Raw genomic sequence first — 62,703 nt, forward strand, 5'->3', positions numbered from 1 at the left:
GAGTTAAATTCACGAGAATGCTTCACCCTAAATTTATATGAGAAATGTTAACGAGTGTTCGTGACACTTTTTAAAGGTTTTAAATGATAAATTTTTATGAAAATTTATGTATGTAATATATTGAAAATTAAAATATTTTACTTTATTAAAGACTAATTTCTTAGCGTGAAATTCTTAATTAATTATTATCACATAAGTACTTTTTAACGAGACTCAATTTTTTCTCTAATAAAATAGTAAAAAGTTACATGTTTTTTTTTTTTGTCAGGAACTCACATTTTTAATGTGAAGAAGTTGGGTGTCCGGGATTCAAACCCCGACCCCTACATATAATATGCATTTGTCCTTGTCAATCGAGGTAAACTCACGGGGACCAAAAGTTACATGTTATATTTATATGGTTTGGAGTGTGATAGTTTATAGATTAAATTGATAGTTAATTCTATTTTAATTTTTATAAAATTGACTTTAAGATCTGACAATAGTTAAGACCTAAGACATGAAGTGAATGGTGTGCTACAGACAGTAAAGTACAATAGACTTAGTCTGAGATGTTTTCTTCTGGTTGGTTGAATATTCAAACCACATACACACTCATTTAAAAATAAAAATATTAAATAAATAAAAAAAATGACGCACGCAACGTAGTAACACACATCTACACCTACCTAAGCTAAGAATCAATTGAATTGAATTATTTGAATCACTATTCTTTCCGTATTCTTGTTTTGAAGGACTTGTTTTTGGACTTTGAATAGTCCAAATCCAAATTCTCTCTAATGGCAGCATCATCAGAATCCATACTCGATCACATCCCTCTCTTTGCCAAAGAACTTCTAGCCGGTGGTCTTGCTGGTGGCTTTGCTAAAACTGTTGTTGCTCCTCTTGAACGTCTCAAAATTCTTTTTCAGGTACTTTCTTTAATTCTCCTTTTTATGTCAAGTACAAGTACTCACTCACACATAATGAGAAAATCACACAATTCTTTAATCACAAATGTCCGTGCTACATACCTTACTTCTTTGCTTTTTTGTTTTCGAAATGCTTTTGTGTGATTTCATTTAATGTTTGATTAATCTTGAATCCTAGACACTTAATGAAATAATTTAGAGAATCACAAAATCCGAGTTTTGCATTCCCTAAGTCCTAACCATTACTTTTACATAAAAGGGGAACTTAACTTTAACTGCTTAAACTAACTCACCTGAATCAGTAAGTTAGTTACAGTTACAGACATAAGGTGTGATCTTGGATACTATGAAGCACCACCCACACCAAACATGGGCACCAAAGTTGACACAAGTAATAGTTTGAAAAAATGAATTAATTGAAAACTATGAAGCATGGACACCAAACATGAAATTGATACCTCTGACACCGATAATAATTTGAGAAAATGAATTAATTGGATGTAATCACATATGTTATGTCGTGTCGTTGTCCAACATCAGGATATCAGACACGTCTTCCTCAAGAACTGTCGGTGCTACATGTAATGTAATACTTTTGATTATACATCTCAATTTTATTCTTTCCCTTATAATTATCATTCTCAACTTTTCACTTCTAGCAGTATGGATGTTTTCCCTCTTTTTTCTTATGCTTTTTCTGTTATGCATAGTTGCATACACTAGTAAAGTAAAGATATTGTGTAAGATTGCGCGAGTGTGGGGAGATAATGGTTGGAAACAGAGACATGGAATTTCACTGCGTGCAATTAGTGAATGGCTTTTCTTAAACTAAGCGACCAATTGACCATAGATTGATTAATCACAATCATATTTTGCAGACCCGAAGAACTGAGTTTCGTAGCGCAGGACTGTCTGGATCAGTTAGGAGAATTGCCAAAACCGAAGGCCTTTTGGGGTTCTACAGGTATATATAGAAATCATAGGTAGGTGATTTATCTTTAATCAATTAATCAGAATCACCAATGTGAAGTTATTTGCAGGGGAAATGGAGCAAGTGTGGCAAGGATTATTCCTTATGCAGGTCTTCATTTTATGTCCTATGAGGAATACCGAAGATTGATCATGCAAGCCTTTCCTAATGTTTGGAAAGGTCCTACCCTTGACCTAATGGCAGGGTCACTCTCTGGAGGGACGGCTGTGCTTTTTACTTATCCACTTGACTTAATTCGGACTAAGTTAGCTTATCAGGTAAATTATATTTCTGCTCAGAAATCAAATCAGTTTTCATCCATGACTTTGGTTGTATTTTGTGATCTGCAGATTGTTAGTCCAACCAAGTTGAATGTTTCCGGGATGGTAAATAATGAACAAGTTTATCGAGGGATCCGTGACTGTCTTTCAAAAACCTATAAAGAGGGTGGCATTAGAGGTCTCTATAGGGGAGTAGGTATGCATTTAAATCTGCTTGTGTTTGGAACTATTAATTCAGCAGCAGTATTGTATTTCACTGCTGTGTTGTTATTGTAGAACTCTTATGTTAATCATGGCCACAGCTCCGACACTCTTTGGAATATTCCCATACGCGGGTTTGAAATTCTACTTCTATGAGGAAATGAAGCGCCGCGTCCCTGAGGATTACAAGAAAAGCATCATGGCGAAACTGACATGTGGATCCGTGGCCGGTTTATTGGGTCAGACATTCACATATCCTCTTGAAGTTGTCAGGAGGCAAATGCAGGTAACGTGCTTTATTTGGTCGGCTGGAAATTATAGATGGATATTGAGTAACATGATACAAAGTTAACCTGTCTAGGTTCAAAACCTTGCGGCATCTGAAGAAGCCGAATTGAAAGGCACTATGAGATCCATGGTTTTGATTGCTCAAAAGCAAGGCTGGAAGACCCTGTTTTCAGGGCTGAGTATCAATTACATAAAGGTCGGAAAATCATAGAACATTAAAGTAATTAACACTCTAGAACCGTTCTGTATAACTAAGCATTTTTGTTTGTTTGTTGCAATTCAGGTTGTTCCATCTGCGGCCATTGGCTTCACAGTTTATGATACTATGAAATCATACTTGAGAGTACCATCAAGAGATGAAGTGGACTAACAAAAGAATCAGTCAACCATCCTCACATTAGGAATAAGCTCCTAACTCCTCCAGGCTTCAAAACTGGCTTCTTCTTCTCATTATATTCACATTGTTTTCACACATTACTTTAGCTGCACATTGCATTCTTTCGGATTGTAAATAGAGATTAGAGGTTGTTACACACTATACCAACAAACAATACCCTGATTCAGATCTCATTGAAGTAGGAAATAGTTTCTTTGTGGTTTAGACAGGACAAACTGTTTATGTACAATTAACAAATAAATTAATTGCACTTTTTGAATGTGCAAGTAGAGATAATGATATAGAAATGTTGACACAGTCACATCCTTTCACTGTATTCAGTTTATCTATGCAGCCACTGAAATTCTATTGCCTTCCAATTATCATTAGTTATTTTAGACAAGCAATGCTGAATAATATATATCCGAGACCGATTCAGCATTGCAACATGCTCATATTTGTGTGGAAAAGAGGAAAGGAAAATTATTTACCAACACTTCACCCACCCACACATCCGACCAAAACCAAGTATTCTCCCCATTACCAACACCACAATGAACATTATCCATAAACCACTCCTCCCTACTCAACACCTCTACATCACGCCACCACAAAGATGAGTTGCGCCCCCCACACCGCAACCGCCCCTCTGACAAGGCATACCGCGCTGACAGCACCCTAAACCACATACTCTCCCTCTCCACCAACATCCGCCAACACCACTTCCTTAACAACGCACTATTAAACTCCCTAATTCTCCTTACCCCCAAACCACTAACCTCCTTAACCAGACGACCGCTGAAGGATAAATGTTTGGAGTTCCAGCTAGATAGTCTAGATTTAATTCGATAAAGTAATGGTTCCCAAAAAGCCAACCGCCTCGCATTACCACCAATGGGAAGCCCCAGATACACAAAAGAGATGGAACCAACCTTACAATTCAACACCATAGCTGCTTCCGCTAACCAGGAGGCTGACACGTTAACCCCAACCAACTAGCTCTTAGAAAAATTCACCTTCAGCCCAGATAGAGCTTCAAAGAGAATGAGAACCGCCTGCATAGCTCGAATATTGCCCCAAGACTTCTCACCCAAAATAAGAGTATCGTCCGCGAATTGAAGATGAGACACAACAACAGGGGCGCTACTACCCACCTTATAACCAACAAATAAACTATTGTCTGACATAGAATTCATCAACACATTGAAACCTTCTGCAGCCAAAAGAAATAGGAAAGGAGAAAGAGGGTCACCTTGCCTCAATCCCCTCCACAAAGAGAATTCATCCGTTGGAGAGCCATTTACCAAAACATAAGCGGTAGCCGTCTCAATGCATTCTTTTATCCATTTGCTCCAAAGAGCCGGAAACCCCATTTTCAGCATCACATTTTGTAAAAAAACCCTAGTCAATAGAGTCATATGCCTTTTCGAAGTCCACCTTAAACAGTAAAAGATCCTTCTTGAGTCTATGAGCTTCATCAACTATCTCATTAGCCACCAGAATCCCATCAAGAAATAACTTAAGGAATCACTGACCGAAGTCTATTAGCTAACACCTTAGCCAAAATTTTATACAAGCTTCCCACCAAAGAAATGGGGCGGAAATCATTCAAACGTTGAGGACTGTCAACCTTCGGAATGAGAGCAATAAAGGTACTATTTATCTCCTTAGCCAATTTCTCATTCCTATGAAATTCTTGCAAAAAAACGCATCACATTGTCTTTCAGAAGGTCCCAATTTTTTTTAATGAAACTAAACGATATACCGCCAGGACCCGGACACATAAAATTGTCACAATCCTACACTACTGCCTTCACTTCATCAAATGAAAAAAGCTTAATCAAACCAGCCCCCTCTCCACAAGACAAAGTGCGAAAGTGCACGTTATCCATAGAGGGGTGAACAACACCACTAGGACGAAAATGGGTAGAGAAATGGGAAAACACTACACTCGAACATTATTGACACCTTCAACCAACACCCCATTCACCAAAAAGAAAGGAATAGTATTTCGACTGGACATAACGCAATGAAAAAACTTGGAATTTGCATCCCTTTCACGCAACCATTGCATCCTCGATTGTTGCCAACAAATACTAGAATTCAAGCGCGATAATGAAAACAACTCCTCAGAAAAACCATGAAGGTCCTCGACCTCCTCCTCCAGTAAATCAACTGATTCACCTTTTAAATCAATAGCTGAAATTTTATCTTTCAAAGACAAAATTTTTGCAGGTAAATTTTGTGATGAGTCTGACAAATATACATCAGGGCCGAACATTTTTCATGCATCTGTTAACAGCAGCAGTTCCCCTATTTGGTCTTCCATCATCCGTGCTAAAGAGATTCTAAAAAATGGCTATTCTTGGCGCGTAGGGTCTGGCTCTTCTTCTTTCTGGTTCAGCCTTTGGAGTGATTTTGGCATTCTTGGATCTCAAATCCCCATCATAGACATCCATGATCTTCATCTCATTGTTAAAGACGTTCTCACCTTAAGTGGTAATAGAGCTCAATTGATGTATACCACTCTCCCTCAAGCTGTGTCCGATTTCTTCAACAATGCCACAATTATGTTTAATGACGCAATAGAGGATGCTTTTGTTTGGCCTCTCAACAAGAATGGAGTCTATACCACCAAAAGTGGTTACAAATGGCTTCTCTCTCTTCCTGGTTCGAACAATAATACCAACTTGAATTCTTCTTGGTCCTGGATTTGGAGACTTAAAATTCCTGAAAAATTCAAGTTTTTCATCTGGCTTGCCTGTCACAACTCTATCCCCACCTTATCTTTGCTTAACCATTGTAATATTGCTCCTTTAGCAACCTGCTCTCGTTGTGGGCTGCATAATGAGACATTTTTTCATTGCGTTCGTGATTGCAAATTTTCTAGAAATATTTGGCAGCATATGGGTTTTATTGATCATGCTTTCTTTGACGAAGATTGTGTTGCTAATTGGCTTAGGGAGGGAACATCTCAGGTACTCACACCATTATTTTTTCAGCATGTTTGTGGTGGGTTTGGAGATGCCGCAATTCTATGTGTCTGAGCAATGAGCATATGTCGTTAACGCGGTTGTCAGCAAATATTATGAGCTTAGTTGAGGACATTAACCTCGCCTTTTCATCTCCAATTCTGGTCTAACTTAAAACATATTTAATAAAACATGTGTAACAATTATGAATAAATAGCGAAGCAAACAAAGCATTGAACATAATTATGATCGGATCTATGGCATGTTTGATTTATCAAGGATATTAACAATTAGATCCGCTATGTTTTTTTTTTTATTACACTAATGCTTATACTTTTTGTTTTAGTGTTGCATAATATAATATGTATAATTATTTTTATAAAATTTAGATTTTAATTAAAAATATAAGTATAGATGCCTAAAAAGTTATACTTATATATATTTTTCACCTTTATATTGTAACAAACTATGCATATCTTTTTCTTATTAAAAAAATCCAAACATATATTTTTCAATGACATCAACAATGTAACAAATATAATATTTAAATTAAATTTATTCTTATGTGTTATTTGTGAGGAAATTTTTAAAAAGAAAAAAGCGGAACGGTTGTTGGGTCGGTCGGTTTCTTGTTCTTTTTTTAATAACCCTTCTTATCTCGTATCTAGCGCTGAGTTTTTGTTTTACAACAACAACAGACGCATCGCATCGGATCGGATCTGAATCTCCATGGCAAACGAACATGAACATGGAATTCTGGGGTTTGTGGAGGAAGTAAAATCTGTGTTTCATGGTAAGAGGGAAGAGTATGAAGAGTTTATAAAAGACATAGATGCTTTTAAGACCCTGATGAATGATCATCGAATCACCAGACTTCCAGTTCAAAATTTCAAAGGAAGGATGAAAAAGTTACTTAAAGGGCATAATCGTTTAATTTTTGGATTCAACGCCTACATGAAGGATCGTCGTATCACACTTCCAATTCGACAACCAGTACGAGGAGGTCATAGTAATGGTTAGTACTTTTTTTTTATGATTATGTTGATTTTTTTTTTCTTTCTATATTATTATATACACTTTCCTGGGGGAAATTTTGACTCACTTCCAGTGTGTTATTTGCAAAATTGAATACAATTTCTCCAACAAATAACTGTCTGCTGTTTGTTTAAATATTATTATTCGTTTGTAGCTAGGTATGATAATAGATGAGTTTCCTACATGAGTGAGTTACTGTATATAACAACATTATCAACCCCCTCAATCTAACTTTTTTAGTGTACCAAAGCTTAAATCATGAACTATCTAATTCTTTTTCCTTTTCACCCAACCATTTAGTTTCTTATATGCACAAAAATAATCTTCCTTCTAGTCATATATATTGTCCACTATTTTCATAGGGAATTCCATGTCCAAAAATCAATCCTACTTTCACGAACCCATGTCTTTACCCACACCCATTCATGAAGATGTTCCCGTTCATTTGACATTGTACTTAAGCTATACAACACATTGTTTCCGGGATACGACCCAACATTCACACTATTAAGTAAAGTTTTACCGTTGTTGTTGTTGACGCCTAACACAACCCTATCATTCCATCTGGAAATGGGACCGGCTATTCATTGCAATGCTATAACTAGGTAGGATTGGAAATTAAACATCAAAAAATAAGGATAATACATAATTATATTGTATTATATTTATATGTTGGTCTCAATATTTGTTTAAAAAAATGGGAAAATAATATTTCTTTATCTCCTCATTTTCTATGATATTATGGGTCCATAATAATAATATAGAAAGAAAAAAAAACATGTTTGTAAATCACCTAACATCGTCGTTTGTTGTGATACAAAGGACAAAAAAAGAAGAAGGTAGAAGAGAACTGTCAACTTCCTTGGGATTTGCTTGACATCATTTTGAGGAATCTAGATTTTGATGACCTCTTTCAATTTGGTAGTGTATGCAAAAATTGGCGAGAATTTCATAAAATTTATTGGAGGAATTTCATGGCATCCGAAGAACCATTACTTATCCAATGGTGCGCTGTTAAGAGATCTCTCAACTTCTTCAGCTTACCTCACGATAAAGTTTATCACTCAAAGATGATCAATAACTACTTCCGATTTGTCTATCATGGGTCTTCTAGCGGATATTTCATCATGACACGAAAAGATAATTCATTTATACTTATTAATCCATTTACAAGAAGAAAGATGCTAATCAATAACTCAGTCTTCCAAGTTAATTTCAGTTATTTTTCCTGCAAAGTCTTGCTTGCTTTTTCCAAAGGCTCAAAGGAATTTGTCTTGGTGGTTTCATGTAAAAATTCTGATAATTTGCATGTCTATCAATCTCGAAATCTTTGTTGGACTGCTTATTCGACACCACAGAAGGTTGTTGACTTTGCTGTTTTAAATTCTATCATATATGTTGTCACTGACAAGGCCAGCATAGGGATACTCAGCTTGAAATATGCAAATATAAATTTTTTAGAACTGAAGAGTACTCCTGGTGTAACTTCTAGTCGTTATTGGTCACACGTAGGGTTGGTTAGTTGTGATGGATATCTTTTAGTGCTTAATTTTATGTCAAAGGTAACGTATAACGTGTACAAGATAGACTTCTCTACCATGGATTATGTCAAGTTGGAATCTTTGGGTGACATTGCAATATTTTGTGTTCCGCCGAAAAGGTATTATGCATTGAGCAACCCGCACATGTGGGGTTATGAGAACAATTCTATATATGCCATCGATGTTCCATGTGGCAAATACAGGGTGTATAAAGGAGATAACAAAAAAATGCCAGAATTCATTATTCCTGGTTTTAAACGTAGTGAACTTCCACATCCTATTTATTGCCGCTCAAAACAACGTTACATAGATTGGTGTTTTAGACATCTACAATATGAGGTAGATTATACTCTCGTTGAGTAGCATGCTTATTACCCTACACTTTGGGTTGGACCTTGTTCTATTTGTTTTTCTTTTGATTTGCAAATAAATGGACATGATTTAATGGTTTACGGTGTTATTATTGGACAAGTTTTGAGATAGTATAGAGGATTTAATGTACTTTTTCCTAACTTGTAGTTGTAGCATTTCTTGTCGTGGATTGTGGCACATTGAGGAGAAGCATATCATGCACCATGAAAGTTTTGAATATGTTTTGACTTGGAAGAGAACCGATTTTATAATAGAATTTTGATATGATTTTTTTTTTACCATTATATTTTTCTCGAAAATGAAATTAATAGTGATTCCTTTCCCTTTGCCTTACAATACAACAAGCATTTTACGAGAATCTGATATTAAATTTTGAGAACTAATGAGAATCTGATTAAATTTGGAAAACTAATGAGAATCTGATATTAAATTTTGAAAACTAATGATTTATTTAATTTTTTCTTAGAGAACTATTGATTTTTTATATGTAAATTAGTGATATTAAGAGATTCAAAGAGGTCCTTAAATAAAAAGAAGATGAAATGAGATTAGAATAAACTATTTTTCTAAATTCATGGCATAAAATAGTAGTATAAACTTTTTTCCTATATTATTTATGCCATAATACATTACTTTTTTCCATATATTTATAGAAATTGGATAACAAGGAGGACAAAGTGGAAACAAAACAAATTGGTTTTATATTATGCAAAATGATCATTACGCACATAAAATCAATATCATGAATTTTAAAAATGATTCCGTCAAGTTATCTTTATTAAAAGAAAAGAATTAATGTTGGCAACTCATTCCGAAGTTATCTTTCTCTTTTGTTCTCATCGATTGAATAAATCCTGTTTTTGTTTTATTGTTCTCCTATATCATGTATTTGTAGATATTTTAATTTCAAATTTTTGGGATATGGTGTTCACATGTGTGTATAAATTCGATTGGGTAAATTCAATACTCGCTCCGTTCCTTTTTAAGTGTTTCTTTTGAACAAATATTTTGTTCCAATTTAACTGTCACTTTTAAAGTTCAATGTAATATTAAATGGTGTTTTACCAATATTATCCTTACTTATTTATTGCAGAGAGAGACATATATGAAATTAGATATTAAACGAATAAGATTATTATAGTAAAAGTATACATTGTTGTATCAAAAGTAGTAACATTCATTGAATGTCTTGGTTTGTATAAAATGTCAAAAATTAACAATTAAAAAGGAACGGAGGTAGTAACATATGAAGTCATCATAAGTTAGCTTCAATCGGCACACAACCATCATCATCCATGGCCTATGATGATTTCTTCTCTCTTATGTTTTTGTAACATGGCCTCTAATGATTTTCTTTGATTCGTTGTGGGAGGAATTGCTATGTGAAATAAAAAAAATTACATTGTTCAGATAAATAGTTAACAATCTGTGGCTTTTCTAGGCATTATTCAATGAAAGCAGTGAACTATGATAATCGAGATATGAAATAAGGAAAGGAAAAACAAATATAAAAGAAAAACTTACAAACAAATGGCAGAAATATTTGTTTATTGGAAGAAGATTTTCTTCATCCATAGAAATAGAAAAGTAGTACACTTAGCAGAATAGTTAACAATGTTAAGTTGAAGACGGAGGTGTTTATCTATTAAAAAAACCTTAAGGGTTTCATATTTTGAAGAAAAATAAGCTCCCCAGAGCTCCTCCTTTCAATGTCTTCTATTTCTTACACTCACTCCTTTTTTTTTCCAAACCCTCTCCCTCCCTTTCCCCTCCAAACTCGCAAACGCCTAAAGCTCTGGCTTTGGATTTTTCTTTGAAGAGATCGCCTTCTTTCCCTTCCACCACTGTTGAATATGATTGGAAACTTTGGTTGCATGTTTCTTAAGCGCCGTGCTTGTGTCCACACTCCACAATTCCTTTTCTTATCTTCTGTTTCCAGTCACCTTTTTCATTTTCTTTTGATCTTAAAACTTTTCCCTACAAGTTGCAGTTTACTCCAAACATTAGTTATTCTAAAACGTTTTAAGTCGAGGTGATCTTAGAAAAACACATTTCAATCACAATGAAATAGATGATTGTACCAATTTTGAAGGAAAGTCTGCCTCATCTTCATCCTCATCCTCATCTTCATTGTCGTCTTCATTTTCAGCACCGAAATTCTTTTACATTAAATCATCACTTGAGTACATTTTCATATCGGGCACTCCTGGCATGCCCTGAAGCAAGAGTCAAGTGTGGTATGATCAGAATGTATTACTAGCAACAGAATGCGTCAAGCAAAGTCATGTAAAGATAAAGAAAGAAAGAAATAAAGCAAAATACCTCCATAGATTTTACAAGTTTTTCCATTTCAGCCTCATTAGAAGACTTTGCAACAAATGGTTCACCAGGAGTCCTAGTCCTGTAACACGCAAACAGAACTTCTGATGAAAACTTAAGCAAAAGGTTCATAGGGTGAAACTGAAATACCTAATTCAAACAGTAATACTAGATGCATGTGAAGTTAAATACTACCATAAAAGAAACGAAGTTCTAGTTTCCAAATTACAATATTACATAGTCCAAAGTAAGGATAGTCTAACTGATGTAGCAGAGACCTTACAATTTTGTCCAAATAAATCAGCCTTTTAGACTTTACAATTGTATGGGTCGGTCAATTTAGTCCCTGAACTTTGTAAACTAGCAATTTAGTCTCTTAAATTGAACAACACCAATCAATACAGTCCTTTTAACACCAATCAACACCAATCAAGATAGACTTCTCTACCATGAATTATATCAAATTGGAATCTTTGGGTGACATTGCAATATTTTGTGTTCCGCCGAAAAGGTATTATGCACTGAGAAACCCACGCATGTGGGGTTATGAGAACAATTCTATCTATGCCATCGATATTCCATGTGGCAAATACAGGATGTATAAAGGAGATAACAATAAAATGCCAGAATTCATTGTTCCTGGTTTTAAACGTAGTGAACTTCCACATCCTAGTTATTGCCGCTCAAAACAACGTTACATAGATTGGTGTTTTAGACATCTACAATATGAGGTTGATTATATTCTCGTTGAGTAGCATGCTTATTATTCTACACTTTGGGTTGTACCTTGTTTTATTTGTTTTTCCTTTGATTTGCAAATAAATGAATAGGATTGAAAAATGTTGCAATGGTTTACAGTTTTATTATTGGACAAGTTTTGAGATAGTATAGAGGATTCAATGTACCTTTTCCTAACCTGTAGTTGTAGCATTGCTTGTTGTGGATTGTGGCACATTGGGGAGAAGCGTATCATGCACCATGAAAGTTTTAAATATAATTTGACTTGGAAGAGAACCGATTTTATAATAGAATTTTGATATGATTTTTTTTTTTGGGACATTATATTTTTCTCGAAAATGAAATTAACAGTGATTCCTTTCCCCATGCCTTGCAATACAACAAGCATTTTACGAGGCATTTTGGGTATGGGTGGATTCCTTTGCTACAGCTTACTCTCAAAAGAGGATTTTTAATACACTGTTTCTATCAATTTTATATATACAACAATGAGAAGCTGAAATTAAATTTTGAAAACTAATGATTTATTTACTTTTTTATTGAAAACTATTGATTTTTTTTTTTATATGTAAGTTAGTGATATTAAGAGATTAAAAGATGTCCTACAAAAAAATAGATTAAATGAGATGAGAATAAACTATTTTTCTATAAATGGCATAAAATAGTACAGTAGTATAAACTTTTTTCCTATATTTATGCAATAATACATTACTTCTTTCCCTATGTTTATAGAAATTGGATAACAAGGAGAACAAAGTGGAAACAAATTTGTTTTATATTTTGCAAAATGATGATTATGATTGACTATAAAACTTATTTTGTCGATTATGGCAAGTTTTCTCTCAGAAACCGTTCAACCACAACAGAATAATGTTGAAACCACAACAAAAGGAGTTTCTTTTACAGGTGAAAAAGCTATGATTTCAACACCAAGAAAGAAGAAGGATCTCATCAAAGATAAGTTGGCTCACATCGAGTATGCAGATAATCATCCTTGCTTACCTATGGTTCACTTTGATGCATCAGTTTGGGAGGGATTAAGATGCGCTAGTGATCAAACTGTTGGGGAAATCAGTAGGTTACAACACCATGAGGGACAGACTTCACAAACTTTGGAAGCTCTCCGCCGGTTTTCAAATCATGGATAACGGGAATGGTTACTACATGGTTAAATTTGACCATGCAGCGGACAGAGAGAAGGTGACGGATGGAGGACATTGGATAATGTTTGATAACTATTTAACTGTCCAAGAGTGGTCAGAAGAATTTGCCTCTTCTACCGCCAAAGTAGAGAAGACAATGGTTTGGACCGGTCTCAATCTTTTTTATTATGAAGAAAGTGTGTTAATGGCTATGGCCTCTGCTGTGGGACGTCCCATTATGGTGGATACCAATACATACGGTATGCTCGTATTTGTGTTGAAGTGAATCTGAATAAGCCAGTTGTGGGTAAAGTATGGATGAGAAATCATTGGTACAAGGTTGAATATGAAGGTTTGCATAGGATATGTACTCTGTGGTTGTTACGGTCATTTGTCCAGGGAGTGCAACAACCATACGCAGAAGCAAGAAGCTGTTGCGCAAATGCAGCAGAGTGTCTCTAATCATACCATAAACAAAGACCAGCCACCAATTGACTTGTTATCGGTTCAGCACCGCTGCCAAAGGGTCACTCAGAACCCTTGCCACCAAAGATGATAACACAACTAACGCTATTGAACGACATTGAAGCTTTCCGTTTCGAGGATAAAGCTATTGAGGAATAAGAGAGATGTGCAGACTAATCAATTGAAGAGAGAATTGGCGAAATTGCTTGAGAATGGTCAAGATCAAACTGCTAGAATTCGGGTATTAACAATTTCAAACATCATATTTTCATTAATTTTGTGTTTCTGATTGTTAGGTTTGTATTGTGATGCGACCCTAACACTGAATGTTTTAAAAAAAAAACTATATAATTGAATGTAATGACATGTGTCGGTGTCAAACAGTGACATGTGTCAGTGTCAAACAGTGACACTTGTGTTGGACATCAGACACATTTTTTTATTGTTCAACAAGAACCTGACATGTCGACATTGATAATTGCTATAAAAACTGATATAATTGAATGTAATGACATGTGTTGATGTGGTGTCTGTGTCAGACAATGACACGTGTTGAACATCAGACACGTTTTTTTATTACAAGTGTTGGTGATATGTAGTTCTTATCTTAGATGCCACAATTGTAACATAATTTGTTGTTTTATTAACTGTGTTACTAATTTTTAGGTTTGTGTTGTTTTTATCCTATGATGAAGCACAAACACCGAAAACAACACTGACACACACTGAATAATGGAGATTTATAATTGTTTTGAAAAATGTTAGAATTGAATGTAATGACATATGTTTGTGTTAGATACTGACACTTGTTGGACACTTACATGCTTTAGATTAGAAGTGCCGGTGCTACAGTTCTAATCTGCTACATATGGGATTTTGATTTTTGTGTTAATGAAGAATAAACAGGGGGGATATTTGGATTCAAAAAAACGTAATCATGTGCTTATGGTATAAACATATGTGTAAGTGTATTGAGTGTTTGTGTATAACTTAATTTACAGCTTATAGCATAAGCGCTTATATTTTAAGCTCTTATTAATAAACTATTTCTATTATGCAAGATAAAATAAAGTTAAATTGTTTTCTTATAAGCTATAGGCTGTTTTATTAAGTCATCTTGAAGAACTTATGGAGGTAAGCTGAAAACAGCTCATCCACCACCTGTTCATGATGAAGCGCGTCCTCCTAGTTCACATTCTACCTCACAACCTAAACCAATGCATGATGCATATACAAGTTCATACGAGCAGAGTGCAAATGCTGCTGCTAGAAATGCTAATAACTCTACAACATCAGGCATGCCTACTACTGAAACCAGATCTTCAGGTATTTTTTAAAAGAACGTCATTACAATTGAATATCTAGGCTTCTTTTCTGCCCATCACCTGAATATGTGTTCTTTTCGCAGGAGGTGGAAGTCAAGAAATGGATTTTAGAGATTCGTATTCTGAAAACAGAAGTTCATTTCCTACTGGTCGGCAGAATTGGAATATGGAATTCAAGGATGCTGCCTCTGCTGCACAGGCTGCTGCAGAATCTGCTGATCGTGCAACCATGGCTGCAAGAGCAGCTGCAGAATTTTCAAATCGTGAAAACATGAAAAGGCAGCATTCAAGTGGATCACATAGCTCTCCTGGAAGAGGGTCACGAGATGAAGCACCTACAGACTCTTCTGGTTTTGTTAATAGCCCCATCCGTAAAAGCATTAATTTTATATGTTTTGAATATGATTTGACTTGGAAGAGAACCGATTTTATAATAGAATTTTGATATGATTTTTTTTTAACATTATATTTTTCTCGAAAATGAAATTAATAGTGATTCCTTTCCCTTTGCCTTACAATACAACAAGCATTTTACGAGAATCTGATATTAAATTTTAAGAACTTAATGAGAATCTGATTAAATTTGGAAAACTGATGAGAATCTGATATCAATTTTATATATACAACTATGAGAATCTGATATTAAATTTTGAAAACTAATGATTTATTTAATTTTTTCTTAGAGAACTATTGATTTTTTATATGTAAATTAGTGATATTAAGAAATTAAAAGAGGTCCTTAAAAAAAAAAAAAAGATGAATATGATTGGAAACTTTGGTTGCATGTTTCTTAAGCGCCGTGCTTGTGTCCACAATTCCTTTTCTTATCTTCTGTTTCCAGTCACCTTTTTCATTTTCTTTTGATCTTAAAACTTTTCCCTACAAGTTGCAGTTTACTCCAAACATTAGTTATTCTAAAACGTTTTAAGTCGAGGTGATCTTAGAAAAACACATTTCAATCACAATGAAATAGATGATTGTACCAATTTTGAAGGAAAGTCTGCCTCATCTTCATCCTCATCCTCATCTTCATCTTCATCTTCATCTTCATCGTCGTCTTCATTTTCAGCACCGAAATTCTTTTACATTAAATCATCACTTGAGTACATTTTCATATCGGGCACTCCTGGCATGCCCTGAAGCAAGAGTCAAGTGTGGTATGATCAGAATGTATTATTACTAGCAACAGAATGCGTCAAGCAAAGTCATGTAAAGATAAAGAAAGAAAGAAATAAAGCAAAATACCTCCATAGATTTTAGAAGTTTTTCCATTTCAGCCTCATTAGAAGACTTTGCAACAAATGGTTCACCAGGAGTCCTAGTCCTGTAACACGCAAACAGAACTTCTGATGAAAACTTAAGCAAAAGGTTCATAGGGTGAAACTGAAATACCTAATTCAAACTGTAATACTAGATGCATGTGAAGTTAAATACTACCATAAAAGAAACGAAGTTCTAGCTTCAAAACAGAACTTCACAGTTTATGATACTATGAAATCATACTTGAGAGTACCATCAAGAGATGAAGTGGACTAACTAAAGAATCAGTCAACCATCCTCACATTAGGAATAAGCTCCTAACTCCTTCAGGCTTCAAAACTGGCTTCTTCTTCTCATTATATTCACATTGTTTTCACACATTACTTTAGCTGCACATTGCATTCTTTCGGATTGTAAATAGAGATTAGAGGTTGTTACACACTGTACCAACAAACAATACCCTGATTCAGATCTCATTGATTTCATTGAAGTAGGAAATAGTTTCTTTGTGGTTTAGACAGGACAAACTGTTTATGTACAATTAACAAATAAATTAATTGCACTTTTTGAATGTGCAAGTAGAGATAATGATATAGAAATGTTGACACAGTCACATCCTTAGAAAGAAAGAAAAATACTATATAGGTTAATTCATACATGAAACAAAACTTTGCTTGGTCTTCCCAAACTAGGATTTCAACCTTACACATTTTGGAAGCAAACAAAACGATCTAGCAATATATCATCATATCAGAGTATCTACATTTGAGTGCTTTTTACCAACACTACCAATAATCTGCACAGGAACATCCTCTTCTTATTCTATTCAAATTGTTGTTCACATATGTTAGTTGCACATTGCATTCATTCAGATTGTACATAGAGATAAAGGTCGTTATGCACTATACCAAGAAAAAGAGCCTTGATTCATTGATTTCATTGAAGTAGCAAATAAATTTTATGTTGTTCAGACAGGATAATTAAAGGATAAATTGCACATTTTAAATGTACAAATGGCGATAATGTATTCGGTTTATTCTACGCAACCACCACCATATTTCTATTACGTTCCAATTTTCTTTGGCTATTTAGTTCTCAACTCAATTAGACAAGCCATGATCAATAAGATATCTGCAGAAACTGATGTAATATCACAACATGCTCATGTTGTTCAAAAATGAGGAAAAGCAAATAATTAATTATACTGTTGGCCTTTTTAACTCTTCTAGTCTAACAAACATGCACGACAAAGAAAATAAGCTATACAGGTTAAGTCATAGATGGAATAAAATTTTCTTTCATCTTTCCAAACATGGATTTGAACCTTACAGATTTTTGGCAGCAAACAAAATACAATCTAGCAATATATCATCAGAGTATCTACATTTTTACCAACACTACCAATAATCTCCACAAGAGCATTTTCCATCTTTGAAATGATGGAATCTCTTGTTGTCCCTCACAATGAGCTCCCTTCCAACAATCTTGGACATGATTTTGATAGCATTGTGACAGTCTCCACATATACGTAGATTCTTGATAATTCTAAGAGTAGTCCTCGGCGGAGTACTGATGAGACCATAAGCAATTGCCAAACGTTCACTATGATACTGCAAAGCCTTTTCCTTTTCCTCCTCATCAATGTCATGGAGAACGTATCTCGTATCAGGAACATAACCTGCTTCCCTCATCTGCCCGGTCAAACCTCTCAATTTCACATCACCCTCTTCTTTATACGGCATATTACACCGATATTCACTTACTCTATTCTTCTCCTCCAGCATGTTAATTGCAGACTGTTTCTTTCTCTGAGGGAGTGGCACTTTATCAGCAGCAGCTTTCGAAGGATCAAGAACAGTTAACAACTCATCAGCACAATCCTCGCGTTCTAAGTCTCCATGAATTCTCGCAAAATTTCGAAGAGTCTCCCAAAGCTCAACTCCGGCTTCAATTGGCATATTCTCAATAAACTCGTGAGCTTCATCCAACCGACCAGCACACCCGAAAATATTAACAACTCCCAAATAATGCTCCATCCCTGGAACAATTCCATACTCCTTCATCGATTCAAACTGCATTAAACCTTCTTCCACACCGTCAACCAATGCACACACAGCCAAAACCAACGCAAAAGTTTCCTCATCAGGCACTACCCCTTGTTGCCTCATCTGCTTAAAAACCAACAAACCATCAATCCCTAAACCATTCACATTATATCCACCAATCATCAAATTCAACGAACCGACATTTCTGTCAGGCATTTTATCAAACACTTTCCGCGCATCCTTCACACTACCACATTTCACGTACAACCCAATCAATCTATTACACAATTCAACATTCCCTCCGAATTTCGACCTTCTCAAGAATTCATGAACCCTTTTCCCTAATTCAAGCGACTTCAAATCCTCACATAATTTCAAAAGCGAAAGAAAATCACTGTAATCAGCAAAAGCACCTTGACCCATTAGTTCTAAAACTTGATTTACGTTACCCTCTTGAAGAAAATGCGCAAAGTTTACATTTTTATGTTGATGGGGGGCTTGATGATGGTTCAATTTTGGTTGGATTGAAGGGTTACCCATACGTAAAGGTTGAGTTTTTCTGGGAGTGAAACGAGAGTTGTTAGTGCCGTTTTGACGAGGGTGAAGGTTGGTGGCATGGTGAATAGCATAGGTGCAGAAAGGAGTGGAAGAAGATGAAGATGAAGCCATTGATGCTTGAAGTTTAAGCTCCATGGAAATGCTACTGTTACTATCTTCTATCCATTCGTGAAATACAAACTAAGATTAATTTTGATGAGTAAAACTCCTTTTATTTTAACAAAAACAACTAATAACCAAATTTTTAAAAGGTGGCCGAAGTTTGAATCAGATATATGCCTTTATCAACTGTGTTAAGTCTCATGAGGATGAATAGTTGTTAAATTTGTTTGTATCGAATTAATTTATAGCATAGACTAACTTAAAAGATTTAATATAGTAATGTAGTCTAGAGATTTGTACAAAAAAAAAATATAGTTTAGAGATTACTTAATATTTTTATAGTTTATAGATAAAATTGATTGTTTAATTTATTTATTTGGTTACAACTTATTGTTTATGCAATGCTCGAGAGATTAGTTGCGCGTAGAGGATATCTGATTTACACTAAACTGATTGTTTATTCAATAATAAGAGTTATTTTATACCTCAATTAAATAAGTTTTTTTTGTTAACAAATCAAAATGAGATTAAAAACAACCTTGGATGTTTCCACCCGTGCAAAGAGGAGGAACACCATGTTCAAGTATTTAACAAAACTAAAAACATTTGTTAATAGTCTCATTAATGATTATTGAAATATTCGATCGATGGCAATAAATATCTATTGATTGTTTCTTTACTCTATTAATACATAAGGAAATTCAGATGTGGGATGTGGTGGTAAGACTGTAAATTGATTGTCAAAATTTTCAAAAAAGGATGTCAATAATCTCAACATTTAACACCCGAGGGAACATCTTAAACATCACTATAGTTTAGCTGGTATACCCTCACTCTCATACATAATTGCCTCACTGATAAAATACATGTAGATAGCAAATCCTTGATTGGAATATGAATCACTCAAAAGTGGTGATTGTAAAGTCCTCATTTGATTGCTTCAGAATATTCCTACTTCCAATCTCTCTTGGTCTCTTGGGTGTAGTACATGTAACAAAACACTGGAAATGCCTTGAAAATATTCCATAATCAGAAGATGCAGATTTAGTTTATGAGGAGCTCTAAAGCTCTGACTTCGAATTCTTCTTTGAAGAGGTTGTCTTCTTTCCCTTCCACCACCGTTGAATATGATTGGAAACTTTGGTTGCATGTTTCTTAAGTGTCGTGCCCGTGTCCACAATTCCTTTTCTTATCTTCTGTTTCCAATCACCTTTTTCATTTTCTTTTGATTTCAAAACTTTTCCCTGTAAGTTGCAGTTTACTCCAAACATCAGTTATTCTAAAACATTTTAAGTCGAAGTAATCTTAGAAAAACACATTTCAATCACAGAATGAAATAGATTATTGTACCAATTTTGAAGGAAAGTCTGCCTCATCTTCTTCCTCATCCTCATCTTCATCGTCATCTTCATTTTCAGCACCGAAATTCTTTTTCATTAAATCATCTCTTGAGTACATTTTCATGCCGGGCGCTCCTGGCATGCCCTGAAGCAAGAGTCGATTGTGGTATAATCAGAATGTATTAGCAACAGAATGTGTCACAAAGTCATGTAAATATATAAAAAGAAAGAAAAAAAGCAAAATACCTCCATAGATTTTAGAAGCTTTTCCATTTCAGCCTCCTTAGAAGACTTTGCAACAAATGGTTCACCAGGAGTCCTGTCCTGTAACACACAAATAGAACTTTTGATGAAAACTTAAGCAAAAGGATCATAGAGGGTGAAGCTTTAATACCTAATTCAAACAATAATACTAGGTGCATGTTAAGTTAAATACTATCATAGCAGAAACAAAGTTATAGCTTCCAAATTACATAGTCCGAAGTAGGGATAGTTATAGATAGAGTACAGAGTCCAAAGTAAGGATACTCTAACTGATGTATTAGGGAGTTTGGGTCCTAAAGTGCAAACAAGGTGAGTGTAGAGTGGGGTGTGTTGTTTGCCGATAGAATAATAACAGTTTAGAACATAAAATCCAAATAAATCAGCATTTTAGTGCTTAAAATTGTATTGGTCGGTAAATTTAGTCCCTCAATTTTGTGAACTAGAAATTTAGTCTCTTAAATAGAACAATGCCAATCAATACATTCCTTTATTCAAATTTAACACCACAATTTTAATAGTCTTATGCTTATTTTGTTTTAACAAAAGACTATTCAAGTCAATATTTAGATTTTTCAGTGATTATGGATGATTACTAAAGAGATATTTTGAATGAGTGACAAAATTGATTGGTGTTATTTAATTTAAAGGACTACATTGTTCTTTTGTGAATTTAAGGAACTAAATTGCTTGACTCTTACAATTTCAAGGACCAAAATGCTGATTTACTCCATACAATCCAAACACATGGATATAAAATCCAGTTCATAAGAAATCAAAGGGAATGGTGGAGAAGCAGGGTTCTGTTGCACAGGAGTTAAGAACGCATTGACGTGCGAAAGTATTTCTTGGACTGCATTAGTGTCGGTTGTGGCATTCTTTTTTGAGAGGGTCTGTTGTGGCATTGAAAATAATAAGGTATGAAACACTTAGGTATAAACTTTCCCTATATTTGAATAAAATAAAATAATATTGCTCTAAATATCCAAGATAAAGCAATATCAGTGCCAACACACATATTAAACTTTCTGTTTTTTGTATTTTGTGATTTTGTTTTTGTTTTTGTTTTCTTGTTCGACAATGAACCCTATAAACTCAAGTTGAATACTACATAAAGTGCATACACCATACATTGCTGATTTACTACATAAAAGACAATTAAAAATATCTATCACAAATTCGCAATCAACCCGGATAAGTTAGTTACTGGGTGTATTTATTTCAGTTAATAATTACCTTAGGGACAGGGGGTGGCTTGGTATTGCATGCTTTGCTAAGGTCTTTGCACAGATAATTGGTTAATGAGTCAATATCAGGCTTGGAACTATATAGATATTCAGCAACATCGGTATCAGAATATCCCAAAACCTGCAATACCAAATTACTAATTTAGTAATCACAAAACCAACAAAGAATTAGAAGTGAAGATATTTGAAATATACAAATACATAACCAGCAGAGAAAGCACAATTCAGATCATGCATGGTGCACCATCAACACTGTTCTGAATTGATATAGAATAAGCATTAATGAAACTTGTTCCTTTTTTTCTTCTCTTCCTATACTTTTTTCGTTTCAGAACCAATAGAGACAAAAAAGTGCAATTCATTGGCAAGAAAGTACCATACCTCCTGACAAGCACGCTCAACTGTCTATCATTCAGAATTGCACTGTCCTTCAGAATCATGTTCTTCCAGCTGATAAACACCGAAAAATGGGGTAGCAATGTCAAACTACCAAACAAATAATCCACAGTTTATTGATCATACATATTGAAAAGTTGGATCCTCTCACCTCCAACCTATCTGCTTTTTCTACAATATCTATACGCAATATCCAATCTGCTTCAACCTTTTTCAGATTACAAACATTCTCTGCTATCTCAATGATTTGGTACTCTGAGATCTAACAACCAATAACACACAAAGTCAATTATAGTGCATACAATCCACACAAAAAACCTACACTAGACAATGAAGCACAAAATAAAAATAAAAGAACAAAATAACAACCTTCTTGGGGGAAATCTCAGCTTTCTTGCTCTGAACTTGCTGATACAACTGTTTTGCAAGTATCTCACAAACTTGACACTTTATGTACGGTACATCCTCCTTTCTAGCGATCCCAACCGGTTTTTTGGCGCAGTGTGAAAGAGGAATCCATGATGCAATCACCACTGATACAACTAGAAGCCAAAACACACCCTTCATCCTCCCAACCAGTAGCGTGTCTAGAACCCTTGGTCAGCGGGGGCAAACTATTTAAATAAAAGTTAATAATTATAATCATACATATGAAAATAAGATCAACAATATATATTCCAATTTAAACTATTCTAACGATTACGTTACTTTTTTCGTTATCAATAAATACCTCTGTTCATGCAATAAAAAGGCAGTAAATATTTCATATCATAGCTCAATTAAGTGATAACACCTTAAACAAAGAGACACAATCCAGAAACTGTCTTTCAAATTTTTCTTATTAGGTGCTCTCGATTTATATTTCACAAACCAAGATGAGTTATCAATTAAAATCAATATAACATTCAAGAACAAAAATAAGGAAAAAAAACTACAGAAGTCTTAAAGAATACATAGCCATAAGACTAGCCAATGTTTTGGTTAAATACCAAAGTTCCACTTTTGTTGCCTTATCTAAAATCAACAAATTGAAATTCACCTGTTAGGAGAAATGCATAAATCACTTGATCATATATGTAGTCAGATATTTATGAATATAAACCCACTGTTTAAGTTTCCTATTAGGAGAAATGTATAAATCACTTAATCATATATAATTAACTAAATACCAAGTTAGTCCTTGAAATTGTAGGGTTATATCAACCTAGTCCCCTACATCATCATTATCCCAAACTGATCAATGAAATTTCAAATGCATCCTTGATACTATTCACTTAGTTTCAAATTCATCTCTATAGTACCAATTTAATGTCATTCTAGTCCTTACAAATACCAACAGAGGGACAATTCAATTACAATTTCACTATTTCAGGGATCATTTAGGAATTTCGATAACGTGCGAGACTAGATTGATTCGGTCCTATAATTTCAAGCACCAACTTGGTCATTTAGTCAATTATATATGATCAATGTTTCGTTCCACTTTTGGAGGACCCAAAATTGATTCTAAAGGTGTAGAATTGATTTTGACATGTTTGGTTCCTATAAACTAGAATTAATTTTGCCTCCGGAATTGATTCTACATGAAGCTAGAAATCATAGCTTCTGATTCTAGAATTGATTTTTACACTAAAATTTATTTTTCAACTCACTTTTACATAAATGTATCCAAACATAAATCACTTTACCTTCAACTCAATTCTAGCCAGAATCCATTCACTCAAAATCATTCTTTCTCACCACAACCAAACATTTCTCCCAACAGAGTGGCTTTATACTCCTATTTTTTTTTTCAGAAGCAACAAAAAAAAATATAACACTATATAACAAGGACAGATTAATCATAAGCACAATATATGTTGACAAAATCAAAAAAGAAAAAAATATATCAATTGCAAAAAAAAATAAAAAATGCCATATATAATTTCAATAAACTCAACAAATAAGACAAATGCAGGGTTTAACAGTAAAATTGAAATTGTAAGGTTCATCAATAGATTCAATTCAACCAATCAATAAGCTATTTTAAACCATAGTCACATGAAATAAAAATTAAAAAACAGATTAGGGTTGATTTATTAATCTAGGGTTTTGTTAAAAGAAAATTGGGAAAAATTGAAAAGGGTAATTGGAAGAAGAGAACATACCAAGATGAAGGAGAAGAGAGAGATGGCGGAAGCTTGAAGGGAGTGACACTGAAGAAGGTAGAAAGCTTGTTGAGGTCAATTCAACCTTCATTAGCACCCATTAGCAAATATTCACATGAATATTTCGTCAACAAGCATACACATAGGTCATTTTATTGCGTTTGTAGGGGTATGAAAAATAATTGAAGGGTTCAAATTAAAATTTTCAAAACTAAACCAACGAAAAATTGAACTAGCCCAAATCCTAAACCATGATAAATTGCAAAATTCCCAATTCATAAACCCTAAAAAAACAAACTTTAACAACAAAAAACCAAAACCCTCGTATTTCTGTCTTTGTTCTCATGGAAACCACTGGTTTGATTCCTCACGTTGGTGAAAACTACACCCTCAAGCTGAAAAACACAATGCAAGAAATTCTATCAGAACTTCCCAAAGAATCCCCTGAATTTTCTCATTCCAGTGATGCATTACATGAACTGATGCAAACCAAAGTTGACCCACCTTTTGATGTGATATGGGTCTATTCTGCAATCAAATTTGGTTGCAGAAAATCTCTTAAAGGTGATATCTTGGAACAAATTTCAGCTGCAAAAGCACTTTTTCAGCTGATTTCTGCTTGTTCAGCTTCTGTTGGTGGTTCAAAGAGTATTGCTTTACTTGCTCCTGTTGTTTTTATGATACATAGTGTTGTTAAGGAACTTTTTGAATTGAAAAGGGAAAAGAAAGCAATGAAGGAAGTGAAATCTTTGGTTGATATGATTCTTGGGTTTATGAGTATTTGTTGTAGTAAAATTTCTGAAGAGAAAGATTTGGATTTGGTTTTGTCTTTCTCGTCTTTGGGTCGTTGACAATGATGATGATGATGAAACAAATGAGGGGTTTGAAACTTTGTTGCCTCTTGTGAGTAGTGATGTTTGTGGTTGGATTTGTGGTAGAGAGTTTCATGTTGGTTATTTGGCTGGTGCTGTTATGATGGAAGTGTTTTTGCTTAAATTGTGTTTGTTTTTTGATATGGGAATGGAAAAGAGTGAATTGGAAATGTGCCTTAAGAGTTGGAGTGTTGGCTCAATTTCTAGCTTTCAGAATGTGTACTTTTTGGGTGAGGTTTATTTTGTTTTTGGTTTTAATTTCAATTTGGTAGTAAATTTTTTATTTTAGACCTTAAAACCTACGAAACATTGATGCCGACACGTTGACACCAAATATACTGAGAAAATGAAATATTTGAATATAACTGTATATTTGTCTGTGTCATGTCGATGTTGCATAGCTTAAAACTTTTATCTGGATGATCGATAAATTCCATTCAATGTACTTTTTGTGTGTGGTTTTATTGTTTTTTCTGTTTTGAATATCAATTTCCTACTACATATTTTAACTTAAAACTATGAAACATTGATTCGTATTAAGACCGATAGTAATTTGAGATAATGTATTGATCCATGCATCTGTGTACCGGATATGCCTTTAGTGTGAATTGTCGGTATAGCTTAACTTTTTATCTGGATGAGGGATGAGTTCAGTGTATGTTTGGATTGACGGTGAATCCGTTAAAATCAAGGTGGTGTTTTGTGATGCTCCAAACCATAGCTTTTAGGAAAATCACGATCTCTCGCTGTGATTCTGCCAATTTCACCGCCAATCCAAACAGACCAAATTAAACATACTTATATTTAGTTTAGCTTGTTTCAATTGTCTTTCTGATTTGTGTTGTTCTTTGTTTAATGTGGATTTATCTTCTGTACAATCAGAGGTTCTTATGAGGACAACATTAGAGACATCTTTGCCTCTGAGCTCAATATTGGTTAGTATTTCATCTTTGTTATTTATTCCATATCTGCAGTGTAATCACAGCAAACATTTGTTCCCTCGTGGATTTTGAAAATGTCTAACACCATTATTTTTATGGATATTGATTATCACTTGTACTTTTAGTAACAGCGTTCATGTATTTATCTCAAGTCATTATGTAAGCGGTTAAAGCTGTTAACATTTGGATATGTCTTTGCAGAAAGCTAAAGATGAATTTCTATTAAAAAAAGTTTTGTTTGATGCTTTACTATTGGTGGAGTACTCTTTTATCTATGAAAATGCCAAGAACATAAAAAGCCTTGCCTTGACCAGATTGATTATTACGCATGTGGCTGTAGAGTATCTTAGGTATGAAGAATATGGTGTATTTTATTTATACTTACATATAGCTCTTTATTTAACATTCGAAGCTTAATTCATTCTAGCTTATAGTAATGGTTTGATGTAGGGAACTTGATCAGAATAGAGTTGTCTCTTATAGTAAGGCATTTTCTTCTTCCAATTTACCTTCACAAATAATTAAACTGGTTTCAAACCAGAATGGTATTGAGGAAAATGCCGGCAAGACAAACGGATCCTCACCAAGAGCACTTATAAGTAAGTAGATTTTGTTCTAATATCTATGGTTTCAGAAATGGTACCCAACGAAGTACGGCTAACACATTTCATAATTCATTCTAGATTGGTTGCTACGCCTTGAGAATCTAGGAATTAAAGTTTTTGCAGGTGAGGAGGATAACCAAAGCAAATTGATTAGCGATGCGTTTGTAGCAGCTGCGCAAACTATGAAGTCAAGTGATAAGGAAAGTCGAAAACGAAAAGGGAAAAGCAGTGGAAAGAAGGTTAAGTTTGTGAAGTATGACCTTGCAGTAAACTCTGTTCCTGTCAAAGGTGGGACTTCAGCTTCAAATGATAGTTCAAGTGATGAGAGTGAAGTGGAGGATCCAAATTCAGATTCAGATGCCTAAGCTTTGAGTTACAAACTGATATTCAGATTCACAATCATGTTTTACAATTACATGATGATGCAGTGAGAAGTTGCATGTTGTCTCATACTTAAGTTTTGTCATGATTATATATTCCCTGTGCTTGATGATTTAATGCAAGACAGGCTGTAACAAATTTTTTCAGTCACATTTCATTTACATTAGAACTTTCTTAATTTGTTGTGTTGAGTTAGTATTACATTATTCTAGTAATTAGTTGTTAGATTAGTTTTTTTCCTTACTCCTTATCCCTTAGCTCAAGACAAAGACCTGAAGGGCAATTTTTTTTTTCTTTCTTTCAAAAAAATAAATAAGTATGTTTAAGAATAAACAATCAATTTAGTTGTTGAAGTCAAAATCAAAATAAGTCAAATTGAAGTCAAAATCAAAATAACATATTTTATTAGAAAAAAAAGGTTATAAATTTATTATAGAGAGATAACACTAAAATGAAACATATTTTAGAAAGAGAATGAATTGATAATTTATTTTTATAAAATTGAGTTTACGATCTGACATGATGAAGAGAAGTGTGTGCTACAGACAATAAAGTACAATAGACTTGGTCTGAGATGTTTTCTTCTGGTTGGTTGAATATTCAAACCACATACATACACACTTATTTAAAAAAAAAATATTAAATAAAAAAAAAATGACGCACGCAACGTAGTAACACACATCTACACCTACCTAAGCTAAGAATCAATTGAATTGAATTATTTGAATCACTATTCTTTCCGTATTCTTGTTTTGAAGGACTTGTTTTTGGACTTTGAATAGTCCAAATCCAAATTCTCTCTAATGGCAGCATCATCAGAATCCATACTCGATCACATCCCTCTCTTTGCCAAAGAACTTCTAGCCGGTGGTCTTGCTGGTGGCTTTGCTAAAACTGTTGTTGCTCCTCTTGAACGTCTCAAAATTCTTTTTCAGGTACTTTCTTTAATTCTCCTTTTTATGTCAAGTACAAGTACTCACTCACACATAATGAGAAAATCACACAATTCTTTAATCACAAATGTCCGTGCTACATACCTTACTTCTTTGCTTTTTTGTTTTCGAAATGCTTTTGTGTGATTTCATTTAATGTTTGATTAATCTTGAATCCTAGACACTTAATGAAATAATTTAGAGAATCGCAAAATCCGAGTTTTGCATTCCTAAGTCCTAACCATTACTGTTACATAAGAGGGGAACTTAACTTTAACTGCTTAAACTAACTCACCTGAATCAGTAAGTTAGTTACAGTTACAGTTACAGTTACAGACATAAGGTACCCTATGGTAGGTTCTATACTAGCTAGTAAATAATGTGATCTTGGATACTATGAAGCACCACCAACACCAAACATGGGCACCAAAGTTGACACAAGTAATAGTTTGAAAAAATGAATTAATTGAACGTAATCACGTATAAAACACTGTGATCTTGAAAACTATGAAGCATGGACACCAAACATGAAATTGATACATCGACACCGATAATAATTTGAGAAAATGAATTAATTGAATGTAATCACATATGTTATGTCGTGTCGTTGTCCAACAACAGGATATCGGGTAAATTATATTTCTGCTCAGAAATCAAATCAGTTTTCATCCATGACTTTGGATGTATTTTGTGATTACACGAAGTGTTAACGTCAATGCATTTGAAATTGAAACTGCAGGTTGTTAGTCCAACCAAGTTGAATGTGTCGGGGATGGTAAATAACGAACAAGTTTATAGAGGGATCCGTGACTGTCTTTCAAAAACTTATAAAGAGGGTGGCATTAAAGGTATCTATAGGGGAGTAGGTATGCATTTAAATCTGCTTGTGTTTGCAACTGTTAATTCAGCAGCAGTATTGTATTTCACTGCTGTGTTGTTATTGCAGAACTCTTATGTTAATCATGGCCACAGCTCCGACACTCTTTGGAATATTCCCATACGCCGGTTTGAAATTCTACTTCTATGAGGAAATGAAGCGCCACGTCCCTGAGGACTACAAGAAAAGCATCATGGCGAAACTGACATGTGGATCCGTGGCCGGTTTATTGGGTCAGACATTCACATATTTTCTTGAAGTTGTCAGGAGGCAAATGCAGGTAACGTGCTTTATTTGGTCGGCTGGAAATTATAGATGGATATTGAGTAACATGATACAAAGTTAACCTGTCTAGGTTCAAAACCTTCCAGCATCTGAAGAAGCCGAGTTGAAAGGGACTATGAGATCCATGGTTTTGATTGCTCAAAAGCAAGGCTGGAAGACCCTGTTTTCAGGGCTGAGTATCAATTACATAAAGGTCGGAAAATCATAGAACATTAAAGTAATTAACACTCTAGAACCGTTCTGTATAACTAAGCATTTTTGTTTGTTTGTTGCAATTCAGGTTGTTCCATCTGCGGCCATTGGCTTCACAGTTTATGATACTATGAAATCATACTTGAGAGTACCATCAAGAGATGAAGTGGACTAACAAAAGAATCAGTCAACCATCCTCACATTAGGAATAAGCTCCTAACTCCTCCAGGCTTCAAAACTGGCTTCTTCTTCTCATTATATTCACATTGTTTTCACACATTACTTTAGCTGCACATTGCATTCTTTCGGATTGTAAATAGAGATTAGAGGTTGTTACACACTATACCAACAAACAATACCCTGATTCAGATCTCATTGAAGTAGGAAATAGTTTCTTTGTGGTTTAGACAGGACAAACTGTTTATGTACAATTAACAAATAAATTAATTGCACTTTTTGAATGTGCAAGTAGAGATAATGATATAGAAATGTTGACACAGTCACATCCTTTCACTGTATTCAGTTTATCTATGCAGCCACTGAAATTCTATTGCCTTCCAATTATCATTAGTTATTTTAGTTCTGAATTCAACAAGCAATGCTGAATAATATATATCCGAGACCGATTCAGCATTGCAACATGCTCATATTTGTGTGGAAAAGAGGAAAGGAAAATTATTTACCAACACTTCACCCACCCACACATCCGACCAAAACCAAGTATTCTCCCCATTACCAACACCACAATGAACATTATCCATAAACCACTCCTCCCTACTCAACACCTCTACATCACGCCACCACAAAGATGAGTTGCGCCCCCCACACCACAACCGCCCCTCTGACAAGGCATACCGCGCTGACAGCACCCTAAACCACATACTCTCCCTCTCCACCAACATCCGCCAACACCACTTCCTTAACAACGCACTATTAAACTCCCTAATTCTCCTTACCCCCAAACCACTAACCTCCTTAACCAGACGACCGCTGAAGGATAAATGTTTGGAGTTCCAGCTAGATAGTCTAGATTTAATTCGATAAAGTAATGGTTCCCAAAAAGCCAACCGCCTCGCATTACCACCAATGGGAAGCCCCAGATACACAAAAGGGATGGAACCAACCTTACAATTCAAAACCATAGCTGCTTCCGCTAACCAGGAGGCTGACACGTTAACCCCAACCAACTGGCTCTTAGAAAAATTCACCTTCAGCCCAGATAGAGCTTCAAAGAGAAGGAGAACCGCCTGCATAGCTCGAATATGGCCCCAAGACTTCTCACCCAAAATAAGAGTATCGTCCGAATTGAAGATGAGACACAACAACAGGGGCGCTACTACCCACCTTATAACCAACAAATAAACTATTGTCTGACATAGAATTCATCAACACATTGAAACCTTCTGCAGCCAAAAGAAATAGGAAAGGAGAAAGAGGGTCACCCTGCCTCAATCCCCACCACAAAGAGAATTCATCCGTTGGAGAGCCATTTACCAAAACAGAAGCGGTAGCCGTCTCAATGCATTCTTTTATCCATTTGCTCCAAAGAGCCGGAAACCCCATTTTCAGCATCACATTTTGTAAAAAACCCTAGTCAATAGAGTCATATGCCTTTTCGAAGTCCACCTTAAACAGTAAAAGATCCTTCTTGAGTCTATGAGCTTCATCAACTATCTCATTAGCCACCAGAATCCCATCAAGAAATAACTTAAGGAATCACTGACCGAAGTCTATTAGCTAACACCTTAGCCAAAATTTTATACAAGCTTCCCACCAAAGAAATGGGGCGGAAATCATTCAAACGTTGAGGACTGTCAACCTTCGGAATGAGAGCAATAAAGGTACTATTTATCTCCTTAGCCAATTTCTCATTCCTATGAAATTCTTGCAAAAAAACGCATCACATTGTCTTTCAGAAGGTCCCAATTTTTTTTAATGAAACTAAACGATATACCGCCAGGACCGGGACACATAAAATTGTCACAATCCTACACTACTGCCTTCACTTCATCAAATGAAAAAAGCTTAATCAAACCAGCCCCCTCTCCACGAGACAAAGTGCGAAAGTGCACGTTATCCATAGAGGGGTGAACAACACCACTAGGACGAAAATGGGTAGAGAAATGGGAAAACACTACACTCGAACATTATTGACACCTTCAACCAACACCCCATTCACCAAAAAGAAAGGAATAGTATTTCGACTGAAAAAATAATTTATATGAAAGATATGTTTATATGGTTTAAAAAATGCTCTAAAAAAACTATTAACAAAAAAAAACTCTAATCAAGGAATAAAGTGAAACAAAAAATAAAACTATTTCAATATATATCATGAATATAAATATTGTAATAAAACTTATTTAGTGTGTGTGTGTGTGTGTATATATATATAATATTTATTATTTAATAAATATTAAAGATATTAGGGTCATGTTAACCAGTGCCCGGGCACTAGTTAAGCAGCTAAGAATGGAAAGAAAAAACAAAGTAAACATTAAAAGCAACACTTTTTCAAATTTCAAAAAGTAAAATACACTATTTTCAAGAAAACATTTACTTTTATATTTCTTTAACTAGTGCCCGTCAACATTTCCCAAGATATTATAATAGCAGTCATTCTGCGACACACTATACTGCTATCGAAGTTTTGGGGTCAGATGCTCTGTGCCGCTATCATGAATTGACAACCTAACATAACAGTACAGCCAACTCGCTTACAAACTTAGAATGGTGGAATACTATTCACCAGATTAAAGAGTGCTGTAAATATTAGATATGTTGTCGTGTTTGAAGTAATTGGACGTAAATTTTGTAATCATTAATAATCCTTTTATACAGCCCATAAACAAGACTTGTTAGGTTATCATAACATATAAGCAAATTTGTGCATGCACTCTATTCCCAATAAATATATTTCCCATATTTAATAATCCAAATAACAATTTATATATCCATCCAGTTCTTATCGGTCAATACATGCAAAAAGCGAGAGGTGAGCAACAAAGCCATGAAGAAAATACAACTGAAAATATTAGAACAGTTTACTTAGTTTCTTATCTTCACCTTCAGTTGATGTTTTCAAATTCATTGTAAAATAAAAATGTTACATTACATATTTTTACCTTGTTTTCAAAATTGTCACAAAATTGTTAGAAGGAAGTGTTATTTTCACCACTTCCTGAAGAAAATTTTCAATATAAAAAACAAAATGAAAACGGAGTTAAAAAGACCAACTGAAAATGGAAAATAAATCAAACAGTCCCTTTTATGACCAACTGAAAATGGAAAAAAAATCAAACAGTCCCATTAATAATCCTTTTATATCAAACACAAACAGGTGCCAGTTGATACAAAAAGATGAGTATTTATCTCCACGTGCAGCATGTTGCATAAGAATTAAAAATCAAGAGAAAAAAAACACTTGAACTACTTTGAACATTGTCATAATTTATATGCCAGGTGACCAAATCACATGATCAACTATATAAAAGCATATCTTCTTTCATCAGTATATTTTTTTTGAAATAAGGAAAAAGATAATATGAAGAAAAAAGATGAATAGTCATAGTTACTATTTTAAAAAGAAAAAAGAAAAGATAAGAGAAAGAACACTACCTAGAAATTCACCAAAATCAGGGAAAAAAGTCCCAGCTCCCCAAAGGCCAAGACGAACCATATAAGCCATATTGCGAGGTTCAGATGCACCAGTAGCTGAGCAATAAACAACCCGAGCTTCAGGTAGTTGAGCCTGTCAAATTTTAATGGAAGAACTTTGAATAATTTATACACTCAAAACTAATTATTTCATTTTGAAGTGAACAATAACACAACTAGAGTACAAACCTGTATATCAAGTACTGCTTGACCAGTTTTCGTTGGCTTCTTATCCTTTTCGGGAACCAAATTTTTTGCTTTATGACACTGTAATGAAGCCACACACACACTTCAATAATAAAGAGTAATAAATATAAATTGAATACTTAAAATACCACTTAATAACAATATCCCTCAAAATTCAACAGTGGAAATATCAATTGAGAATAGGAATGATTTCCATTTAAAAAAGCCTAATACCTCATCAAATATTATAAGACCATCAAACTTGGGTCCACACCACTGCACAAGCTGTTGCATACGGGTACGACCTCTGTCAGATGATGCTATGAGGCTACTGTATGTCGAGAAAATAACTCCCTCCCTAACTCCAACAGACTTTGTATCAAGCTTAGTATAAGGCAGTTTATTCAAAGCATGCACTGGACAGATTCAAGAAAGAAATATATTTAAATGCATAATGAATCTTGTAATATACAAAAACAAAATAGTGAAGAAAAAGAATTGCAATAACAATCAAAGAAGACTCTTAATTAACCAAGGAAGCCAACAAAATATCAGATAAAATTATTTTTTGGATAACATATGAATTATTAGACACAAGAAAGCAAAAAATAATAGGAGGATATGTTATATTGTAAACAAAAATACAAGAAAACGCAAGAGACAAAAAATAATGTTAAAAAAGTGAAGCTCTCTGGTCCCTTGCAGTATCTGCAATTGGAAGGAAAGCGTCCTAGAATGACAATGTGTGTGTCAATCTTCAAAAAGGTTCCATTAACCTAATAACAATATACTCGCTCCGTCCCTAATTACAAGATCGTTTATAAAGGAAAAAAAATTGTCCCTAAATATAAGAGCATCTACAAATTTATAAATGCTTTTATTACTCTTATTCCACATATGCCCCTTATTAATTCTATCAATGTATCTTGGAATATGAAAACTTAACATTGAATATATCTATACGCAAAGGGTAATTTGGTAATAATAGTCACAAACATTTCTAACAAATTTATTACTCCAACATTTTTTCCTTAATATCTGTGATTTTTGTTAGATAGTCCTATAAAAAGGGACGGATGGAGTATGTAGGAGTAGCATAACAATTGAAGTGGCACCGCACACCCAAGACTTTTCACTTCATTAATATTATTACTAACTTTAAACTCTTTCCTTAACAAACTGAACCCCTTCTATCCCTGATTAATACCATTTCTTTTATGTTAATGGTATGATAATTACATCAAACTACCAAAGAAGTTAATCATATCATAGGACTTCAGTTTACAGACCCAAAAAGCATACCTGAAATGCAACTTGCACCCATATCATCCAAATCTCTCCTGGCATCAAACTTCAAGTCTGAGCCAACAGAAATCCACCTGCGTAAGATCATTGGAACATGAAAATAGGAATTAAAAGACCCACTCCAAGTTGAAATTACAAACGAGTATGCATGCATGCACAATAAAGCACGTTGAAAAGTGAATGTTTATCTCAATTCTTAAAAGCATGCCCATGATTACATGCACAAATTGTGACTTAAACTTACAGGGTTTTTCTCCTTCCATGGTGCCAGTTCTCCCAGATTAGCCCAGCGACTGTTCGACCTTTACCTACACCAGCTCCATCTCCAATAAAGAATCCTGCCCTAGGACCACTGGGAACATGTTGAAGGTGTCTCTACCATGGAAACAAACATCATACATATGAAAGTTAAATTGTAATTATTTATAATTATTTACTATCGATATTCAATCATGTGGTGAGAGAAACCTGACAAGCATAAACCAATGTCTCGATCTGCAAGCATGACAAAGCCTTTGAACGTTCCAAATCATTCTTAATCTTTGGATCATAAGTAGGCTCGGGTGGCTGCACTGCAGACAAGGAAGATGTCTCCACAATCGGATCTGGGTGTGGAGATCCAATAGATAGCTTGGATGGTCGCTGCATAACAAGAGACGTTGGTATCAGTAAAATGTACCATTTGATAAATTAACACAAAAAAGTTTAATATAAATTGCTCCCAAGAGTATTTAACTCACATAATCTGTAAATGTTTCTCCAGCGATACCTCCATCGCCTTCTTCTTGCTCCACTTCATTAACCAGCTGATATATTTTAATATTGACAACAAAAAAAAAAAAAAAAAAAAAGAAAAAAACATGAGATACAAATACAAGGATAGGAAAAATAGAAAGACAGTAACTTTAAAAGGAAATTTGCACACACATTCCATAGGAAAATAAAAGAAACGAAGAAAATATAGAAATAACGGAGAACGAAGTCATCCATTGATTTATTTTTAGTTTCTTATATAGAAACTGATAGAACACTAAGATAAGGCACATTCTAAAAGATTGTAGAAGTATAGGCAATAAGAGTTAGTTGAGATGTTTCCTTGATTTTAGGGATATTTCTATTATAAAAGAGAGGGAAGGGTATTGTGTAACTCATTCACGAATACTGTTAGAAACTTGTTAGGAGAGTTCCTCTCTGGTCTAGGGGCCTAGCTCTGGTAGGAGTTCATGGAACTTGGGTTTATCTCTTGCGTTTTCTACATTTCACCATTGGAGAGCCTTTCGTTTAAAATCAGTTGTTGATTTTACGGTTTCTATTAGAATCTCTCTCCAGCACATTTATTGGACAGATTGTTTTCCAACTGTCTCTCTAGGATTCTGGAGCATATCTAGCTCCTGTGACACCGTTTGGGAAAACTTATGAAAACAACTTATGACAGGTTCAGAGTCTATTTTCAGCTTATTTCCACAAACTCTCCAAGAAGATAGCTTACAAAAATGGCTTATATATTATGTAAAAACAGTTTGACTTCATTTTATCTTGTTTTATAGAAATAGCAAGCGCTTAATTATAAGCTGCAAAATAAGTTCCAAACAAGCCCCTGATAGCCACCGTAAACCATATATATAATGATAATAACAACATCAACTAATCAAAACTAGGTGCCATAAACAATCTAAAATCTTTCTCTAAGCAACACAACAATCATTATTAGGACCCTAAGAAATATCTTATTCATAAGCATTTATTTTATAAGCTGCAAAAATTAAGATCCAAACAGCACATACTCGTCAGTTAACTCAACAGCAACTAATCAAATCAAAGTCACATAAACAATGCAAAATCACTCCCTAATCAACACAACCTTCACTCCATAAGATTCCCCCAATCTGAAAATTAGGTCAAAATCAAATCAAATCAACTACAGTAAAAAACAAAGTAACGAAAGCACAAAACCTCGTTAACTTCTTCAACATCAGCATGAACATCAATCCTCACATGACATTGCGGACACGGAAACTTCGAAAGATTACTTGGAGCATTCACAACCGCCTTACACGAAGAACACCGGATTTTCACTGCGGAAGAGTCAACGAAGAACACATGCGGCATTTGACAGTTCGGACAAGGTAACTCCGCCACACCTTGCGCGGCGGAGAAGTAGGTCCGGCAACCGGCGCAACGCGCGCGTGCGGTGGAAGGTGGTGGTGGTTGCGGTTGGCGATTCATTTTCTGTTAGGGAGAGAAGGAAGTTGAGAGGTTGTAAAATGTGAGCGCCAAAATTGTTTTGTTAGCGGGTGGGTTTGGTGTTATATATATGCGTGAATTTTTCCTCTTGGCTATACGAAGTTGAAGAGTCGATGATGATGGGTCACTAACTTTTTTTTACTCTTTCCACTGATTTTGATGTGAAAATTGTTGTTGATAGATTTGATTTGGCGGCTGAGAAACAGGAGTAATTTATCCAAATATTCTTCGGAATTTTGAAGGAATCGATTGCAGTTAACTGTCGAGGATCTTCTGCTACAAGATCTTTCATCCATTATTCATTTCATCTTCCAATTTTTTTTTTCTTTCAAATCTCTCTCACAATCTAGCAGAAGCTCTCTCATCCATTATTTATCTCATCTTCCATTCTTTTTTTCTTTCAAATCTCTCTAAAAAATCAAATCAAATCAAATTTATTCAACAGGTAAGTAATTATAATGTTATTAACTTACATTTTAGTTGTTATAAATGTTCTTATTTTTTAGTTTTTGAGTAGATTTATTTTATTTTAGTTTTCGAGTAGATTTACATAATATAATTCATTTTTAGAGTAAAGGTTGGTTGCTTAATTTAGTTAAAATGTTTGTATGATGTTTATGTTATAGTTCAATATTTTATGGATATATTTTAATTTGGTGTTTTATATTTATTTTTTAATTTTAATTTTTAATTAAATTTACATGTTATAAATCATTTTTAGATTAGATGTTAGTTGATTAAATTAGTTAAAATGTTTGCATGATGATTATGTTATAGTTTAAAATTTTAGGGTTATTTTTTAATTTGGTGTTTTATATTTATTTTTTTATTTTAGTAAGAGTATATGATTTATTTTAAGTGAAAATATATGTTGAATAATTTTGTTAAATTCTACGTTATAACAAAAAAAAAAATATGCTAAACATAAGTTGAATGATTTATGTTATAATATATGTTTAATTTTTTTATTTTAGTAAGAGTATATGATTTATAATTTTAGGGTTATTTTTATGATCTTTAGAGTCTATGTATAATTTGTACATCAAATGTTTGATAAAATGTTTAAATGAATTTTTCGTTGATTGTTTTTAATTTCTTATTGTGTAGATTTCTTTTTTAGTACTGTAAGACCCCAAAATTTTATTTACAATTATTTTGTCTCTATTTGTAATAAAATTATTCTAGTATCCTTTGATCTTGTTTTTATGAAGAAACTCTACCTTAATTAGTTTTCTGGATTTCTAGTTTCGAGGACGAAACTATTTTAAGGGGGTAAGAATGTAACATCCCGATATTTTATATATGTATTTTTTTAAAATAATTTTCTTGACTTGCCATTTGGTTGTTCATTAATTTATTTTATGTGCGAGAAACTTTACAAAATCTTGACATTCTTTACTTTGGTTTATTAATTGAATCTGATTTCATCTATTTCATTTTTATTGATCAATTTGGTATGACAAAAATAGGCTATCATTCCTTACATAATTTATTTTTATTCAAATCATTTTTTTTTTATTTGTAATCTATTTTATAGTTAGTAATTTGGATTAAATTAATTATTTTATTAATTGATTTTCTATTTTGATATGGTCATACCACACGTTTTTCTTGGTCTAATTTCCTAATCAAAATGCTTCAAAATATCTCCTAATTACTTGGGTGTAGTGGCATTACTTGAGAGAAGTAATAACAACTTCCACTATTTAGGAATTGATTTCTTCTCTACATCCCACGTTCGGTTAATGGGGTTGGTTTAGTGGAATAATAAGCTCTATAAAGCTACTAATTAATTTTGTGGTCGAAGAAAAACAAGTATGCTTCCTCTACTCCCTGTTCAATAGATCGTTTCATATAAGAATTGATTTCTTGACTACATTCTCCTATTATACAATTGTTGGTTGAATCAATTCCTTCTATTGCAGTAGCCTTGTCATTTTTAAATCTCATCTAGCAGCTATTTCCAAATCCACCGTGCCTAAGCCTAAGAATTTCCAAAGGAACCACTACTAAAAAACCTTTTCACGCCAAGCATCAACATCACCCACCTTCTTGTTCTTGGAACCACCTCATCTTTGTACATAGTCTTTCAGAGCTGGTCTTGTCTCAAAGTACTATTACCAGGTTTCATTCCAAGTCTCCCACTCTAGTCCAACTCGTTTTATTGGTGAGTTTGGGGTCAAGAAACTTGCTCGTGCTTTCGGTTCAATACAACCTTAGGAATGTCTTGTGAGGAAGAAAAGTGTCTCGGGTAAGGGCTTTTTCCCCATACGTTCTTACTAAGTACTAGGATTATGTTATGAATTAGAGGTAGAGATTCTTGTCTGTTGAAAAGAACAAAACAACTAAAATATGAATTCATATGGTAAAATTTAACCTTTTATAAAAGTTATTAGTTTAATTATATTTTATATGATGTCTGTATGATAATGTTATGTGGCATGACATTTTTTCTATTCATATATGTTTTTGTGGTATTAAGTGTTAGACTTTGCTGATAAACTAAATAAATGAAAATATTTCAGTTTGGTCCATGTGGATGATGATGTGTTAATATCTGACTGTATTTGTCTATGAGTTTGCCTTAGTGGCGGGTTAATAATATATTTCTTTGTGGGGATAACATCATATTGCATTATTGTGCCTTAGTGGCGGGTTTTAGTGTGCATTTTCATGTTCGTGCATGGCATATGCATCTGTGTGGTGCCTTAGTGGCGGGATTTGCAATTATATTCTCTGTGGATGCCTTAGTGGCGGGAATTGCAATTATATTTCTGTGTGGTGCCTATGTGGCGGGATATATCCGGATCATGTAGTATTTAAGAGCATGCATTTTGCACATCATTGCATTGCATTGGGTCTGTTATACATTTGTGTGTTGATAAGTGATTAAACTGTTATATATACAAAAGAAATGTGTATGAACTTTATCTTAAAGACTTAAATGTATTTTTCTTATTTCTTTTTGATTGAGAAGTTTTGATACTATCTATTTTGTGGCATTGTTCTTGTGCTTTGGGTATGAACCAATTTGGATAAGGAAATTGACCCTTACACTAACATTTTAGGTACCAAAGAAGAGATGATCTATGCTTTGAAGTTTTTGCTGGAAGTGTATACGGGGGACGAAATTGGATTTTTGATTGAATTGTAACTTTAGTAGAAATTTTTGAAGGATATTAGTTTAAGAGTTTTAATTACATTATGTTAAGAATTTTGTATAGGTTTTGCTAGAATATAATATAGATGAAATAAATAAATAGTAGTGTTTTTCAGAAAAGGAAAATGATTTAGGCGTAATGTCTTGGACCAAAATCTGGGGCGTTACAAGTACTGCCTCGTCCCTAATTATAAATTTTTCTTAGTTTTTTTCTTTGTTCTTTTTATAAGATTATTTTTAAATTTTAAAGCAGATTAATTATTTCTTCATCAATATACGCTAACTTTTGTTAAATATTTAATATGTATTAAATACTCTTAAAAACATGGGTTAAATAAGTAAATAGTCTCCATAAATATACCAACATTTGATTTTAGTCCCCTAAAATATTCTTGAGACTTTTGGTCCCTTTAAAAAAATTCATTTATGAAATTAGTCTATGCTCTACATTGAGTATTACACTAAATTAGGGACTAATTTCTTAAATGAAAAATTTTAGAGGGACCAAAAACCTCAAGAATATTTTAGGGGAACTAAAATCAAATGTTGATATATTTAGGGTGACTATTTACTTATTTAACCCTAAAAACATTAACAAACTCTCTCTCTAAAGGCTAAATTTGTAAAACAATAGCAATTATCAGCAAAATTAATACAATAATCAACTTTCTTAATTCTTGTGTTTTTCGTAAAAGGGTCTTATATTTATGGTAAAAGGTGATAACATTTATATTTATATATACTACATATAAACAAAATATATCATGTTTTGACTTAAAACTCTTTCCAAAATTATCCTCAACTTTCAATAAAAATATCACCTAAGAGTAAATTCAAAAAATATTAAAATAAAAGTGTAACAAACACGATGGGTATATATATACTTCACTATCCCAATTACACCCTTAAACAACTTTTTTCTATAATAAAGATTGTTGTTTGTGTCATTAAAAAAATAAAAATAAAAATTATATTTTTTTGTTACATTGTTGGTGTCATTGAAATAGATAATCATGGTTAGTTTGATTTGTTATAATTTGAAAACAAAAAATATTTAAATTTTTACTTTTAATCAAAATCAAAATTTCATAAAAAAAAATACCGTTTATAACTTTCAAACGTCAGTACAGTAAAAAAATAGTGGAAAAACGAACTCGTGAGTACCCCTCTTTCGGTAGTATTTATAACATATGTAAATTTTAAATTTGTGTACAAGTATATAAAAGAGTGGAAAAAGGGTTAAATCGAATTAGATTTTGTAAGATTTAAATTTAGTTTGCGTTCACCAAAATAAATAAATAAAAATTAGTTTCTCAAAAATATTAAGATTTATATTTGACGACTTACTATTTTTTAGACATCAACTTGATTTTTTGAAAGTCTCATTTGGGTTGATAACATGTTTAAAATTTTATTTCATGTGAACATCTTTAAATAATGTGATCAATAAGATTAAACTTCTTTTTTATATTTATAATGATTTTTTAAGAATATCATTAAATATTATATCATGTTTTAATTCTAATTTATAATAGGGTTAATTGTTTTTTTTTTAAAACAATAATAGGGTTAATTGTTGAAATTGACATTGTAATATATGTGAAATCTGAAAAAATGATCATGTCAAATAAGAAACGTATATTTTAAACTTTTAATTTGGGATTCTTTTTATTTTTTACTCTATAATATATGCGAAGTTAAAAAAAGTGACATGAAAGTTGAATTTTTTCAAACATGTTTAGGACGTATTAAAATATGGTTTTACACAAAAAATTAGAATTTTTCGAATAGGTACAAGTTAATTATAAATTTTTAAAGCGCCATAAAACAAAACAACGGAAATCTCAACCTATACATCAAACTTTTTTTTCAACCAAAACGTGCAAAACTGTGATTTTATTCAAATATGGGGAACTCACGGTCACATTTATAACAAAAAACTACTTCCTCCAGTCCTATTTACAAGAGACAGTTGACTTTTTAGATACATGCAATAATGTATGTATCTAGTCAAGAACCTAAACCAAATACATAAATTTTTCAATGTATCTAAAAAGTAAATTGTCTCTTATAAATAGGACCGAAGATAGTACTTTTTAGATTCAGTGAATATTTAATATGTTTGATCTATAATATAGACTAAATACATTATGTATTTAATGAATCTAAAAAAATAGGATTTTCGCTTATAAATGTGACGGATAGAGTATAATTTACCCAAACATCTTTGTTAATTATAGTCATGGAAGTAGTTAAATGGAGTGGAATTCAATAAATCCTTTATTTATTAAAAAAGAATAATATGTCACTCCATCCGTCTCACAATATTAATCGTTTGAGGTTTGTACACGATTAATAAGGAAATAATTAATTGTGTTAATTTCAATGGTGAAATTAGTAGTACTTTGTTGGGTATTTGGATATTGGCTTTATTGTTGCTAAAACAAATACTCATGTATGTTGGATACGATGTTCCAACATCTTGGCACGGTTCAGTGTGCCTTGTTTATGTGGCTTGGTTTACGTGTAACGCCCTAGTCGTTATTTTATTATTTTTGGAATTATTTAGAGTCTTTTATGTATTTTATGACATATGTGTGATTTATTTGGTGTGTAGTATTTATTTATATAATTTATTTAATATAAATAGGATAATAAGAGAAAAGGGATTATTTTAGGAGGTTAGGGATTAATTGGAAATTAATAGTAATTAGGAGGGGTTTAATGAAATAAGGGAAGTTACACTTTGAGGGAATAAGGAAAGAAAAAGGGAGAAAAACTGTTTTACGTAAAAACAAGTTGGGGAGGAGAAAAGCTAAGGCAAGGAGAGAAGACCAAGAGAGAAGAACTAGAGAATCGATTGCTGTGTTTTCTTTGTCTTCGCAATTCTAAGGTAAGGGTGAGACTATCTCTCAATAATCTTAATCTATAATTTCTGAAAATTGACCTAATTGAATAGTTTTGGAAAATAATAAGAAAATTAGGGTTTGATGATGGTTCTGATGGAATGAGTAAAGATGATGTTAGTTTTCTCTGAATTTAACGTTAAGAATGAAAACTTAATCCATGTTGTTGCCGCAATCCACTTATTGACTGAATTTTTGATGAATTGTATGAATTGATGATTATTTGAATGATGGTAGAATGATTCTGTAATTGTTGTTGTTGTTGGTTGAATTGTGTTTCTTTATGATGCCTAGTTGTATATAGGACCTGTAAACATCTGTTGGAAAACATTTTGGGTAATCAGGGGATTGAAATGGAGTTTTTGGAGTGAGGAGTGGTCTGAAACCGTAGGTTTTGCACTGTCCAGACGAATGGTCGCTTAAGCGAAGCATCCGTCGCTTAAGCGAGCAGTCAAGCAAGCTGCCCAGAATGCGATTTTTGCCCGTTCGCTTAAGCGAACCGTGAGCGAACTGGTAAGCGAAAATTAAGTTTGGTTCTGCCAAGAATTCGCTCAAGCGAATGGTAAGCGACCCTGTGAGCGAAAAACCATTTTGATTCTGTCCAAAGTTCGCTCAAGCGAACCGTGAGCGACCCGTAAGCGAACTGAGCCCAGAGCCTACTGTAAGCTGGTCGCTTAAGCGAACTAGCCGTCGCTTAAGCGAAGTGAACCTTAGTCAGCCTTTTCTGAACCCTGCTTGTGAGCTAGGAGACCCCTTTTTGTACTTCTTATGTGTTTCCTTAGCTTGTATAACTCTTGTTTAGGTATCTAATCCTACTTTAAACATAATGATGAATGGTTTGGTTGATTTCTATGAATTTTTGGGGGTGTTGAAATGTGTGAACTAAGTGAATGAACATGTTGCATTGAGAGGGTGATGAGTCATATTAATATATATGTGATAGTAGAGTTGTATGTAGATATACACTGGTTGGGTAGTTGCATAAACATCAAGTGGGAGAGCTTCGGCTCTGGAACGCCTCGCCGTTCAAAGCGGTGGAACACTAGTTGTTCAAAGCGGTGTGGAGCGGTGAGGACTTAGGTCCTGTTGAGAATGCTTTAACCATTCGACAGCGGAGTGGGTCACGGCCCTGAATTACGGTACCACATGCATATTTGCATTTATTGAGGAGTTCTAGATGGGGATGTCGTGTCATAACATGAGTTGCATTTTGTTGAATGGATTCTATTATGAATGACTGTTGTTGATGATAAATAATTATGCTTATTGAATAATCTTTGATATTGTAAGGTGTTAGATTTTCAATTGATGTTTTTATATATTATTTTTATTGATTGAGAATCTCACCCCTTCTGCTTGAAAATGTTGCCCTTCCTATGGGTAACTTGCAGGTGATCCTGAGTAGTAGGTGGTGGCTCAAAGTGTCTAGGGCTCTGATACGTGGGATGGGATTTTATTGTTTTATTTCATTCTATGTATCAAATTTTGGTTAATGACGTTGTAGCCCTACGATTGATGAATTATTCTGGTTGAGGCTTTTTATGCCAAGATATTGTTTGGAGTTTTAAATAGTTGTTGACGTTTCTATGATAATATTCCGCTGCATATTAAACGACGATTTTCTTTGGATATTTTATAAATAGATTTTTATATATATTCTATTTCAGAAATTTGAAAAATGAAGTGTGACATGCCCATGTGGATTTTATGACTCTGATGTATGTTTATTTATTTAAATAAAGTATATTTGGGAATGGGGTGTTACAATTGGTATCAGAGCAGGTTGGTCCGTCCGACCGTGTAGTAGAGTCGTGTTGAGCCACCTAGGTTAGAGTGTCAAACTCTAATGTTGTTTTGTTATGTTCTGAATTGTTATTTCTTATGTAGAATTTAGAATGGCTGGTCGTAATGATGCTGCTATCGCTGCTGCACTTGAGGCTGTTGCTCAAGCTGTAGGACAGCAACCCGCTGCTGGTAACGGAGAGGTGAGAATGCTGGAGACCTTCTTGAGGAATCATCCACCGGCATTTAAGGGGAGGTATGATCCAGATGGTGCCCAGACTTGGTTGAAGGAGGTGGAGAGGATCTTTAGAGTCATGCAGTGCTCTGAAATTCAAAAGGTGCGGTTCGGGACGCACATGCTAGCGGAGGAGGCCGATGATTGGTGGGTAAGTCTGCTACCGGTACTTGAGCAGGACGGTGCGGTGGTGACCTGGGCTGTGTTCAGGAGGGAATTCCTGAATAGATATTTTCCGGGAGATGTCCGTGGCAAGAAAGAAATAGAGTTTCTGGAGTTGAAGCAAGGTGACATGTCTGTCACGGAATATGCTGCAAAGTTCACGGAGCTGGCTAAGTTTTATCCTCACTATACTGCGGAGACGGCTGAATTCTCCAAATGTATTAAGTTCGAGAATGGGCTGAGAGCTGACATCAAGAGGGCCATTGGCTATCAAAAGATCAGAACTCTTTCTGAGTTGATAAGTAGCTGCAGAATCTATGAAGAAGATTCAAGGGCTCATTACAAGGTGATGAGTGAACGGAGGGGCAAGGGACAACAGAGTCGTCCTAAGCCGTATAGTGCTCCTGCTGGTAAGGGAAAGCAACGACTGAATGATGAAAGGAGACCCAAGGGAAGAGACACTCCTGCGGAGATAGTTTGCTTTAAGTGTGGCGAGAAGGGCCACAAAAGTAATGTTTGTACCAAAGATGAGAAGAAGTGCTTCAGGTGTGGACAGAAGGGTCACGTGTTAGCTGATTGTAAACGTGGTGATATTGTATGCTACAACTGCAATGGGGAGGGTCATATCAGTTCTCAGTGCACTCAACCGAAGAAGGTTAGGACCGGTGGGAAAGTGTTTGCCTTGGCTGGTACGCAAACCGCGAATGAAGATAGACTTATCAGAGGTACTTGTTTCTTTAATAGTATCCCTTTAATCGCTATTATAGACACTGGTGCTACACATTGTTTCATTGCTTTAGAGTGTGCTTATAAACTGGGTTTGATTGTGTCTGATATGAAAGGAGAAATGGTCGTTGAAACTCCGGCTAAGGGTTCAGTGACTACTTCTCTTGTTTGTTTGAGATGTCCTATATCTATGTTTGGTAGGGATTTTGAAGTAGACCTAGTTTGCTTACCTTTGACGGGGATGGATGTTATATTTGGGATGAATTGGTTAGAGTATAACCGAGTTCATATCAACTGCTTTAATAAGACTGTACATTTTTCTTCTGCTGAAGAAGAGAGTGGAGTTGAGATTTTAACTACGAAAGAGATGAAGCAACTAGAACGAGACGGGATTCTGATGTATTCTCTGATGGCATATTTGTCGTTGGAAAACCAAGCTGTGATCGACAGGTTACCAGTGGTGAATGAGTTTCCTGAAGTTTTTCCGGATGAGATTCCATATGTACCACCAGAGAGGGAGGTTGAGTTCTCCATTGATCTAGTACCAGGAACGAAGCCGGTATCGATGGCACCTTATCGTATGTCGGCATCTGAACTTGCTGAGTTGAAGAAACAGTTGGAGGATTTACTCGACAAGAAGTTTGTAAGACCAAGTGTCTCACCGTGGGGAGCGCCTGTGTTGTTGGTAAAGAAGAAGGATGGTAGTATGAGGTTGTGTATTGACTACCGTCAGTTGAATAAAGTTACGATAAAGAACAGATATCCTCTTCCGAGAATTGACGACTTGATGGATCAGTTGGTTGGTGCCAAGATTTTTAGTAAAATTGACTTGAGGTCAGGTTACCATCAAATCAAGGTGAAAGATGAAGACATGCAGAAGACTGCCTTTAGGACACGATATGGTCATTACGAATATAAGGTGATGCCTTTCGGTGTTACTAACGCGCCTGGGGTGTTCATGGAGTATATGAATAGAATTTTTCATGCTTATCTGGATAAATTTGTGGTTGTGTACATTGATGACATTTTGATCTATTCGACAACGGAGGAAGAGCATGCAGAACATCTAAGAATTGTGTTGCAAGTATTGAAAGAGAAGAAGTTGTATGCCAAATTGTCGAAGTGTGAGTTCTGGTTAAGTGAAGTAAGTTTCCTTGGCCATATTATTTCTGGAAGTGGTATTGCAGTGGATCCTTCAAAGGTTGATGCAGTATCACAATGGGAGACTCCAAAGTCAGTGACGGAGATCAGAAGTTTCTTGGGTTTAGCTGGTTATTACCGCAGGTTTATTGAGGGATTCTCAAAGTTAGCTTTGCCGTTGACTCAGTTAACCTGTAAGGGTAAGTCTTTTGTATGGGATGCTCAATGTGAGAGTAGCTTCAATGAGTTGAAGAGGAAGTTGACGACTGCCCCTGTTTTAATTTTGCCTAAGCCGGATAAACCGTTTGTTGTTTACTGTGATGCGTCTAAACTGGGTCTAGGAGGTGTGTTGATGCAAGATGGTAAGGTAGTGGCGTATGCTTCTAGACAGCTGAGAGTACATGAAAAGAATTATCCTACTCACGATTTAGAGTTGGCTGCGGTGGTCTTTGTTTTAAAGATTTGGAGGCACTACTTGTATGGTTCCAGGTTCGAAGTGTTTAGTGACCATAAGAGCTTGAAATATTTATTTGACCAGAAGGAGTTGAACATGAGACAGAGGAGATGGCTAGAGTTATTGAAGGATTATGAGTTTGGGTTGAACTATCATCCGGGTAAAGCTAATGTAGTTGCAGATGCCTTGAGTAGAAAGACGTTACACATGTCGGCCATGATGGTGAAGGAATTTGAGTTGCTTGAACAGTTTAGAGATTTGAGCCTTGTTTGCGAGTTGTCACCCCAGAGTGTGCAGTTGGGTATGTTGAAAATCAATAGTGAATTCTTGGATAGTATTAGAGAAGCGCAACTAGTGGACGTCAAGTTTGTGGATTTAATGATTGATAGCAATCAAACTGAAGATGGTGATTTCAAGGTTGATGAACACGGTGTGTTGAGATTCAGAGGCAGAATTTGCATTCCTGATAACGATGAGATGAAAAGATTGATTTTGGAAGAAAGTCACAAGAGTAGCTTGAGTATCCATCCGGGAGCTACGAAGATGTACCACGACTTGAAAAAGCTGTTTTGGTGGGTTGGTTTGAAGCGTGATGTTGCTCAGTTTGTATATGCGTGTTTGACTTGTCAGAAGTCAAAGGTTGAACATCAGAGGCCTGCAGGGTTGTTGACACCATTGGATGTACCGGAGTGGAAATGGGATAGTATTTCTATGGATTTCGTGACGAGTTTACCAAACACTCCGAGAGGACATGATTCTATATGGGTTGTAGTCGATAGATTGACGAAGTCGGCGCACTTTATTCCGATAAATATCAGTTTTCCGGTGGCGCAATTGGCAGAGATTTATATCCGGGACATTGTGAAGTTGCATGGTGTTCCGTCGAGTATTGTATCAGATAGGGATCCAAGGTTTACTTCAAGATTTTGGAAGAGTTTACAAGATGCGTTGGGATCGAAATTGAAATTGAGTTCAGCTTATCATCCGCAGACTGATGGTCAGTCGGAGAGGACAATCCAATCTTTAGAGGATTTGCTAAGGGTATGTGTACTTGAGCAAGGTGGAGCGTGGGATAGCCACTTACCGTTGATAGAATTTACTTATAACAATAGTTACCATTCGAGTATTGGTATGGCACCGTTTGAAGCATTGTATGGTCGCAGATGCAGGACTCCTTTGTGTTGGTTTGAGTCGGGAGAAAGTGTGATGTTGGGACCAGACATAGTTCAACAAACTACAGAAAAGGTTAAGTTGATAAGAGAACATATGAAAGCGTCGCAGAGTCGACAGAAGAGCTATCATGACAAGCGTAGGAAGGACCTTGAGTTTCAAGAGGGAGATCATGTGTTCTTGAGGGTCACTCCTATGACAGGTGTGGGTCGTGCATTAAAATCTAAGAAGTTGACTCCAAAGTTTATTGGCCCATATCAGATATCTGAGAGAGTTGGAACTGTGGCGTATAGAATTGGATTACCACCTCATCTTTCGAATTTGCATGACGTGTTTCATGTGTCACAGTTGCGGAAGTACGTACCTGATCCTTCGCATGTTATTCCAAGAGATGATGTGCAAGTTAGAGATAACCTGACGGTGGAGACCTTACCTTTAAGGATTGATGATCGTAAGGTGAAGTCTTTAAGAGGTAAAGAGATACCCCTTGTAAGAGTTGTTTGGGGTGGTGCAACTGGCGAAAGCCTAACTTGGGAGTTGGAGAGTAAGATGCAAGAATCGTATCCGGAGTTGTTTGTTTGAGGTAAGATTTCGAGGACGAAATCCTCTAAGTTGGGGAGAGTTGTAACGCCCTAGTCGTTATTTTATTATTTTTGGAATTATTTAGAGTCTTTTATGTATTTTATGACATATGTGTGATTTATTTGGTGTGTAGTATTTATTTATATAATTTATTTAATATAAATAGGATAATAAGAGAAAAGGGATTATTTTAGGAGGTTAGGGATTAATTGGAAATTAATAGTAATTAGGAGGGGTTTAATGAAATAAGGGAAGTTACACTTTGAGGGAATAAGGAAAGAAAAAGGGAGAAAAACTGTTTTACGTAAAAACAAGTTGGGGAGGAGAAAAGCTAAGGCAAGGAGAGAAGACCAAGAGAGAAGAACTAGAGAATCGATTGCTGTGTTTTCTTTGTCTTCGCAATTCTAAGGTAAGGGTGAGACTATCTCTCAATAATCTTAATCTATAATTTCTGAAAATTGACCTAATTGAATAATTTTGGAAAATAATAAGAAAATTAGGGTTTGATGATGGTTCTGATGGAATGAGTAAAGATGATGTTAGTTTTCTCTGAATTTAACGTTAAGAATGAAAACTTAATCCATGTTGTTGCCGCAATCCACTTATTGACTGAATTTTTGATGAATTGTATGAATTGATGATTATTTGAATGATGGTAGAATGATTCTGTAATTGTTGTTGTTGTTGGTTGAATTGTGTTTCTTTATGATGCCTAGTTGTATATAGGACCTGTAAACATCTGTTGGAAAACATTTTGGGTAATCAGGGGATTGAAATGGAGTTTTTGGAGTGAGGAGTGGTCTGAAACCGTAGGTTTTGCACTGTCCAGACGAATGGTCGCTTAAGCGAAGCATCCGTCGCTTAAGCGAGCAGTCAAGCAAGCTGCCCAGAATGCGATTTTTGCCCGTTCGCTTAAGCGAACCGTGAGCGAACTGGTAAGCGAAAATTAAGTTTGGTTCTGCCAAGAATTCGCTCAAGCGAATGGTAAGCGACCCTGTGAGCGAAAAACCATTTTGATTCTGTCCAAAGTTCGCTCAAGCGAACCGTGAGCGACCCGTAAGCGAACTGAGCCCAGAGCCTACTGTAAGCTGGTCGCTTAAGCGAACTAGCCGTCGCTTAAGCGAAGTGAACCTTAGTCAGCCTTTTCTGAACCCTGCTTGTGAGCTAGGAGACCCCTTTTTGTACTTCTTATGTGTTTCCTTAGCTTGTATAACTCTTGTTTAGGTATCTAATCCTACTTTAAACATAATGATGAATGGTTTGGTTGATTTCTATGAATTTTTGGGGGTGTTGAAATGTGTGAACTAAGTGAATGAACATGTTGCATTGAGAGGGTGATGAGTCATATTAATATATATGTGATAGTAGAGTTGTATGTAGATATACACTGGTTGGGTAGTTGCATAAACATCAAGTGGGAGAGCTTCGGCTCTGGAACGCCTCGTCGTTCAAAGCGGTGGAACACTAGTTGTTCAAAGCGGTGTGGAGCGGTGAGGACTTAGGTCCTGTTGAGAATGCTTTAACCATTCGACAGCGGAGTGGGTCACGGCCCTGAATTACGGTACCACATGCATATTTGCATTTATTGAGGAGTTCTAGATGGGGATGTCGTGTCATAACATGAGTTGCATTTTGTTGAATGGATTCTATTATGAATGACTGTTGTTGATGATAAATAATTATGCTTATTGAATAATCTTTGATATTGTAAGGTGTTAGATTTTCAATTGATGTTTTTATATATTATTTTTATTGATTGAGAATCTCACCCCTTCTGCTTGAAAATGTTGCCCTTCCTATGGGTAACTTGCAGGTGATCCTGAGTAGTAGGTGGTGGCTCAAAGTGTCTAGGGCTCTGATACGTGGGATGGGATTTTATTGTTTTATTTCATTCTATGTATCAAATTTTGGTTAATGACGTTGTAGCCCTACGATTGATGAATTATTCTGGTTGAGGCTTTTTATGCCAAGATATTGTTTGGAGTTTTAAATAGTTGTTGACGTTTCTATGATAATATTCCGCTGCATATTAAACGACGATTTTCTTTGGATATTTTATAAATAGATTTTTATATATATTCTATTTCAGAAATTTGAAAAATGAAGTGTGACATGCCCATGTGGATTTTATGACTCTGATGTATGTTTATTTATTTAAATAAAGTATATTCGGGAATGGGGTGTTACATTACGCAATCTTTATCTTATTAAAGAAACCTCGCCCTATTTCTTGTTCACAAAGCAGCGCGTTTTTGTCCAGAATCAGCTGGAAGATTTGTTTCTAAAATATAAAGAATATTTTGGGATTCCTTGGTGGTGTGTTTGGCGTTTCCTAAAGATGTTCCTACTTTTTAGAAGTTAACATATTTGTGAAATATATTTTCAAAAGAGATTTTAAAAAATATATTTCTGAAGAATATTTGTTTCAATATATTTCTAAAAAGAATATTTGATTCAAATATATGTGTATTGATGTAGTATTTTTGCATCAAACAATTGTAAGTATTTATATCGTCTCCTCAGGGACTAGTGCGATATCGCGGACCGTTCGACACCAAATACCATTCCAAGTTAAAAAGATAATTGGTTGTTTGTTTTAGTATCTCATTTGCAAACGATAAAATTGAGATTAATAGGGCGTGAAACTTGTTAGGATTAGAGTTCCTTGATCAAGCGTCGCACGTAACCTAATGATCATACATGGATTCTAGCTTTTCTTTGATATTATCACGTATCCCTCGACAACACTATTCGTGTCCAAACAATATTGTGAAATCAATTGTATCATTCAATCGTCGATGTCTCAAACTATTGAATGATTCAAGAGTCGATCTTATCGTCCAATCGATGATTTCTCGATCTATTGAATGCTAAGAAAGCTTTAGGTTTGGATACACAAAGTGATTATCAAAACATCGATTCCATGTCTAGAACCTATGTTTTGATAGATGGTTATTCTAAACCTAGATTCAAAAGTATTTCTCAATCACAATTAAATCAAAGATAAAGATTAAAGTGCAAGAATAACATCAATATCAAATCAAATGCTAGAACCATATATTTATAGATCAAAAGATTACATGTTAAGCTAAGATCAAGTACCTCTAATCCTAACAAAGGAGATTTAGCTACTCATTGTCATGGAAGCCTTGCAAGAATGAATTGAAGGAGAAAGATTCATTTACAACTTGTGATTTCTCAACAAAGAATGAAGAATCCACTCTCTATCACTCTCACTCTATGAAGAACAAGCCCTATCTCTCTCTCTAGAAATATTACAAGTGAAAAACTCAGAGAAAAACTAAGTAAAAAACTATATCAAAACTATCTTTCTCTGAAATGGTTGAGTGGGCTATTTATAGAATTCTGAGTCTGCCTTCACTCGCCTCGCGAGCTGCTTCATTCGCCATGGTGAGTTGAAGTTTCTTCCCCATTGGGTTTGTGCCACGTCAGCATTTAGAGGCTAAACCGCCCTTACTCGCCTCGCGAGTCCTTCCATTCGCCATGGCGAGTAAGCTCGCCTTCTACTCGCCATTGCGAGTTGGTGGCGTGTGATCTTTGTTGCATTCTGGAATTGCTCGCCTTTGCTGCTTGCCATGGCGAGTTGGAGGCGAGTGATCTCCTTTTTCTGCCTTTTTGTACTTTTCTCGATTTTCTTCTCTTTGCTTGATGTCTTGAGTTCGAATCCTGCACAAATGGGTGAAGTAAGATAGATAAAGCGTAAAAGGGCAATAATCACTTATTTCTCGGCTTTTCCCTTAATAACTTGCAAAACAAGTAACAAAAGTGCCTAAAATATATCACTTAAATTACAACTTTCTAGCACTTATCAAACTCTCCCCAACTTAACTCTTTGTTTGTCCTCAAACAAAATCTTGAAAATCAAACAAGTTAATATGACAAGACACAAGTACAAAAGGTTTGAAAACATTTTTAGATGAATGATTCAAAGAGAATGCGCGGGCAAGTCTGAGTTTCCAACTAATCTGGAATTCTACCACAAATATGAAATGAGTCCTATGCACAAAGTTCATGTCAAATAGTTCAAGTCAATAAAATATTTATTCACGAACCACACCTAACACACTTCTTTGTAAGTAGATATTCAATTGAAATCAAATGAGTGAGGGTTATGAACACACATCCGGCAATCAAGTTAACATCCAAATCAAGTTATATGTCCATCCAATTATCATTTCAAAAAGCATAAAAACATGGATCAAAAGGTCTTTTAGGGTTGTAATTTGGCTTGGCTACAAAAGAAAGGACATTTGTGGGTCAATTGAATTCAAATGGCCAAGCATAAGGGAACATTCCTTCTATTCACATTCAAAAGACAAATTTACTAGAATTCCCTAACAAACCCTTGGTGTTAAAACATGATACTCCTTGATCTTGACAACTTATTCTATTTTTGGATTTTTCTTTCTTTTTCTTTTTCTTCTTTTCTCATTTTTATCATGTACACATTTTTCTTTTTCTTTCTTTTTTTATATACAAACAATGTTGTCTTGATCAAAATTTCTGATTACACCAATTCACTTGACAAATGATGACATCTACCTTTTTCTCCCCAACTTGAATAAAAACATACCCTATTTGAATGTTCCCTTAATCTATGGCAAAAGGGGACAAATAACAATGAAGGTTTAGGGTTCAACAATTAAAACATATCAAGGTCCGATAGTGCAACAAAAATGAACTGGATTTTGAAAAATATAGGGCGAATTCATCAAGCATTGTGCTTATGAATTGACAGTTCATAATTGAGGACCTTGCTTCATTTGGCTCAAGTGGGTTAACAAATACTCGTTCTTCTCACAAGGTAGGCTATTTGTGGTCAAGTATGTTTCTCTCATTAAACAAAATATGCCTTGATCCTTTCCATGTATTTACACAATTTAAAACAAATATTAGATTTAACATAAAATGATCGAGTTAAAACAATGAATGCCGGTCTCCTTGCATATAGTACAAACATTTGAGGTTTCCTCACTTTTTGGCTAGTACTAAGTGGTTCACAAACAAACACATTATCGAGGAGAACTAAATGAATTGAAATTTGTGCAAAGTACTCGTTTCCTATTCAAGTAAAAACCTAGAAAAACTGGAAACTTGTACCTTGGCTTTGCGCTTTATCACAAACCATCTGTTATTATCAATCATCTGAGAATTTTGCTCAAGTTTTGGCTATCTTTCAAGCGCTTTGAAATTTGAAGCTTTGAGCATTTTCTTTTCAATAAGCAAGAGTGATAAACTAAAGAAACTTCCACAATTTTCAAAAGAAAGTACTTGATAACACAAAAATTAAATTACTAAACATATTATTTTAACAACAGAATACCACATTAAACAATACGGATATGAATACGAAAATACCAAAATAATTAAACAAAATGTTAACTAAACAAAGTGAGTCATTGTGCCAAATAAAACAACAGAAGCAAATATTTGTCAAAGTAGCTGGAAATGAAAGCAAATAAGGGAAATGAAAGAAAAGGAAAGAATCGACTGAAAGCTTAAAAAAAAAAATAAAAAAAAAAATGTCACTCAATAAAGGTGAGCTTTCACGTCTCTTCTTTTCCTCCTCAACCCTGCATGTCATCATCATCTGAACCACCAGTTGCACTTGGGACTCTGTCTGGATCGTCTCTGTCAGAATCTCCCATCAGTATATCGTCAGAAAGCGTCCCGAACGATGAGCCACCCCCTCCGTAAGGATCAGGCCTGCCCTCAGGCCAAGAAACATGAGCCTGATAGGCTTCTGGTGTCATGAATTGTGACATCACCTCCGGTGGGTACCCAGCCTGCTGCTGCATCACATACTGAGACTGCTGAAGATATGTATTAGCACGGTTGGTTGCGTCCAGCATGTTCCATGTATGGGTATGGCACTGGTATTGCCATTGAGCGAAGCTTGAAAAGTCAAAAGCAGCAGTGTGTGGGTCTAGATGTGGTGGAAAGTGGGGTTGTGGTTCAGATGATGGTTGAGGTCGTGGTGGAGGTGCCCCAGAAGATGATGCTTGTTTGCCTTTATCCTTCTTTGTTTCACCCATAATGTATCGGGTGATGAAAGCATCATTGATCGGGTTCCGGATCTTCTCATGGACACTGGTTGGTAGGCGCATGCCGGTATCTTTAATGAGTCCCATGATTAAACCGGGAAAAAAGAGACGAGCTTCTCTTTCACCTCTTCCTTGCAGGGTGACCATTCGGAGTTCCCAAGCAATGGTCCGGGCAATATCTACCTTGATCCCCTTGAGGATGTAGTAGATTAAAGGACACACCTCGACAACACAATCAGACAGATGACTATTGAGCCTGACATTATAAAGAATGAATTTTTGGATAATTTTGGCCTCATTGGTCATGAATTTGTATTGGGCCCGATACTCTCTCCCTGCATCACTGATGTCATAGTTATAGTCTCCCAACAAGAGAAATCGTTTGATTTCTTCATGGGGGCCCGGGAGGATAAAGTGGCCAAAGTTTTGCTTCTCATGAAAGTCATCAAGGTCGTCTGGGTAGGCTAACTCAAAGGGGTTGCCAAGGTATGTATTTATTGCCTCACGGTCAAACCGGATAGTTCGACCCCTTACAAAAGTTTCGAATGTAAATGGGTCAGTGTGTGGATTTTCAGGTAGGGCATTGGCATAAAACTCACGCACTAACTCGGCATTAATATCTGTTATGGGTTGGAGGAGTCGTTCCCATCCTTGATCGAGTAAAAGTTTGGCAATTTCTTTATAGGGTCCCTCGGGATTAAGGTTAAAGACCCTCTCACACCACATGGATTGGTCAAGCAGTTCAATATATCTATCTTGATGGTAGCGAGACCTAAATCTCTCCCTCTCAAAGGCTTGGTTTCTAGCTGGGGGTCGGTTTGCGGATGTTTCACCCTTCTTTCTTTTTCCGGTGTTGGTAGGTTTCTTTGGAGCCATGCCTGCAAAACAACCAGAAAGTCCATACACAAGACAAAATAAACAATTAAATATCAGTATGGAACTATAGGAAGCAATTTCAAGCTCAGAGAATTCATGCCAGAGAAAAATATTGCAGGTTCTATTGCTACTCGCCTCGCGAGCAGATATACTCGCCATGGCGAGTAGTGATAATTTTCTGGGTTTCAGATTGCTCACTCGCCTTGGCGAATGATGAAGCTCGCCATGGCGAGTTGCCCAGAAAATGATAAAAAATCGACCCTTTTTCAAAATTTCTTTCAATTTCAAGATTCCTAACCCTAGATATAGCAATTCCGACCCTGATAATGACAAAGAGATGAACTAAATCATGCTTTTGAGTTAATGTCGATTGGTACCACAAAAACCCTATTTTATTTGAAAGTTTACAAAAGGGTATCAAAAATGTGGATTGGAATCAGAACAACCACGAATTTGGGCATGATTGTGTTTCATCTGAGTCATGTGGGTATCAGTTTGAAGAACATTACACTATCTACTACCCTAGGGTTTTTGTATGCAAATTTTGAAATGAATGGCAAGAAAGTGAATACAAACCTGAATCAGAAGTAATCTAAGTGCAGAAATGAGTATGCAATAAGCTTGACTTGGATTGACTTGCTAATATTGGAAAAAAAAAAGGTAGTGTTGAGGTGTTAGGGTTTGAGAGAAGGAAGAAAAAATTTGTGTGGTTGATGAGAGAGAAATGCAAAACCGAAAATGATGAATTAAAGTTGGTAAAGGGTGGTTAAGAGAGATTAATGAGGGAGTTAGTGGCTTTGGAAACTGAAACTGTCAGAACTGCTGCCATTCGCCTCGCGAGCATATGTATTCGCCGTGGCGAGAAATTTGGCAGTCAACGCAGTCAATGACCAGTTGACTCGCCATGGCGAGTTGTTTTACTCGCCTCGCGAGTGATGACAGTTTAGACTGCTTTCTTTTGGCTTCTGATTTTTGAATGGTTTTGGTATGCACATGACTCCTACACCTAATATGCATTAAAACTGTAAATAACTTACAAAGTTGGGTTGCCTCCCAACAAGCGCTTGTTTAACGTCGTTAGCTCGACGCCTTTTTCGTTAGGGTGGCCAAAATGAAACGGACAACACATCATCTCTTGTAATCCTGCGTGTTGGGAGGAATTCCATGAATTTGAAGTATAATTGATGTGGAGTCCATATCCTCCCTAACCTGGGTTTGTTGAACAAGGCGCATATTTCGTCTATGACTCGATCAATCTTTGCCTCGCTCGTTGTCTTCCCCTTTTGTTCACTTGATTCTTTCTTGCTAAGTATCCATTCCTGTTTCTCTGTAACTATCAACACTGCTCCATTATCAACAGTTTTGGCCTCTTCAGCATATGACCTTTCTTGAGGAAGTTCTATTGGATGTAGTGGCTCTAATTCTTCCGTCATTTTTATTGTGCTACATTCTTCTAGTATTATGTCTTCCTCGGTATCCTCAACACCTTTTTCAACACTCGTTCCGACTTCCTCACATGTATTTGAATTATTTTCTTGTTTTCCGTGAGTGGATTGAATGTTGGCTTGAATATCCATGATTTGTTCTTGCATCATTTCCATTTGAAAGGATAGATTCTTCAATCTCTGATTGGTATCCTGCATGTTTATCATGGATTGCTGCATGAAGATATTCAAAGTATTTTCCATCTTTGATATTCGTTCATCTTCAGAGGGATATTGTTGATACTGTTGATATGATTCATATTCCAGTGGAGTGTAGAAGTTGTTATAACCATGATCAGCCATGATTTCATTTATGTAGAGAATCTGAAACGGATATAACTAACAAGAAATTTTTCTTTGTATGCAAAGAGGGGTTAGTACCAATAACTATACAAAAGAAAATATATTTACAGAGTATATACTGATGCTTAAAATGATAAAATAGTCGCGATGTCTACGATATCTAAACGCCAGTCCCCGGCAGCGGCGCCATTTTGATGTAGTATTTTTGCATCAAACAATTGTAAGTATTTATATCGTCTCCTCAGGGACTAGTGCGATATCGCGGACCGTTCGACACCAAATACCATTCCAAGTTAAAAAGATAATTGGTTGTTTGTTTTAGTAACTCATTTGCAAACGATAAAATTGAGATTAATAGGGCGTGAAACTTGTTAGGATTAGAGTTCCTTGATCAAGCGTCGCACGTAACCTAATGATCATACATGGATTCTAGCTTTTCTTTGATATTATCACGTATCCCTCGACAACACTATTCGTGTCCAAACAATATTGTGAAATCAATTGTATCATTCAATCGTCGATGTCTCAAACTATTGAATGATTCAAGAGTCGATCTTATCGTCCAATCGATGATTTCTCGATCTATTGAATGCTAAGAAAGCTTTAGGTTTGGATACACAAAGTGATTATCAAAACATCGATTCCATGTCTAGAACCTATGTTTTGATAGATGGTTATTCTAAACCTAGATTCAAAAGTATTTCTCAATCACAATTAAATCAAAGATAAAGATTAAAGTGCAAGAATAACATCAATATCAAATCAAATGCTAGAACCATATATTTATAGATCAAAAGATTACATGTTAAGCTAAGATCAAGTACCTCTAATCCCAACAAAGGAGATTTAGCTACTCATTGTCATGGAAGCCTTGCAAGAATGAATTGAAGGAGAAAGATTCATTTACAACTTGTGATTTCTCAACAAAGAATGAAGAATCCACTCTCTATCACTCTCACTCTATGAAGAACAAGCCCTATCTCTCTCTCTAGAAATATTACAAGTGAAAAACTCAGAGAAAAACTAAGTAAAAAACTATATCAAAACTATCTTTCTCTGAAATGGTTGAGTGGGCTATTTATAGAATTCTGAGTCTGCCTTCACTCGCCTCGCGAGCTGCTTCATTCGCCATGGCGAGTTGAAGTTTCTTTCCCATTGGGTTTGTGCCACGTCAGCATTTAGAGGCTAAACCGCCCTTACTCGCCTCGCGAGTCCTTCCATTCGCCATGGCGAGTAAGCTCGCCTTCTACTCGCCATTGCGAGTTGGTGGCGTGTGATCTTTGTTGCATTCTGGAATTGCTCGCCTTTGCTGCTTGCCATGGCGAGTTGGAGGCGAGTGATCTCCTTTTTCTGCCTTTTTGTACTTTTCTCGATTTTCTTCTCTTTGCTTGATGTCTTGAGTTCGAATCCTGCACAAATGGGTGAAGTAAGATAGATAAAGCGTAAAAGGGCAATAATCACTTATTTCTCGGCTTTTCCCTTAATAACTTGCAAAACAAGTAACAAAAGTGCCTAAAATATATCACTTAAATTACAACTTTCTAGCACTTATCATGTATCCAGAAGAAAGATATTTTTTCAATGGATATTTATTTATAAAATATATTTTCAAAAGAGATTTTGGAAAATATATTTTCTAAAGAATATTTGTTTCAATATATTTCTGAAAAGAACATTTGATACAAATATATGTTTAGCCTATGACGAAAATGCCCATGCTTTGAATGACCATATAAGGAAGACTTGTACCCTAGTTTTATTCACCAATTCAATGTTATTGAATTGAGTCATTAAAGTTTCAACTTGTGCTTGATTTGTGAGCCTCTCTTTGTATCACCTTGATGCATTGAGCAGGACCTTTAGTTGAGTTGTAATGTATCAAAACCATCGATCGATAAAAGAATAGATTTTTAGGGTTTTGAGTCGTCTTCCATGTGTGTTATTCTCTTGTATCGTTTGTGATGCAAGTCTATGACTGTTTATTGAGTTGTAAACTCATGTGCACTACTCTGAAGCTGTGAAGCAAGGGTAGATTGTGCACTACACCGAAGTTGTGAAACAAGGTGTTAGGTAGTTTGTGTTTGAAGGTAACTTCTACTTTGAGTTTGTGTTTAGGTCTGATAGGTCACAGTGGCTGTGACTGACCATTAGGATAGTGAGATGATATCTCAGATCTGGGAGTTCCTAGGTTGAAATCTATACGGGTTGGTCCTAGGTCATATAGTGTAAACGAGGAGTTTGCTGAGAGCTATTGAATAAGGACTACACTAGTGGATTTCCTTCTTGGCTTGGTAGCCCCTAGATGTAGGTGAGTTGTGCCGAACTGGGTTAACAAACTCTCTGTGTTCTTTACTTTCCTGCATTTTATTTTTCTATTTTGTTTATGCTTACTGCTAGCGCGATGTTGGAACTTTAAACAGAAAATATGATGTTTGTGCATCTGAAATTGAAACATCACATAGAACAACTTCTAATTAACACGCTAAAATTCAACATCCGTTATATTTGCCTTGATCTGTCTGTTTTCTGCTAGCTCGATGTTAAAACATCTTACTCGATATTCTGTTCGTATCTGATGTTGAAACATCGTATAAAACATATAAAGCTAGCCTACCAGAATTTCATATTTATTAAAACACTTTTATTAATTGTAGTTAGTGGAGTAGTTAAGTTGGATGAAATTCAATAAATAAATGTATAATAGTGGAAAAAAAATATAATAAATTCTGCATAGGTATTGTAAAGTGACAATTATTTTGAGAAAAAGAGAAAATGTTAAAGAGACGATAATTATGAGATAGAGGGAGTAAGAAATATTGAGTAAATAGTCAATTACCCCCTTGAAATTGTAAGTTTCGTCAATTACCCGCCTAAAATTAACAAAATGTCAATTACTCCCGTGAAATTGCACAACGTTAATCAATTTACCCCGTCCGTCAAATTTTTCTGTCAGTAAACATGACGTTTTGCAAATACCCCCCTGAAGTTTTACACTTATGTGGAAAATGCCCCCCGAACTTGAAAATTTATATATATTTTTCTTATCCTTAACTCAAAGATATTAAAGACAAGCAATTAACAGTTAACTTTAATACTTTACATGACTCTTTCATTTTTAAAGGAGTCTTTTATTTTATTTTGTTAATTTTATGCCATTTGGTTGGTCAATTCTCCATAAATTATGACTTATTTAGATAGAGACATGCCAATTCACAACAAAGTAAGCTAGAGACACTCATTCCTCATGAATAATTAATTCTAAAAGTTTCTTAAGATAAGTTTGAATAAAATTATTCTATCTTAAAAATTGAACTAAACATGCATTTTGCTAAAGTAATATGAAGTTATTAATCATGCGTTATTTTTAGAGGATATATTCTTATTTTAAGCTTAAATATTAAAGTTAACTGTTAATTGTTTGTCTTTAATATCTTTTGAATCAAGATAAGAAAAAAAATATATAAATTTTTAAGTTTGGGGGGCATTTTGCACATAAGTGCAAAACTAAGAATTTGACGGAGGGGGTAAATTGATTAACGTTGTGCAATTTCAAGGGGGTAATTGACGTTTTGTTAATTTCAAGATGATAATTGACGAAACTTACAATTTCAGGGGAAAAATTGACTATTTACTCAAGAAATATTGGAAGTCAAATTGCTTGTCAATCCCACCTAACGTGTTGTCCATGTTGTCCAACCCTTAATCTTCAACTAATTCCTTGTTACATACTTCCATTCAATTCACTGAACAAGAAATCGTTACTTTTTTCGAAACTCCACCCTCATTCTTCCTACATTTCCACCTTCACTACGACATGGCCAGAGGCACTGCTAAGTCTCAATCGACAACTTCCCTCACAATTAGTAGGAATCCTCATCTTCATATCTATTGTTGCAATTTTGAGCAACCGTCAATGTCTCAACTGAGGCAAATTTTCACTTAAATTTTTAATTTTACCTCTTCTCTGCATCTCTTCACATTCTCATTGTAAATCCCTCACTTTAAAAGCTTCTTCATTTATTATTTGACATCTTGATATGAAGAATAACATATGATCTTATTCCCCACAACCACAAGTGTTGATATTCCATACACTATTTCAAGGTGTATAACATATGATCTTATTAAATACTTTGTTTTATTCAGATTTATTTTGCATTTTCTATATACTGTTTCAAGGTGAGGAAAAACACAAGAAGGTAAAGTTGAATTGTGTTGGCTTTATGAAGGTTTCTTTTTCTTTGGTGTTAATAATAACCTGGTCAGAATCTCTTGTTGCAGATTCTAACTCAGAGTCTGAATGCAGTGGATAATTAGAACACAAAGTTAAAGAGTCAGAGAGAAGGAAAGCAGACACAAAGTAGTTTTTATACTGGTTCCTCCCACAACACAAGAGTAGTCCAGTCCCCTTGTACTTCTAAGGGATTTCACTATAATCACTATGGATTACGCATTGCTCAAGGACACTTCCAGGAGACTTCTCTTTGTTCAAGCACAACTGCAAGAGACTTATGTGCTTAAACACACCTGCTTAAGACTTCCACTCTAGGACACTACTTAAGGATTTCTTGTCCAAGGACAACTCCAAGAGACTTCCATTTGCTTAAGCACAACTGTTTAAGACTTTCCTTTGCTCAAGGACAATTCCAAGAGACTTATCTGCTCAAGCACGCAGGCGAGAGACTTACTAAAATGTTTACACAACAGTAAACAAGTAAATTTGTTCTTACACTTGAATTAACAATGGTAGTGTAAACTGAACAAATGAACAGACTCCTTAGGATTTCTAAGATATAAACATGAAAATAAATCCTAAGTGTTTTTGCAAAGGATGATATGATTCAAAGAATAATTATACAAATCAATTAAGCAAAGATCATATACCAGTT

At 35.0% G+C, this 62,703-nt stretch overlaps 9 protein-coding genes and 1 pseudogene across 12 annotated transcripts; 5 read left to right on the forward strand and 5 right to left on the reverse strand.

Annotated features, from left to right (window-relative positions):
* Nucleotides 1–627: 627 nt before the first annotated feature.
* Nucleotides 628–3,391, forward strand: LOC11428974 (mitochondrial carrier protein CoAc2). Of its 3 annotated transcripts, XM_003620835.4 has the most exons (7): nt 633–911; nt 1,790–1,875; nt 1,952–2,159; nt 2,232–2,358; nt 2,465–2,649; nt 2,725–2,847; nt 2,935–3,391. In XM_003620835.4, the coding sequence occupies exons 1-7, from the start codon at nt 780–782 to the stop codon at nt 3,019–3,021; spliced, it is 948 nt and encodes a 315-aa protein (XP_003620883.1). In that variant the 5' UTR covers nt 633–779; the 3' UTR covers nt 3,022–3,391. The 3 variants fall into 3 exon arrangements, 2 of the variants coding, with proteins under 2 accessions (XP_013453225.1, XP_003620883.1); XR_003012765.2 differs by having other exon boundaries at nt 628–911; nt 1,952–2,358; nt 2,712–2,847; XM_013597771.3 differs by having other exon boundaries at nt 631–911; nt 1,952–2,358.
* A 3,156-nt stretch (nt 3,392–6,547) lies between these two features.
* On the forward strand, nt 6,548–9,214 carry LOC11430141 (uncharacterized). Its single transcript, XM_003620836.4, has 2 exons — nt 6,548–7,014; nt 7,857–9,214. The coding sequence occupies exons 1-2, from the start codon at nt 6,729–6,731 to the stop codon at nt 8,936–8,938; spliced, it is 1,368 nt and encodes a 455-aa protein (XP_003620884.1). The 5' UTR covers nt 6,548–6,728; the 3' UTR covers nt 8,939–9,214.
* Nucleotides 9,215–14,701: 5,487 nt separating this feature from the next.
* On the forward strand, nt 14,702–15,402 carry LOC120580916 (uncharacterized). Its single transcript, XM_039835180.1, has 2 exons — nt 14,702–14,937; nt 15,020–15,402. The coding sequence occupies exons 1-2, from the start codon at nt 14,829–14,831 to the stop codon at nt 15,379–15,381; spliced, it is 471 nt and encodes a 156-aa protein (XP_039691114.1). The 5' UTR covers nt 14,702–14,828; the 3' UTR covers nt 15,382–15,402.
* Nucleotides 15,403–15,698: 296 nt separating this feature from the next.
* On the reverse strand, nt 15,699–16,645 carry LOC11438886 (nucleophosmin-like; annotated as a pseudogene).
* Nucleotides 16,646–17,459: 814 nt separating this feature from the next.
* LOC11438441 (pentatricopeptide repeat-containing protein At2g15690, mitochondrial) lies at nt 17,460–19,028 on the reverse strand. Its single transcript, XM_003620840.4, has one exon. The coding sequence runs from the start codon at nt 18,932–18,934 to the stop codon at nt 17,594–17,596; it is 1,341 nt and encodes a 446-aa protein (XP_003620888.1). The 5' UTR covers nt 18,935–19,028; the 3' UTR covers nt 17,460–17,593.
* Nucleotides 19,029–19,962: 934 nt separating this feature from the next.
* On the reverse strand, nt 19,963–22,712 carry LOC11427635 (uncharacterized). Its single transcript, XM_024786610.1, has 6 exons — nt 22,515–22,712; nt 22,297–22,407; nt 21,739–21,870; nt 20,488–20,565; nt 20,252–20,386; nt 19,963–20,145 (listed from the first exon to the last, which is right to left on the reverse strand). The coding sequence occupies exons 1-6, from the start codon at nt 22,710–22,712 to the stop codon at nt 19,963–19,965; spliced, it is 837 nt and encodes a 278-aa protein (XP_024642378.1).
* Nucleotides 20,549–36,855, reverse strand: LOC11435610 (protein FORGETTER 1). Its single transcript, XM_039835176.1, has 13 exons — nt 36,479–36,855; nt 35,266–35,331; nt 34,994–35,167; nt 34,770–34,900; nt 34,523–34,599; nt 33,455–33,636; nt 33,224–33,301; nt 32,996–33,128; nt 22,515–22,759; nt 22,297–22,407; nt 22,131–22,199; nt 21,739–21,870; nt 20,549–20,565 (listed from the first exon to the last, which is right to left on the reverse strand). Exons 1-9 carry the CDS (start codon nt 36,749–36,751, stop codon nt 22,746–22,748), a joined length of 1,128 nt encoding a protein of 375 aa, XP_039691110.1. The 5' UTR covers nt 36,752–36,855; the 3' UTR covers nt 20,549–20,565; nt 21,739–21,870; nt 22,131–22,199; nt 22,297–22,407; nt 22,515–22,745.
* On the forward strand, nt 25,227–27,269 carry LOC11428975 (uncharacterized). Its single transcript, XM_024785918.2, has 5 exons — nt 25,227–25,394; nt 26,047–26,099; nt 26,307–26,455; nt 26,556–26,704; nt 26,789–27,269. Exons 1-5 carry the CDS (start codon nt 25,265–25,267, stop codon nt 27,073–27,075), a joined length of 768 nt encoding a protein of 255 aa, XP_024641686.1. The 5' UTR covers nt 25,227–25,264; the 3' UTR covers nt 27,076–27,269.
* Nucleotides 27,782–29,880, forward strand: LOC11436495 (mitochondrial carrier protein CoAc2). 2 transcript variants are annotated; one of them, XM_003620843.4, is made up of 5 exons: nt 27,807–28,026; nt 28,763–28,889; nt 28,996–29,180; nt 29,256–29,378; nt 29,466–29,880. In XM_003620843.4, the coding sequence occupies exons 1-5, from the start codon at nt 27,895–27,897 to the stop codon at nt 29,550–29,552; spliced, it is 654 nt and encodes a 217-aa protein (XP_003620891.2). In that variant the 5' UTR covers nt 27,807–27,894; the 3' UTR covers nt 29,553–29,880. The 2 variants fall into 2 exon arrangements, with proteins under 2 accessions (XP_039691112.1, XP_003620891.2); XM_039835178.1 differs by lacking the exon at nt 29,256–29,378 and having other exon boundaries at nt 27,782–28,026.
* A 20,246-nt stretch (nt 36,856–57,101) lies between the features above and the next one.
* Nucleotides 57,102–57,679, reverse strand: LOC112422638 (uncharacterized). Its single transcript, XM_024785919.2, has one exon. It carries the CDS (start codon nt 57,677–57,679, stop codon nt 57,125–57,127), a length of 555 nt encoding a protein of 184 aa, XP_024641687.1. The 3' UTR covers nt 57,102–57,124.
* Nucleotides 57,680–62,703: the final 5,024 nt, after the last annotated feature.

Source organism: Medicago truncatula, chromosome 6 (genome assembly GCF_003473485.1).
Source record: "Medicago truncatula cultivar Jemalong A17 chromosome 6, MtrunA17r5.0-ANR, whole genome shotgun sequence".
Taxonomy (NCBI): domain Eukaryota; kingdom Viridiplantae; phylum Streptophyta; class Magnoliopsida; order Fabales; family Fabaceae; genus Medicago; species Medicago truncatula.

Coding starts and splice junctions, on each gene's coding strand:
- LOC11438441 (XM_003620840.4), bottom strand. CDS start 18,934: ATGGAGCTTAAACTTCAAGCATCAATGGCTTCATCTTCATCTTCTTCC.
- LOC11430141 (XM_003620836.4), top strand. CDS start 6,729: ATGGCAAACGAACATGAACATGGAATTCTGGGGTTTGTGGAGGAAGTA. Junction 7,015..7,856: donor ACGAGGAGGTCATAGTAATG/GTTAGTACTTTT, acceptor TGTGATACAAAG/GACAAAAAAAGAAGAAGGTA.
- LOC112422638 (XM_024785919.2), bottom strand. CDS start 57,679: ATGATAAACATGCAGGATACCAATCAGAGATTGAAGAATCTATCCTTT.
- LOC11436495 (XM_003620843.4), top strand. CDS start 27,895: ATGGCAGCATCATCAGAATCCATACTCGATCACATCCCTCTCTTTGCC. Junction 28,027..28,762: donor GTCTCAAAATTCTTTTTCAG/GTACTTTCTTTA, acceptor TTGAAACTGCAG/GTTGTTAGTCCAACCAAGTT. Junction 29,379..29,465: donor TGAGTATCAATTACATAAAG/GTCGGAAAATCA, acceptor GTTGCAATTCAG/GTTGTTCCATCTGCGGCCAT.
- LOC11428974 (XM_013597771.3), top strand. CDS start 780: ATGGCAGCATCATCAGAATCCATACTCGATCACATCCCTCTCTTTGCC. Junction 2,359..2,464: donor AGGTCTCTATAGGGGAGTAG/GTATGCATTTAA, acceptor TCATGGCCACAG/CTCCGACACTCTTTGGAATA. Junction 2,650..2,724: donor TTGTCAGGAGGCAAATGCAG/GTAACGTGCTTT, acceptor TAACCTGTCTAG/GTTCAAAACCTTGCGGCATC.
- LOC11428975 (XM_024785918.2), top strand. CDS start 25,265: ATGATGGAAGTGTTTTTGCTTAAATTGTGTTTGTTTTTTGATATGGGA. Junction 26,100..26,306: donor TGCCTCTGAGCTCAATATTG/GTTAGTATTTCA, acceptor ATGTCTTTGCAG/AAAGCTAAAGATGAATTTCT. Junction 26,456..26,555: donor GTGGCTGTAGAGTATCTTAG/GTATGAAGAATA, acceptor GGTTTGATGTAG/GGAACTTGATCAGAATAGAG.
- LOC11435610 (XM_039835176.1), bottom strand. CDS start 36,751: ATGAATCGCCAACCGCAACCACCACCACCTTCCACCGCACGCGCGCGT. Junction 35,332..36,478: donor ATGTTGAAGAAGTTAACGAG/GTTTTGTGCTTT, acceptor AAAATATATCAG/CTGGTTAATGAAGTGGAGCA. Junction 33,302..33,454: donor GTCTTATAATATTTGATGAG/GTATTAGGCTTT, acceptor GCTTCATTACAG/TGTCATAAAGCAAAAAATTT.
- LOC120580916 (XM_039835180.1), top strand. CDS start 14,829: ATGCATGATGCATATACAAGTTCATACGAGCAGAGTGCAAATGCTGCT. Junction 14,938..15,019: donor TACTGAAACCAGATCTTCAG/GTATTTTTTAAA, acceptor TTCTTTTCGCAG/GAGGTGGAAGTCAAGAAATG.
- LOC11427635 (XM_024786610.1), bottom strand. CDS start 22,712: ATGAAGGGTGTGTTTTGGCTTCTAGTTGTATCAGTGGTGATTGCATCA. Junction 22,408..22,514: donor CTGAGATTTCCCCCAAGAAG/GTTGTTATTTTG, acceptor ATTGGTTGTTAG/ATCTCAGAGTACCAAATCAT. Junction 21,871..22,296: donor AAAAAGCAGATAGGTTGGAG/GTGAGAGGATCC, acceptor TTGGTATTGCAG/GTTTTGGGATATTCTGATAC.